At 44.5% G+C, this 60,948-nt stretch overlaps 3 protein-coding genes across 5 annotated transcripts in view; 2 read left to right on the top strand and 1 right to left on the bottom strand.

Annotated features, from left to right (window-relative positions):
• Window positions 1-20,120: 20,120 nt before the first annotated feature.
• On the top strand, window positions 20,121-22,764 carry POP5 (POP5 homolog, ribonuclease P/MRP subunit). The gene is made up of 5 exons (XM_054006896.1): window positions 20,121-20,221; window positions 20,291-20,433; window positions 21,077-21,226; window positions 22,167-22,250; window positions 22,482-22,764. Exons 1-5 carry the CDS (start codon window positions 20,202-20,204, stop codon window positions 22,589-22,591), a joined length of 507 nt encoding a protein of 168 aa, XP_053862871.1. The 5' UTR covers window positions 20,121-20,201; the 3' UTR covers window positions 22,592-22,764.
• A 2,115-nt stretch (window positions 22,765-24,879) lies between these two features.
• On the bottom strand, window positions 24,880-48,397 carry RNF10 (ring finger protein 10). Of its 2 annotated transcripts, none has more exons than XM_054006894.1 (17): window positions 47,853-48,397; window positions 39,110-39,312; window positions 37,865-38,064; window positions 36,476-36,566; window positions 35,120-35,304; window positions 34,903-35,039; window positions 32,476-32,636; window positions 31,648-31,782; window positions 31,226-31,475; window positions 30,837-30,970; window positions 30,266-30,383; window positions 29,769-29,870; window positions 28,854-28,988; window positions 28,002-28,102; window positions 27,617-27,677; window positions 27,320-27,478; window positions 24,880-26,083 (listed from the first exon to the last, which is right to left on the bottom strand). In XM_054006894.1, the coding sequence occupies exons 1-17, from the start codon at window positions 48,013-48,015 to the stop codon at window positions 26,007-26,009; spliced, it is 2,412 nt and encodes an 803-aa protein (XP_053862869.1). In that variant the 5' UTR covers window positions 48,016-48,397; the 3' UTR covers window positions 24,880-26,006. The 2 variants fall into 2 exon arrangements, with proteins under 2 accessions (XP_053862869.1, XP_053862870.1); XM_054006895.1 differs by having other exon boundaries at window positions 31,226-31,472.
• Window positions 48,398-53,935: 5,538 nt separating this feature from the next.
• Window positions 53,936-60,948, top strand: part of COQ5 (coenzyme Q5, methyltransferase) — a 12,032-nt gene continuing 5,019 nt past the window's right edge. The window contains exons 1-3 of one of the 2 annotated variants that reach the window (XM_054006555.1): window positions 53,936-54,142; window positions 54,999-55,148; window positions 57,728-57,952. In XM_054006555.1, the coding sequence (XP_053862530.1) occupies window positions 53,974-54,142; window positions 54,999-55,148; window positions 57,728-57,952 (544 nt within the window). In that variant the 5' untranslated portion in view covers window positions 53,936-53,973. The remainder of the gene's footprint in view (window positions 54,143-54,998; window positions 55,149-57,727; window positions 57,953-60,948) is intronic. The other variant, XM_054006554.1, reaches the window with a different exon arrangement.

The following is a 60,948-nucleotide window of genomic DNA, read 5'->3' as shown; positions in this document are numbered from 1 at the left end:
GACTACTTGGATCCACTTAAATCCTACTTTCTGTATTTAATAAAATCACATTTTCCTCATATGCAAAGTATGTATTAATACCTGGGGGGCGGGGGTGAACAGCTGTGCATATCTATCAGTGTTATAGAGGGCGAACAATTTATGAGTTTACCCTGTATAAGCTTTATACAGGGTAAAACGGATTTATTTGGGGTTTGGCTCCATTGGGAGTTGGACATCCGAGTGTTAAAGGCGGGAACACTTCTGTAAGTTGCTTTCAGTTAAGCCTACAGCTGTTAGGCGATGTGGTTCAGACCCTGGGTCTGAGTTTGCAGCAGGCTAGTGGGTCTGGCTCAAACCAGGCAGGGCACTGAAGTCCTAAGCTGCCAGGGCAGGAAAGCAGGGGCAGAAGTAGTCTTGGCACATCAGTTGGCAGCTCCAAGGGGGTTTCTGTGATCCAGCCCGTCACAGCCATCTCAACTACACCTTGGACAGCACTGACTTGCTGCTCATCAGGCTCGGCCTCCAAACTTAAGGTGATCACCTGCTGAACGAGTCCCTCCCTCACTCTTGGTTGTAGAACCTCTGCCCCCTTCTGATGTTGAAGAAAGGGAAAGCAGCCACCACAACAGTGGGAGAGCCAGCTCTTGTGAAGTTTGACTGCTCTGCAGGGTTCTTTTAACAGATCCTCTCAATTTCTGTTTTAATACTGCTCTGCCTTTCACTGATTTGTCTGCACAGCATGACAAATAAGTCTGACCCTGCTGTTGAAGCTAGTCCACTTAAGCCAGGCCCTAGAGAACCACTGGACCATGGACTGGAGTGAATAACCACTGTGCCCCAGGAAGGAAGGGATGCTCAAACAATATCTGGAAAAAATTCATTTCCTTTTTTTCCTTGGAAATCTCCTGCTTGTTTCTTTCTCGCAGTTGGGCATTTTCTTTCTGGGCAATTGTGTGCTGTGGGGTGGTGTGTTATTTTATATAAGTCTAATGCTTTAAGTTGAAATCTGGCCCACAGCTGCATCTCCAAATCCTGAAGCCCTGGAAGGAAGCAAGCTGGAGATGAGAGCATCCCTGAGGGAGCAAGATTTCCCCAGAGGAGCTGCTGCAGCAGCAAAGCTATTAATAAATGTTTGCAATCATTTAATCGCTCTGCTAAATTGCCATCATGCTCCTGCAACCTCATAGTGTCAGTGCAGCTGCCTCCCGCCACCCAACCTCCCCGTGTTCATGCATGTGAGTGAGGGGGCACATCAGGAAGATGCTAATCTCTGAGGGCTGCTGCAGAGTTAGAGGGAAACCAATTCTGACAGGTGACTTTTTAAATCTCTCCTATTCAGAAGTAATCAGCCTATTAGTTACATCCATTAACCATACTTTCCCCTGGCTCTCATTTACCAGTAGGTACTGCTTCTTCAAACCCAGTCACATAGCCTCTTCCTGGAGAAATATCTGCAAGTCTCTCACATCTGATCTAAGTTACAATTTGGGAGCTGGGTACCTGAGCGGCCATGTCTCTTGCCAAGCAATAGCAGTGTAGCTGCAATCAGATGGAACACTCCAACTGGCAGTCACCCTAATTTAAATGTGAAAACATGAGGGAGTTCTCAACATTGGAACAATTTCCCCTGCTTTATCCAACAGAGTCCTGAACTGATGGCTGTCAGGGCACGTCATGAGGCCTATGTATCTTCTCAGGCTTCTTCTAATGGGGTGAGCTAATTGAGGTATAAATGGGCTAGAGAGGTATAAGTGTATAATGTTATTTATGATGGTCAACATTGCTCCATCAGAACAAACATAATTAATAATTTAATTATCTACTTCCCTCATTACACATCAGACTGCATCCCTGACAGGTATCACATACAGAGCAACCCACTCACATCATGGTGGGGTTCAGTTTAACGCTTCATCCACTCCCTCCCTCAGCCCAACTCTTCATCTTTGTTCTAATTATAAGAGCATTTGATACGATCATACTTTTAAAAAAAGATGCTACTACTTATATAATGCTCTTATTGCTTATTAATGATTTCAGCAAGGAGAGCGAGCTGCCTTGCATTGTGGGAATTATGCAAACTAAGACTGAGCCATAGATTGCTGGGCTCCACTGATTCCTTACATGGAAGCCTGATGCATGAGGATTACCATGTAATAACAGATGTAAAGGCTTTTAGTGAATGACAGGTCTGCCTCACGTACTTAAGCAAGAAGACATGACAGGCATCACATTTTGTGGTGATTAGCCTCGGGCGCTTGTCACAGGCAGAGGACTTGAGGTGGAGCGACTTTAAACACCCAGCAAGAGTGATAATCCCCAGAACAGCACAGCCTGAAGAGTCTGATTGCTGTTAGGAAAGGAAGCTTATGAATAATAATAAAGGAAACATCAGGCTGGATATTAGTTACATGGTATCAAGCACTGACAGCCAGAAAGTGAGCCCCATTTACATACAGAGCCTTAACTCCATTGTTTAATCCAAAATTACCTGTGCCCTAACCTCTGAACACATTCACCTGTAGAAGAGCAGATGATGACAAGACAATTATTAAAAAATTGAATTTGAACTTTAAAATATCCTTCGACTGTAGGATATTTTACACGTAGGACACTGTGGTACCTGTGTGGAAATGTATAATATTCACTATCTGGAGAGTAATGTGGTATTCAGTGTTGTCAGCTCTTGTGATTTTATTGCAAGTCATGCAAAATTGGTTTTTCTTTTCCTTGAAGCCCCAGGTCCCATCATAATGTGAATTCACGAGTTTCTTGACTTTCATTTAAAAGAAAAAGTAAGCCTTTAGTCCTTATGTTTGTAGAGAAATGCTTGAAGTTGTGCTCTATATGCACCCTAAAGGTTCAGAAACCAGAAGGCAAATAAAGAGAACCCCAAATGTTTAAAATGTTAAAAATCTCATGATTTTTAAGCCAATCACATTCATTTTTATTACCTAATTCATGAATTTTGAATGCTTGGGGCTGGCAATACTGGGTATCTTTATATAATAAAGTATAGGTGCTCACCCAGGGATCAGGGTTTTATACAGAGTAATGTGGTAGGTTTTTTCAAACAAGTTAAGGGAGTGTTGAGGTTGACAGTGTTTCAGTGGAGGCCAGCCTATGCTCAAAACCATCATATTACACTTTCCTACCAAATATCCTACACTTTAAAAAAACTTTAAAAATGGCACCCTGGTGTAGCTACTACAACTTCTGCCATGAGCAACACACAACTGAGGGAGTTTTGTGTTGGGATGGGGGGTGAGTTAGAGGGAACAATCAATCTGCTTCTGGAGGTAAGTCTCTAGTGTAGAAAAACTCAATGCCAGCATGTCTGGAAATAATCAGTTATTTGAGCCAACCAATTCCTCACTCCTATATAAACCTTCAACATTCATTACCACCCTGCCAAAATAGGGTCAACCCCAATGTGTTCTGGAAGAGGTTTGGCATTTGGTGCTTGGAAGCTGTGGTGTTGGGGACCATATAAGTAGACAAGTCTTCTGCTAGCCCCGTTAATGCACCAGCAAGTGTCCAATGTATAACTCACCCTGCCACATTCTCAAGAGACTGAGATAACAGTGTAAGAGGAACCACACTGTGTGAAATGCCAGCTCCTTTGGCAGTGCTGGGTGGAAACTTTGCCACCTGTGTGATCACAGACAGAGAAAAACCTTCATTGGCTCTGGGTTAGATTCTTGATCCACCTGTGTATACTGGGTTTGAAATGAATCTGATCTACAAAATAGACTCTTGATTTGGATTTCCCATCCTAACTGTAGAGCAGTGGCTCTCAAACTTTTTTATTGGTGACCCCTTTCACATAGCAAGTCTCTGAGTGAGACGCCCCCTTATAAATTAAAAACACTTTTTTATATATTTAACACTATTATAAATGCTGGAGGCAAAGCAGGGTTTGGGGTGGAGGTTGACAGCTCGCAACCCCCCATGTAATAACCTCATGACCCCCTGAGGTGTTCCGACCCCCAGTTTGAGAACCCCTGCTGTAGAGCCTGGGTTGTACTGTAGAGGATCATTCTCTTTGGTTGTGTCATAAACAGACAGTTTGCTTGACAGGTTGCTTGAATTGAGACACAGGCAGCCATTAGTGCTAATGTGCAAAAAGCTAGGGTTACCATACGTCCGGTTTTTCCCGGACATGTCCGGCTTTTCGGCAATCAAACCCCCGTCCGGGGGGAATTGCCAAAAAGCCGAACATGTCCAGGAAAAATACCCCCGTGCCTCCGGACCCTGCGCCGCCGGAGCAGAGCAGCTGGAGCCAGGGAGGAGAAGTGCCCAGCTGGCGGCTGGGGTCCGGAGGCACGGGGGCTGCCCGAAGCCGGTAGCGCTGGCTCGGGCAGCTTGGCTCTTAAACAGAGCTGAAATCTGAGTCTGGGGAGGAGCAGAGCAGCTGGAGCCGGGGAGGAGAAGTGCCCGGCCGGGGGCACAGGGTCCGGAGGCATAGGGGCTGCTTGAAGCCCAAGTGCTACCAGCTTCATGGTTTGCCGGGCAGCCTCCAGACCCTGCGCCCCCGGCTGGGCACTTCCCCTCCCGGGTTCCAGCTGTGCTGGGGAAGCGCCGGCCGGGGGCGCAGGGTCTGGAGGCTGCCCGGCAAACCGTAAAGCCGGTAGCGCTCGGGCAGCCCTTTTCGCGTGGCTGGGAGGGAGGAGGGGGAATTAGGGCGGGGACTTTGGGGAAGGGGCGGGGAAAGGGCAGAGTTGGGGCGGGGCCAGGGGTGGGAAAGGGGCGGGCCGGGGTGTGGGAAAGGGGCGGGGCTAGGGCCCGTGCAGTGTCCTCTTTTTTTATTTTTTAAATATGGTAACCCTAAAAAAGCACATGCTGAAATGTGGAAAAGTGAGCTCTGCCAGGACAGTTGGAAAGTGAAAACAGATGCCCCCTGTGGTGTATGAGAGAAGAAACTGAATCTGAGGCGTTAGTTGACTTGATGGAAACTGGTTATGTTTGGAGATATTGGGGCAAATTCATCCCTGATGAAGGCATTGGATTTATACCAAGGATGAATATGGCCCTTCAAGCAATACAAGGGTACTGATGGGGTTGGAACTCCTCAGTCACATAGCACCAACTGTTTGGGTTTCACAAGGTAATCTGGAGGCTCCAGCTTAGGTGGCATGGGATAGATGACTTGGGTCTATCACCTCTCAATTACCTCTCTGTGGGAGAGGGCATCTAGCTCTCCAAGGAGGCTGCTGTGTCCATCACTGGAGACTCTGGTGTAGGACCAGCCAGCAGCAGCAGCAGTCATCCCAAGTGCCGTTCAAACTCCATCCCCTTGGGGCTGCTGGTGGAGTAAGTCAAGCAAAGGCAACAAGACTTTTTTAGTTTGTTCCTATCCTTGTGAGGTGCAAAGCTAGAAAAGGGATAGCTATTTCCAACCCCTTTGACTCAAGTGCAAACACATCTTGAAAAAAATGATAATATTAAACACACAAAAAAACCACAAGCCCTCAAAAATGGGTCAGACGTCTCCGGAGCTCTCTGTCTCCAAGCTAATTACAGCAGATGCCCCCAGAAAATTGTTTCCTCTGTGCTGGACCCAACTGGGTTCTGACATGTGTCCCCATGAGCTCCCAATCAGATCAGCAGCAAGGAAAAATGCATGCTGATGTCCTCTCTTGATGCTTCATTCACATACTGCACCCCACTCTCTTTCCCAGCGGCTCTCATTTGTTGTGGTCAGTGGGATGTTGCAACCAGAATTTGATCAAAGCAGAAACAGACAGATGGGCAGCTCTCTGTCAGAGAGGGTCAGCCATGAAATTCAGATCTGTGCACCCCAACTAGTCAGTGAATGGCATACTCTTGGCACCAACCTGACACCAGCACAAGCTGAGACCCTCCAGCTGCCAATCAGAGTCCCATCCCTACACAGCCAATCCACTGCAGCTCCCCTCCTCCCCATCAAAGGTCGCTGCTGCACTGCCAAATCCCATGTAGCAAGCACAGATTATATAGTCATCCCTCAATGCCTGTCCTTGTGCCATCACCTCCGAGTTGCCTTAATGACGGATGCACAGGCAAATGGTTTTCATTGCCTTCCTCATTAGGGAGAGAAGCAGTGTTGTGTGGAAGATATCACTGACTCTGGACTGCAGAGGCTTGACATAGAGCTAAGAGAGGATTGTCCGTCTTTCAGTGATACCAGCAGATCCATTCTACAATACGTTAGGACCCCCTACTAATATCCATATGGGAGTTTGTGGGAGGGAAGCAGGGGGAAAGAATCTGTGCATTCCCTGCTTCAGAAGACTGAGCCCCTTAATTCCAACCCAAATGTGATGGAGAAGGGACAGGACAATCTATCAATATATTAGGTACTTAATTATATGGGCCACATTAGCACACTACCCAAGCATCTCACAATCTGAATATTTTTTATTTACCCTCACAACACCTTGAAACTGATTTTCAGACATGCTGAGCACACATACCTCCCATTCACTTGAATTGGCATTTAGGATGCTCAGCCCTATTAAAACATTTTTGCCAAAGTGACGAGCCTAGGACCACATTTTCAGTCAGTGAAACAGCAGAAACAGAACCCGGTGAGGTATGGAAGTGCTATTATCCCCATTTTAAATATAGGCATATGGGGAACTGAGGACAACGCCTAACTCCTAGATACCCTGCCACCCAGTGGAATTCACAGCCCAGAGTTAGGCACCCAGGCTCCTTGTGCATTGTATGGGAAGAATTAGGAGCCTAAGAAAGGGATTCTTAGAAGCCAGCAAGCTGAGCAGGGAGCCACCTAAGCCAGCCTGGAGTTAAATGCAAAGAAAAGGGGTAGGACATAGAACCTAGAGCCACAAGGTATTTAGGCACCTAACTCACATTGATCTGGGCCTTTGGTGCCTGACAGGCTGGAGGGAGCTGCCTATCTCCATTTGGAATTCTCTCCCACGAATCCTCTCCTGAAGTAGTGATTCTCTGAATGTCAGTGCCATCTAAATATTGGGTTTAGTTGCCTAAATAGGCAGTTAGGCACCAAAGACCCTTTTTGAATCTAGCCTTAAGTGATTTGCCCACGGTCACACAGGAAGTCTGTGGTAGAGCAGGGAATTGAGGCCCAGGCTAGCACCTAACCACCATCCTTCCTCTCTAGGTTGGGGTGCTCAGCCCTCCTGAAAATAATTGGTAACTTAACATTTGCCCTTGATTCAAGAATCTCAACCTGTTACCATGGCTGATATCTCTGTTTTCTCTCCTGAACCAATGGGTGTTACCTGATTGGTAACCAATGGGTGTTACTCCTGATACCAAGGAGTTCTACATCAGGGGATCTCATACAAAAGCTGTCTTCCTGGACAGGCAGCCAGAGCTTCTTTGGAATTTATCCCCATGAGTTGTCCTTTGAACTAAAGGAGGCTCCTTTGTTGGACACTTCATTAACTTTAGCAATTGCATCTGGCCTGCCCTGGTATCCCCTTGGCACTGACCAAGGTCTCAGGGTCCTGTCCCACCAGCAGGCATTGACAAGCCCAGTGCTATCTGAGGAGCTTGTTCTAGATGGGAATTTCTAAGGACACTACAACATACTGGGTCTGTGGGAGTTCTCCCTGTAGCATCACTGAAGTGCTCTACTCCAGCCTTACAGATAGCAAGAGGTTAAAGGGCTGCCAATTGCTGATAGAGGCAGTATGAAGATGAACAATTTTGGAATGCCATATAATTAATTAATAACTTGCATTTATCTTCAGACCCTTCTAACACCCCTCTGAGGAAGGTATTAAATATGTATTTTATACAGTGTATGTACATAGACTAAACTTAGATGAGATAAGTTGCAAAGTTCCCATACGGGGAACTGTGAACAATCCTACACTACGGCAACTAGTATCCTGGCCTTCTCCCTAAGTGAATTAACTAGTTTGGAATCAGCTATGCAGAACTGCAGCTTGAGGGCTGTTAATGAGAAGTGTGCTGCCCCTCCATTCCTGCTTAAATCTCTCACTATGAAACAACTTTTCTATGTTTAATAGAAGTCAAGGCTATCCAAGAGGGAGTTTTGTATGGCTACCCCTTCAATATATACCAGTGAGTAAAGTATTACTATTATTCCTATTTTACACACGGACAAATATGGGGCTCAACAGTTTAGGCTCAAATCATCAAGGTGATCTCTAATTTTAGCTGTCTCAGTTATTGAAAGCCCAGCTTTAAACACCTTGAAACTGATTTTCAGACATGCTGAGCACACATACCTCCCATTCACTTGAATTGGCATTTAGGATGCTCAGCCCTATTAAAACATTTTTGCCAAAGTGACGAGCCTAGGACCACATTTTCAGTCAGTGAAACAGCAGAAACAGAACCCGGGAGTCCTGACTCCCAGCCCTCTGCTCTAACCACTAGACCATGGCCTCTCAAACACACCTTCCACATGGCAGGATAAAGGGGAAGGGCTTTGAAGATGCTCTGAGCAACATCTTTGGCAGTTCCAGCTGATAAGCCAACAAGTACAGGCCCTCTGCAGCCTAGGCAGATGCTCTCTCACCTCTGCCACTATAACAGAAAGGCGGCAAAGGAAAAATGGGTGTTGTGCCTGTTTTAAAAAAGAAATCATGAGACAACACATCCTCTTTCACCTGAAGAGGCTTCCTGTTAATTGGTGACTAGCTTGAAAGGCTAGTGAGCAGCAGTAATATGTGAGCTGCCAAGCAGGATCTGCTTTTATTCCTAAGTGTAAAGGTCAGGACAGACTTGTCATTGATCTGAGGGCCCTGAGCTCAAGGGGAAAGGGTGGGAGGGGAGAGATGACAAAAGGACCAGAAGCTGAGAGGACTTCCCAGCCCTTAAAATGAAAGTCTGTGCAGAAGCCAATGTGCCTGAAGAATGTGCTCTTCTGTCTCAGTGACCTTGCAAAATGAGAAACAGAACAAAAAGCTTCAGGCAACAGCAGATGGAGGCTTTAAAAGGCAGTTTTAATTTTAGCCAGATTGTTTTGTATGTTCAATCATGGGGTTATTTTGGGATAAAATGTACTTACATTGGAACAAGATAAAGGTAAAGATCAAGATATTTGTCAGCCCTCCAATATACCTTGGACTTAAAATAATAACAAGGACCTCTAAATCCAAACCAATTCTTCCCACCCTGGAAGCACACCTTCAGCCCACCGAGGTGACTCTGGCACAAGAAAAAAATTCCATTTTCCACCTTCTGCTCTCTCAGTGTTAATACTACTACTACACTGCACTCAGAGCACACCCTTGATTCAAGGATCTCAAAGTCCTTGACAATCTTTAATTAAGCCTCAAACACCCCTGTGAGGCGGACAAGAATTCTTAGCTCTGCATGGAAAATGGAGACACAAAGATGTGTGTACCAGCCAGACAGTGGTAGAACGAGGAGCAGAACTTAGATCTCCTGTTCCTAGTCCTGTGCTGTAACCACTACACTTGCTAGCACTTCCTTTTTCAGCCCTAACCTGCTGTTATGAGGAAGACATTTGCATTATGTCATACCACACTGCAGTCCTTCTGGGATTCCTCTTTCCTTGAGCTGCCAGCCCATCAAATGCTGATGAGTGCTCTCTCTGACCTTTTTGGGTTGGTCTGCTCAAAAGGATCCAAGTATCAGCTGCCAGGGACACCACTCAGTTGTGGAATCTGGTATCTGATCCCCAAGCTGATCTTCTCACACACACACACAATGATTAGAAGCAACTGACTGGAGATAGAGAGGGATGGATGCTCGGCAGGATGGGCAAAGGAACGTAGTGTAGACATGCAAAAGCGATTTAATTACTGCAGTGGCTATATGTCGACATAATTTTTACTGTAGGCATGTCCTTACACTTTGGCTATACTAGAACTTCCTTCGGTATAACTTAGAGCGCCCACGGGTGTGACTAATCCAGAGCAGCTCTCCCACCAACATAGCTACCATTTCTCGTGGCAGGCGGAGTAATTAATCTGATAGAAGATCTCTCTCCCGTCAGCTTAGAGCATCTTCACCAGAAGTGCTACAGAGACACAGCAGCGCTTCTGGTGTAGATGTAGCCTTAGTCTAGAGCCAAACTAGCTGTGTCAGGAGATCATATTTTAACATCATTTGATCTTACATTATGACCAAATAGCATTAAATGCATGTAACAGTCTCATATTAAAAAACAAAGTTCTAATATGGCTTGGTGACATGGTTATTACATGGTTTAATTCTAGCTATACAGGAAAGATCAAACTGCATTATAACAAGGATAGAGCACTATTATATTACAACCTGACTTTTAAACCCATTACTTTAGCTGCATAGATGGGGTCAGGAGGTATTATGAGGGATGCACAGAACAGATACTCCCATCACAAAATTGCTCCAGGTCTGCCTTCTTCCTCTCACTGGGTCCCTGTGCTATATTCCCAGCTCTGTCACTAACTCACTGTGAGCAACTCACTTAACCTCTTTGTGCCTTTGACCCTTTCTGGGACTTGAATAAGTCACTTAGTGTCTATGTACCTCAGTTTCTCCTTCTGTAAATGAGGATAAGAATAACAGATATTAGCCAATAGTGAAGAAAACATTCACAAATATTAATTCAAACTTGAAAGTGAATTTTGATTTAACCATATTCACATCCCTTCACATTCACTGCCCATGAATATTTAACTGGCACAAATCCTCATGAAAAATTCATTTTTAATAGTATATTCACTTGTAAATTTCACATTTTGCACCGGTTTGGTTAGTTACATAAGTCATCCAGTCAGGGAACAATAACAATACCACATGACTTATAGAAACAGACCACACAGCATAAATTGCAAATTTTGAATGGAAAGTATTTCACAGTTCACAAACTACCCTCAAACCAGGAATTTTTCCACTGGAGACATTTGTCAGTAATTTCAAATAGCAAATACATTTGCTAATTCTTAGATATATTTGCAGATGGAAAAAAAAAGTAAAAATTCATTATGTAAATTGTTTATTGCAGTTTATTCACCCAGCTCTTCCTAATACAAATCCAATCCAACCCCTTACCTCCTAAACAAGGATGGCCTGAGGAGTAATTAGGTACTATCTGTAAAGCCTCTTGAAGATGAAAAGTAATTTATATATCAGGGATCAAGTCATAGATCTTGAAGTCAGCTATGAAAGGCTAGAACATGAATGCAGTTGGTAACACCACACTCAGAACCAGTTGGGTCTGTTTGGAGATGAGCTTTTCTTGAAACCCCCCAGGAATGAAGTTGGGGAGCTAAGAGAGACTTCAGCCTCCCCTATTCACCTTTCCAACTTCCAGGCTAATGCCATAAAGACTCATTTGTAATGTCCCTAAATGCAGGCAGATATGGAATTGAGTCACAGGAAGGTCAGAGCCAGTTCGTGTTGACCCATCCTCCTGAGGCCCTGAGCAGACACAGTGAAAAGGTGAAGCACATTATGTCAGCTCCTGCAGGCCTGGCTGAGGGTGCTGAGCACCAGTGTTCTGGCCGCCCATCTCTGGAGAGGAACTGCTTAAAGGTCAAGGATGACAGAGGATGCTAGATCTCCATCCCACACGCAGATTCATCCTCTGCCTGCTTCCATCCCCACTCTGCATTTCAGGAAGTTTCAGAATAAGAAAGAGAAGGCCAGTGGGGTCCAGGATACTCTGAGATGTTTCTAATAGACTTAGACATTTTTGGGGAAGATCATTGGGTGTTAGCTAGAATATATCTAACTGCAGTCCCGGTAGAAGCCCTGATGCTCACTTATGGGTAACAACTCTGGGACCTGTTATGGCAACTCTAAAACATAATTTCTGCAACTCCCCAGAGCATGTGGATTTATATCAGCCACTTCTTGCACACTCTGTATTATTAATGAGATGGAATCAATATATAGATTACAACTGAAGACATGCAGCCTGGTGACCTTTCCCAAATAACCAGTTTATTCTGTAATAGTCCAAGATAAAGACTTATATTTATAGACTGTCTTTAATCCAAAGTTCTCAAAGTGTTTTACAAACCATTTACAATGTGCTTAATACACAGTAAAGAGAGGGGACACTGTCACCCCGCACCCTCCTTAACATTGAGTGACTCCATTTTGAGGAGACACCCCAATCAAGAACAGCTTGTCTCCTCTAACATCTCTTAAGGTCTCCTGCAGCAAGGCAACCCCTACCCACTGTCACAGCAACTCTCTCAATTTAGTCTTTATCCTGAATCGCTCTCCTGCTGAACTTCTTTATCTTTGAACCCCACTTTCTCAGCAGACACCTCTCTCTCTCTCCTCATGGCTGTTTATCCCATCCTTCATCCACACAGGTGCATGAATTCAGGCTTTAACAGTTAGTGAAGTGTGTTTGTTGAACTCAGCTTTGAAAAACAAACAATGGTGACCAACACTATCTTCAGGGTCAACATGCCCAGTTATACTAGGTCCTGGTTCTGGAAGCCATAGAGAAAACATAGCAATTGTAAAAGTTCCTGAGAAGAAAGGGAGCAGATGTTGTCATAGCAGACATACCAGATCCAGGAGGACCCAACTCAGTGGAGTTTTGCAGCCTAGCAGAAGTCAGATGCTTTGGGCATCTTCACACACTTCACACAGGAATCATCACATCAAGGCCTACAAGGAGCATTCTCTCATGGTTAGACGTGAACTGGAAGTTAGGAATTCTTGCTTCTATTTCTGGTTATCTTACGACTTGTAAGCAAGTTATTTAGTTTTTCTCTGACTCAGTTTCCCTCCCTGCAAAATGGAGATCATACCTACCTCACAAAGATGTTAAGATGCTTCCTAATTCATTACTTCTTGTAAAGTGCTTTGAGATTCTCAGATAAATGGCATTATAGAAGGACAACATTTCATTACCAGAAAAAGTTTGATGCTCGAAGAATGTTTCTACCCAAAGCTGTAGGGTGAAGGGATATAAACTGGATTAATAAAGGAAGTCTGGTTGCAACCTAAACTATGAAGAGATTATCAGTCCCTCCATAATCATTACAAGGTGATGAAGAAATCACAAGAACAGAGCCCAGTGCAGCCAGGCCAGGGTTGTCCTGCCAGTTACCTTTTCTTGGATCATCGATGCTGGTCGCAATGTTATGTTGATGAAGGTGCTGTGCAGTGAAATACTGCATGCTATCATCGTCTCCCTCAGAGATTTCTTACACTGAGTTCCCCTGTTCCAAGCAAGGTAAGTGTCCTGTTGGCCCTGGCCAGAGTCAGGAAGCATGTTCTAACATGAGCATTAATTGCAGATGGAACAGGGATGGCTCAGGGCTGCTCTGTGTATCTCTACCACGTCAGCAACAGTGAGGCACAAGTGACATTCTGCAGGAAATGAAGCGGGACAGGATTCTCTCTAAACACTGTTTCTCTTTTGGTTTCTGTGTCTCTCCTAATCAGCCTCCTGGACTGAAAACAGAAGCCTTCGCTGTGCACAGGGCCAAGCCCTGAGCATGCACAGTGCACATGTCCTATTGGATTACAGGGCAGAGCACACTCACGTGGCCCAGTTTGTCAGAGACTCAGCTGTGTCTCTGCAGAAAGTAAAGGGAATGAGGGGGGTATATGTGAAAGCAACCTGCGTCTGCACGTTACAGTCAGAAGGCTGGGCACAGGGTTGCACCTGGGGCTGTATAAGCAAGCAGATGTAACTTGAGACTTTCTGCATGGGGGGGTGGTACCTCAGGATAACTCAGGACCCCAGTCTATAGGCAGGAAACACACAAGTCTTGGTGTGTATCTAAAGCAGGAACCTGGCTGATAACACCAGAGACCTTGGTGAGACCTGAAAGTGGAGAGGACAGATCAATATCACCTGGGAGCTCACTGCATCTATAAGTGGAATGAGTTGCGGACACAGTGAATTTCCCTGAGAGCCCAGGGGATGGGAAGACTAGGTGAAATGATCTTGATACTGAAACACAAGGTAATGCAGCAGAGACCTGCTCAACACATTCCAACTCATGAGGGAAGCAGGCTCGATCCATGACATTGTCAGGGCAAGATGACACCCTCTCATTAGTCCCATCACCTGTAGAGGGAAGGTGAAGGGCTCTCAACAAACCCATATTGGACTCCATGCTCCCCTCAAAGCTATTCACATCACAATCTGTAACTGCCATAAAAGCTTGGAGGAAAAACATGTGATCCCAGGTGGAGGGGAGAGGAGTGAAGAAAGACAAACCAGATCAACGAAGTTGGCATCCATTTCAGAGGGCAGGAGTTCATCATCCAGGAAAGTATTTCCATTGGGTTTATCACTGTTCTCTCTGTCTAGAATTCAGGTCATTAACGGAGATGTTTCCATACTGAATTAACAATGAGCTCCCACTTTCGTCTAAATCCTTCCTTTACAGCATGCCAATAGTTCCACATGATTTCATTCCAAGGACCACTCTGTGAGAGGGAGTCCATCCCATGAATCACATGCCAGCCCAATCAGCTCCTCCTCCTCCCCCCCTACAATGCTCTACCCTCCCAATCGTTCATACCTAAATACTCTACCTGGTCTCCCATTCCACACCTTCTCTTTCAGCCTCCCCATCCCTCTCCCAATACCAAGTCTTCACCACTTCCCAAGCACATTTCCTGCTTTCTCAGGTGGTCTATCAGGGACCAGAGTCAGATTGAGAACCACTACATTAGTGCAGCAGGAAAGAGGAGCTCTGACACTTGGATTTCTGTGGCTGTTTTCACCTGGTTGGACAAAGAGAGATACAAACCAGGACCCAGAGTCCCAAAATTCACAGGCCTCTATGCCTTCTCTAAGGAGAATCTCCAATAGCTGCTAGTAAAATGGTTTTTATCCTGTGGGCTATCAGAGGAACCCACAGTCTAACATTCCATCCAGCAGGGGCAGTGCTGAGCACACACATCAGTTAGTACACAACTACAGGCATATTCCACAAAGCGTGTTGGAGACAGCATTGATAGTCTGTGTCACTAGCTCTGGGTCTCCCCACATCACAGCCAGCTCTGGACTGGAAATGGAAAGATCCAACCATGGATGTAGTGGCGTGGAAATCCCCTTCTAGTCATAACAAAATGTTCTCCACAGCATCTAGCCCTGTGGAGGACTTGCTCAGGCAACGGTCTGTTACCAAGAGAGGCAGGCTCTGTGAGAAGGTCAAAGTACATCAGCCCTACCAGAGTCTCCATGTGTGAGATGGATGACCACCTGGTAAGCAAAAGATGCTGATTATTGTTTTTATGATCGGTTTTCTCTTAAATTCTTTTGTTCTGAATAAACAGTACTTTGCTTCACGAGAGCTGGCTGGTCATTGAATAAATCCTGTCCCTGAAAGAGCAAAACTGCAGGTGCTGAGCTGAAGTCAGATTGTCTGAGGTGATCACTGTGAATTACAGGAGTTTGACACCCAAGTTCCTGGTCTAGAGGAAGACGATTGCAGGATCCCACCCAGAGAAAGGTGACAGCTGGAGGCCTGAGACCTAAGTGCAGTGCCCTCAAGAAGGCCATGATGGGGTCAGAGGCACAGTTAAAGTGGGAACTGTGACACACTCCCATTAGCTTTAATAGGTGACAGGATAAAGCTTGCAGGATCCATCATTCACTGCCTTCAGTACCAACTCAAACTAGTTATGTTTGTATTAATCATTAAGAGAGTGTTTGATGGTAGCAGCAAAAGGACAGAGGCCCAAAGGCTGCATACAGGGGAGGGCAAGACGAGGGCGATAGATACGGGTGACTCATGTGCGATGTCCTGTGGAGCCATCTCACTCCTCAGTCTTTTATGAAACTTCCAGGCTTTGTGCAGCCCAATCTGGACTTAGTGAAGAGAGGGTGAATGGCAGAGAAGCATCTTTTTGTGTCTGCAGATCAGTAGCACAAGCACAGACAAGCAGATTTTGAAGTGTAAATGAGGTTCCCCACAGGCCCAGGCAGACAGGGAAATAGAAGCCACAGGACACTGCCTTCCTCCCACTCTACTTGCTCAGCCAATTGTCTCTCTCAGAAGGAAGCAGTAAGCTTCTCTTGTATGAAGCCACCAGGATACACAGCAGGCAGCCTGGGGAGCAGAGGAAACAGGAGAGAAATGGGAATTATTTTGCTGTATTACCAGATGTGCTGCCACTGCTGCCATTGGCTGTCAAACCAAAGACTGAAATCTAGGACTGAAACGTCTTGTGTATCTGAGTTTCAAAGACTAGACACAGAGCTTAAGGGCAGGGCCGGTGCAAGGAAGTTTCGCACCTTAGGCGAAACTTCCACCTTGCGCCACCCCCGCACCTAGCTAACCCGCCCCTTCCCCCCCGTGGCAGATAACCCCACCAGTCGCGGCAGCTAACCCCGCCCACCACCTGGGGAGCCCGCTGCCCCCCCCCGCCTGGGGAGCCCCTCCCCGCAGCAGCTAACCCCCCTCTGCAACTAACCCCGCCGGGGGAGCCCCGCTCCACAGCAGCTAAATCCGCCCGCTGCTCCCCTCTGCGGCAGCTAACCCTGCCCGGGGAGCCCGCCCCAGATCACCTCTGCTCCGCCTCCTCCACTGAGCACGCCAGCACCGCTCTAATTCTCCTCCTCTCCCAGGCTTGCTGTGCTGATTGGAGGAGAATTAGAGCGGGGGCTATGTGCTCAGCGGAGGAGGCAGAATGGAGGTGATCTGGGGCGGGGAGCAGTTTCCCTGTGCACCCCCCCCCGTTACTGAGGGCAGCCCTCCCCGTGCCCCCCCGTCCCAGCTCACCTCCACTCCACCTCCTCGCCTGAGCGGGCTTTTAGGCGCCCTCAACCACTAGGCGCCCTAGGCGGCCGCCTACTTCGCCTAGTGGTTGCACCGGCCCTGCTTAAGGGCAGAAGGGACCATCAAATCATCTGGGCCAGTGGTTCTCAACAGAGGGTACGTGTACCCCTGGGGGTACACAGAGGTCTCCCAGGAGAACATCAACTCATCTAGATATTTGCCTAGTTTTAATACAGGCTACATAAAAAACACTAGCATAGTCAGTACAAACTAAAATTTCATACAGACAATTACTTGTTTATACTGATCTGTATACTATACACTGAAGTATAAGTACAATATTTATATTTCAATTGATTTATTTTATAATTATATGGTAAAAATGAGAAAACAAGCAATTTGTCAGTAATAGTGTGCTGTGACTTTTGTATTTTTATGTCTGATTTTGTAAGCAAGTAGTTTTTAAGTCAGGTGAAACTTGAGGGTATGCAAGACAAATCAAACTTCTGAAAGGGGTACAGTAATCAGGAAAGGTTGAGAGCCACTGATCTAGGCCAACTGCCTGTATATACCACAGGCCACTAAACACCACCCAGCCACTCCCACAGCAAACCCAACAACCAAAATTAGACGAAAGTATTACAGCTCTCAGAAGACAAACTATTATGTGCCACAGGCAGAGAACACAAGGGACTAAGGTATTGGCAGCAGTTGGAAATGGAGTTGGTTGGAGATGGAATCTGAAAATGGAGTGGGGCTGAATGTAGTTTATGAATAAAGGACCCTCTTGCTCACTGTGCTAACTGGAGTGTCTTGCTGTTACTTTATGTTCTTGTTCTGATTCCGTTAAATTTAAAGGGCAATTGGATTGTGGGAAGCGTAACAGGCAGGATCTTGAGTTGGAGCTTGGCAGCTCTACAGGCGCAAAGCAATACAAGTTGGGGAGCTGGCTGGGATCCCTTCAAAGCCAAACCCTCCCTGTCACCCAACAGGAATTGCAACCAGATGGCAAGTCTCTGTTCGGTTCTTTATCAGTATAACCTGCAATGACAATGTCTCCTCCTCTGTACCAGCAATTTTGTGACAGTGCCAGAGCAACGCCTGGCTCCTGCAGTAAAAGCATGGTACCCCTCAATCTCCTTTGAATAATGAATCCTTTAGTGGGTTTAATGCAAAACAAAGGAAAGCCACAGAGAAGCCAACCACACTTCACCCATCAATGGAGCCATGGAATTCCCTGTCCAATACCATCCACATCCACCCATTGCTCAATGCCATGGAGTACCCCACTCAGCAATTATCACTCAGGACTGTAAACACCCCACTCAGTGCCATTCAAACTGCAGCCATTTCCTGGAGCCACAGAGCAACCTGTCCAATGCAATCCATGCCCAGTGCCCAATCCAATCACTCAGGGTCACAGAGTTCCCTGCCCAAGACCATTTATACCCAGTGCCTATTGCTTGGAACCACTGACCTCCTTACCCTATGCCACCCATATATGCCTGTGACTTGGAACTACCAAGCTCCCTGCCCAGTACCACCCATACTGCATTGGTTGCCACAGTGCTCACTGCCTGGCCCCATCCACTTCACACATCACAGTGGAACTCACACTAAGCCTCTTTCCCTGACACTGGGTTCGGTTTCAATGACTTGGACATGTCTTCATTTGAGACCCCTTTGGCTTTTCACTATCTTCATCCCAAACTGGTGTCACCACTATGTCTGAACGGGGCATGAGGTTCCTATCATACAGCAACACAGCAGAAGATTCACCCCCCTCAAATCCAAACTGCTCCAAGCCCCAGGCTTCTACTCTTTCAGAAATCCTTTCACTAACCATCCACCATGCATTTGGAACTTTACTTACATGTTGGACAAACTGGGATTAGGGAAACTTGCTTTACATAAATTCCCGTAGTTTCACTTGTAGAGTGAGGACACAAAAATCCTAAAGTTCCAAGGACCAGTTCTGGGACCATGTGTTTTTGACCCCCAGTGGCTGCCCAAACTCCATTACCAAGAAAAGAGCTGAAGGCTGCCTTAACTTTCACCTTTATCAGAAAATAAGTGGATAGAGTGAGAAATCCATGCCAATCCAAAGGTGGGATCAGATCTAAAGACAGTGGGGGCCAACCCTTCCCCATCCAAAACCAGAAACATTTTCAGATTTTACTTTTTGCACTAGAACTAGACAAGCCACCATGAAATCACTTATCGAAAACGAAACTAACTTCTCTGGAGGAAAGAACTTACTGGGGCTTGCTCATTCTTTCCTTCCTGCTTCTCAACTTTTCCTTCATTTATCCTGATGCTTTTCTTTGAGCTTTTCCAAGCCAAGTGTTTCCTCTATACTCATGCTTCTCTCCATTTCCATGTCTTTTTCCTTCACCGTATTGTTCCTTACTGATTTGTCCTCTCTCTCTTCAGTCTTCCCTTCTCCTCTCTCTGTCCCAGACTCCCATCACCATCTTTCACACCCTTGTGCTCTTACTCCCCTTTGCTCTTCTCTACTTCATTTTTCAACCAAGGTCTTCTCGCCCCACTGCGATGGGGGGGTTCCACTCACCCCCTCACATACATGGGATATGGCAAGAGTCTTTCAAAAGGTGAATGGACAACAGTGGCTGTGTAGGTTTCAGAGTAGCAGCCGTGTTAGTCTGTATCCGTAAAAAGAACAGGAGTACTTGTGGCACCTTAGAGACTAACAAATTTATTAGAGCATAAGCTTTTGTGGACTACAGCCCACTTCTTCGGATGCGTAGCTGTGTAGGGATCCAAGGGCGAGCTGAGAGCGCTATATCCTTGGAGGGGACCTAGTGCAGATGTAAGCCTCTCACCGTGGAGGAGGGCCTGACTGAGGGAGGCAGAGCTCTGAGGGCCACCCACCAGCAGGGCAGGGGTCATTGCTTGTCAAAGCGCCTCCAAGAAGAGGATGGAAGAGAAACAAGGCCAGGGGCTGGGGGGGGGGGGGGGGGGAAGATGAGGACAGAGGGGCCAAGGTCGGGGGCAGGGACAGGGGTCTGACGGGACCTGTCAAGCCAGCCAACCAGCCCGCCCTGCCCCGGCTCGCCCTGGCCGGAGGAGGCGGGGCAGAGGGGGGAACCCGGTAGGCGTGGGGCGCTGCGCGATGCTCTGCTGCCACCGCGTGGGGCTAACGCTGCAGGTGGGTCCTTGGGCGGGAGCGTGAAGGCCGGGGCCGTGCTACGAGGCCCTGCCCGGGCAGCCGCAGGGACCCCGCGGTGAATGGGGGGAGGGGCGGTTATCCGCCGACGAGTGTCCCTGAGCTACCAGCCAGCCGCGTGCCGCCAGCAGGAAGAGGGCAAACAGCAGTTGCCTGGAGCCGCGCGCGCCACTCAAAGCCTTGCGCACGAGGACGTAATGTGCGGACGCGCGCGCTACTCCCTCGCGGTGTTTCTTGACCCTCCGGTTCCGCCCCTGCCGAATGCCGATTGGCTGTAGTGTCCAGAGACGACACTCCCATTGGCTGAGCTGAGTGTCTGTCTGGTTCGGCGTCCCGGGGAGGCTGGCGCGCGGCCGAAGGACAAGGAGGAGATGGTGCGGTTCAAGCACAGGTGAGGGTGAGATGTCCGCTCCGCGCGGTCACTCCCCGTTCCCCCCTAACGCGGTGCTTTGCGTTGCAGGTACCTGCTGTGTGAGATCGTCTCGGAAGACCCCCGCTGCCGGCAGTGCATCGACGAGCGGGCGGTGAGCGCTGCGGCGAAGGATGCTGTTGCCCGGACCCACGGGGACTACGGGCTGGCCTGCTGCTCCATCTCCTTCACAGGTCTCCACCTGCCCCTGCTCCCGCCTCCGCGGGTGCCGACCCCCGGGCTTGGCCGGACACCATTTCTCGGAGTACTGCGCGCACGCCAGAGACGGGTCGGGGGTTGCCCATCCATCACTGGGCGCAGGGTGTTTGTTTTAGTGTTACAAGGGGTGAATGAGTCTTGAAAAATCACCAACCAATGTGTGTTATTTCTGGACAGCCCCCATGTGCTAAGCACGGTCTCCGACCAAGCCGGAATGGGCCTTTCGCCCCCAGTTCCCAAAGCACTGCCCGGGGCTTAAAAGAGATTAAAGTGCAGTCCCTGTGCTCGTGGCAGTTTTTCCATTCTAGCATCCCCTGACGAAAGTGCAGTGCGTTGTCGTACCCATCCTCCTGACTGGAGGCCAATGGCTGCCACGTAATGAGGTTTAGGAAAAATCAGCATAAACCCTTGCTATGTCTAGTCTCCTACAGCCTTTCATTCTGTGGCGACATAGCCAGCAACTATGTAGAATTAGCTCTGGAAAACATTTAAAGTTTTGCTTCAATATAAGCTACTTGGAACCTCAGGTTCTGTAAACCAGTATTTCTGAAATACGATCTAATGTTCAAGTGTGCCATGAGAGATCAATTGTTCTAATCAGCTGTTCCATGTGCCTAGTGAAATATCTCAATGCCTATACAGGCATAGTTCTCTTGCGTTGCCGAAAGGACTTCTACAGGCTCCTATGGTCAGCTCTTCCCTTTGTCACTTACTTAGAGAACAGGAACCAGCGTTATTCCTGTTTCTTCAACACACTACATGTTGGAGGTAAGGTTTTCAAGAGCTTTTCTTTGGTGGCCTGGGGCATGTCTTACTAATTCCTCCTAGTGCAGCAACATCTCAGAACTTTGAGATCTTGAATTTCTTATTACTCTTGTAATGATTAGGAGGGAAGAGCCCTCAGTTATTTAATATTTTTCCAGTTATATGACAGATGAAGCCCATGTAATGCCTCACTGAGGCTAGTATAAACTCACTTTTAATGGCTTTAAATAGGTCATCCTAAAGCTAAGACATTCTTTGTTCTGCTATGGCCTGTCTACAAGCTCTGCTGTTTTTTTCATTATGCTGAGTTAGTCACTCATCTGTTCATTATACTGCTACTGCTTTAAAAGCAAAAGCCCTCCTATTTTGCAGATGTAACTTTATTCTCCCAACTTCACTACTTTACAGCAAAGAGCTTGCCACCCCCATCACAATTTGGTAATCTGCCATCAGGGAGCTGTTTTGATCAAATCTCAAGTGGAGCAACTAAGTCTCTGTCAAGAAGTTTCAAACAGGGAGGGAAGGCTGGAGGGATAATGAGTTATTTCCTTATTATTCAGCACTAGTTCAGTAGCTGATTAATATAGCCTGTAAAAAGCAACAGAGTCCTGTGGCACCTTTAAGACTAACAGATGTATTGGAGCATAAGCATGCATCTGATGAAGTGGGTATTCACCCATGAAAGCGTATGCTCCAATACATTTGTTAGCCTTAAAGGTGCCACAGGACTCTGTTGCTTTGTACAGGTCCAGACTAACATGGCTCTCTGATTATATAGCCTGTGATGTTCTTGCTGTTTGATCTACTGCATTCCCACTTCCTGCATGAGTAGGGAAAATATATTGTCACAGCATTAAAATGGACTCTTGCCCTGCTTTGTTGCATTTAATTTGCTTCAGCCCTCTGCTAACATACAGAACTTGTGCACTTGTTTCTCCAACAGGGACAATAAGAACATGTCAGAAGTTCCTTGTTCAGTACAATAGGAAACAGCTGCTGCTGCTATTGCACAACTGCACCAGTGAAGGTAAGCAGCTGCTCCATTCATACATTCTAAAAGGGGCCCTCTTACACATGGACTTTGTGTTATGTTGTATGATGCATGTGTTTCATTTCTCTCCTGTCAGTCTGGTTATTTGGTAGAGCTGGGCTCCTCAGTTGGTCAGTGTAGCTAAGTGAACTTCTTGTACTTCCCTCTATGTGAAGCCATGTTGAATAGTGACATTTTTCATTGTGTGCCTCACCCTCATTGTTGCAGAGGAAAGACAGTCCATCCAGAAGTCAGTGTTAAGCTGTTGCCTTAAGGAAGTGGAGGAGGAGCAGTCTCAAAGTGGGGATGAAGAAGATGACTGTGCAGAGACAGACTGAACATAAACCTAAAACTAGTGCAATGCCTTCTGTGAGACAAGCGGATAACTTGCAGTTAAAAGATGTCCCAGGCTTTCTGCCCTCTGCTGAGCAGATAAGATTCAAGGCATCTCGTGCCCCACTTTTTTTAAACATATATTTGATTTTTTGGAAATAAAGCGAAGAGTAAAATATATTGCTTTCTTGTAAAAATCACTGTGCAGCAGCCTTAAAACTCAACTACAGCACTCTTCAGTTAAACTATTTAAGCAAGAGTCTGCATCTCTTCAAGCCCAGAGGAGGAAATGGAGTGGTGGCTTTCACCAGCTTGTATAGTAGAGGAAGGGTAGTAGGTTGGCTGGATTTTTAAATGGCATGGGAGACATAAGCAACCTATTATCAATAGGATTTATTTGAAGGATAGCACAGTTATTTTTTTTAAAAAGAGGTCCAAGGACTTCTCTAAATTAACCTCCAACTACACCCAGCTATGGGAATCATATTCTAGTACTGGATCAGGCTTGCTTTTTTTAATAGAAAAGATGAAACTGACTTAGTATACCACAGAAGCGATTTCTTTGAGGATGGTTAAATATATTGCCCTGCTTTTGTAGTCTATGGTTAACCTGTTTTTAACTGTCAAAGAATAAGTCTGAGCAACTGCTCTACTACCCTCAACAAAACACTAATACCTACCTCTGGGTTTTGATTGAGGTGTGCTTAGTGTATTAATTCACCCTACTGAGGAAAGGTATACCATTACTGGTAGGAGAATGAGGCCCCCTCCCAAAAAATGTGTTTTTTTCCCCCCAGTATCTATGGAATCTTAACAGTAAGGTTTAGACTGCAAAAACACCCAGTGTAGAGGGCATCACAAATCAAAGTTAATATTCATAGGAGTCAGTGTGTAAAAAAAAAAGTTTTATACCAATTTCCCCTCCCCCCCCCCCCCCAAAAAAAAAAAAAGGTTTTCCCATCATTGAACTAGTTCAGCTCCTCAAGTAGAAGAGGTAATAGAGACAAGGCTTCAGGGAGCTGCCAGCACCTTCTCTAGACCAAAACTATTCCATGCAACCTGGCTGTTGAAGTTTCTCTTAGCTGCAAGAGCAAGTAGTGGAATGTTTTCAGTTGAGTCCTAGTGTAAACAAAGCAGTTTGCTCTAGGTCAGATGGAGAGATGCCTAGTTAGTGATAAATAAAATGGATTGCAAAGGAATGGGTAGGTTGGACATTGGCTGCTTTATGAAGGCCTGAAAGGTTTATAGAAAAGTTTACTTTTAGTCCCATCTCAAAAAATACTGGCATTGTAAACAGTTCAGAAAAGGGCAACAAAATTATTAGGGGGTATGGAATAGCTTCCATATGAGGAGAGATTAACATGGGGATTTTTCAGCTGGCAAGAGAGATTATTAAAGGGAAATATGATAGAGGCCTATAAAATGACTGATGTGGAGAAAGTAATAAGGAAGTGTTATTTACACTAACAAGAACTAGGATGCCACCAAGTGAAAAGAGGCAGCAGGTTTAAAAAACAAGTATTTCTGCACACAACACCTAGTCAACCTATGGAACTTTGCCAAAGGAGGTTGTGAAGGCCAAGCCTATAACAGGGTTTAAAAAAAAAATTAAATACATTAGTGAAGGATGTGTCCATCACTGGCTGTTAGCCAGGATGGGCAGGGATGCTAGCCCTAGCTTCTGTTTGCCAGAAGCTGGGAATGGGCAACAGGGGATGGATCACTTGAGTACCTGTTCTGTTCATGCCCACTGAGGGCATTGTGGCATTAGCTACTGTCAGAAGAGGGACTAGGGGGCTAGATGGGCTTTTGGTCTGACCTAGTATGGCCAGTCTTATGTTATTAGAAAAACAGAAGTCTGGCAGAGGGATATTGTGATACCAAGGAAGAACTAAAAGCAGCAAGATGTAATTCTTATTCAGACTTTGATAAGGTGCCAGACCTTCTCTCTAGCATATTACGAATCTAATCTTTCCCTTTTCTTAGGGTGAGAAAAGCTCACTGCATAGTAAATCCTTTGGCATATCCAAATGAAAAGAGGTAAGAGGCCTTGGCATTTGGGATAGTTGAACTTAAAGCTGCTGTTTTATAAGGAAGGCCTGCAAGCTAAAGGACACAGCCCCATTCTTTTCCTTTACAGCCAGTTGGTAAAGGGGATCTTCTTTTTCAGGTAGTGGCTACTCAGCTTAACTGCAAAAGTTACATTAAAAACTTTCCAAAACAAGCCTTAACAAATGGGATAGAGTACAGCAGAGGAAGGACTCCTGCCCCTCCCCCAGCACTACAATTCCAATTGTGCATATGATTTATTGCAACTGTTTGCCTTTGCTGGTACATTACACCTACTGTTCATTTTATTTAATGAAAATCCACACCAATTAATGCATTAGCTTCAAATTAAACCACAGGCAGTGCAGAATGAAACCGCTCCAATAAAAAAAAAAAGTGGGTGGGGAGGGGAGAAAAAGGTTTATAGTAAGATGAGCCTAGTACAATCCAACTTGCATCCCTGCACAAAGCAGAACGAGGTCCCTGTTCCCCCAGGACAGGACAGCCTGGCTCCTTGCTGTGGGGTTAATTCTGCAGATTTTAGATACCACTTATTCATCTGATCTCAGAAAACCCACCCAGCATAGTTAAAGACTCTAGAGTGGAATGTTTGCTCCAAATCATGGAGGCAAAGAAATTCTCTTTATAACCTATGCTGGCTAAAATATCAGTCTTACTACATCCATGTTAACACAGTAACATAGCGGCTTTGTACTATAACAAAGTCATTCCCGGACATTCATTCTGAAATGCAGAGAGTCCTGTATGTATTGTAATTTGAATTTGGTAATGAGGATCGACTTTATTCCCACTCTAAATCTAGTCCTTAGGCACCAGAATGTGTTAGTAACGGCTACTCCTGTCATTTTAAAAAGTAAGAACCCTCCTTCCTACTATGATCTAGAAACAAGAACCTCTTCAGTATTGCCTGTTTCCAGTGGGAGGCAACTGCACTTGCTAAGAAAAAGGATTTTGCTTTACAGCTAACTGCACCTACTGCCAGATCTTGTGTACTGTTTCCTTACGATACACACACATAGGGAGAGTACAGCTTCTCTGCCTTTTGAATGACATGACCACATTGCAAAAAAACTGGCAGTAAAACACATTCAAACTGCTGATGGGCCAAAAGAGCTGACTTGGCACAGACTGGAAACCTTGGCTAAAGTTGCCAGGTTCCAGTTTCTCTTAATACTTTGATTTTGTATAAACCAATTAAAGGTGCTAGAAAAAAAAGTGGATATCTATAGTTTCCCCCCCTCAAGGCCTAGAAACATGGATTTAGTCTGTTCAAGCTTAAATACTTAAACTATAGCAGCAAAACAAAAAGCAAATGAAAACCAGGAGACAGAACTTTCTTGGACAGCAGCATCACTTTGTGTGGACAACTGAGGTGCTAAATAGCAGCTTCTGCTTCTGTTTCTTTCTTTTCTTGCCTCCCTTTTCCTCTGTAAAGAAAAAGATTTATAAAAATTTTTTTGGCTTCGACTAAGCCATATTTCTCCTCAGCTACAGTGATCTTCCCACTTAATGGTTAATAGGTTGGGGAGGAGGGTTAGTTTCAATGTAGGTACCTAGGACCTTGTTTTCTATTGCTATGGAATTTTTGCCACACAATGCTATAGAATTTTAGGACTTTTAAAAAAGTCCAGTACTAGCCCTTATGGTGGCTACAGAGGAAGCTGTCCAAAGGTGAAACACATGCAATCTGATGGGTTATTTTCTGGGTCTCTAGAGTTTGAAATAGTCGAGCAGTATGAGCTGCTCTTATTGCACTTATTTTAGTAGCTCTGAACTAACATACTTATCCATCACACTGCTGGATGCAGGCAGATATTGGGTAGCAAGTGATAGATTAGCTCACCTCCAAAGAAGGGATCACTTCAACCCCATTCATAAAAAGGTTAGAAAAAAAATAGAAAAAAAAAAAAAAAGTACATCTCCTTCCCACTGCCAGAAACAGTTCTACAACAGTGGTCGTCAATATGGAGTCCACAATACACTGCAACTTTGTGGAAGCATGAAACTGAGCATAAGAACAAGGACTAGTGTATCAATGTCCATTCATTTAAATGAAAGTGTCTAGATATGAATTAGTTTGAAACTTCTATAGGACTACAATTGGCTGCAGAATTCATCACTGGAGTGTGCCAGAAGCACAAAAAAACCCCACAACTTTGGTGTTATGTGGTAAAGGTGGGCCTAGCTCACCCCAATCCTTGCACATAGGGAGAATCCAGCAGAAGCTGGTGCATGAGGAATACCCAAGAGACAATTGTGTGCTGTGCCTCTGAGGTCCAACTGAGGTACAGTCCAGGGAGAGAGGGGGCAAAGGTGGTTTTAAGCCACCTCTATGCCTATACAATTCTGGGCTTGTTGGAGGCTGGTGCAACTCCCACTGTAACTTAGAGCAGCTCTATGTTAAGGCTGCCTCTGAGCAGCTCCATAACCTAGAACTGTTCAGAATGGTTGTAGTATTGTAGGTTACAGTTCCATCCCCAACATACCACTACACTACTACACCAGGACATGGGCTCATAAACCTTATGCAGTGCCAGCACTGGGGGAACTTGCCCAGCCAGTGATGGGGCTTTTATGGCCCCTGTACACTGGGAGGGAGGACTCCCAGTGTCAGGGAACTCTGCATGTTAGACTTTTTAGGGGACAGACTGCTTTGTTCTTACCAGAGAGGGGGTCAGATGTGGATGGCTTGTCCAACTTCAGGAAGGCTGCCTCAATAGCTTGGCTAAAGGAATTCTGGAAGCTGGGCACAGGCATACGGTCAGAGTTGTCACTCTCTCCATCACTATCCACTGGAACAGGAGGTGCCAGGGTATTCTGATCTGGAAGAAAGGAGATTTCTAGAAAGGCCACAGATGATTGAAGAGTTGTGTTGCTGAGTTTGTACAAAAGTGCTTTTATTCAGTAGCCATTACACCTGAAATTATGCAAGATAATCACTGGAGGTAGGGTTTCCTTACCTCTTGTGTTTGAGGCAGCTTTGGGCCACATTTCTGGCTTTGCTTTTCCAACTCTCAACATCTACCAAGGGAGGGGAAAACAAAGTGTGCATAAGAAAGCAGACCAAGACCTATCTGTCAGCATCCCCTCCCACCCCCCCAGAAGTTGTAAGGAAATCCAGGCCTTTTGTACAATTCAACTTTCAAGCCAGAAAACAGGACTTTATTATGGGTCTTTTGCCAAACATGATCACTGATTAACTGAAGAGCAGAGGGACCATCCCATCTTAGCAGCCACTAAGTCCATGCTTGGAGGTCTTAAACTTCAGACCAATGAGGAAACAGCAAGTAGGATAGTCAGCTGGGTGTTCTGTTCCATATGCAACTTTAAGGGAAGAGGATTTACCTGGGCAAAGGAGGGTAAGGGAGACTCTTCTTCCAGGCTTCCAATACAGAGTGGTGGGCTAGCCAGGCTAGCAGCAGTTGCCAATGGAGTGGAGACAGACTCTGTAGAGAAAATTCAGTCAGTTAACAGGAAAGCTAATTACATGAGCAAAATCCCATTTGTGCAATGGAGGAGAAAGAAGCTGGTGCAGCCAAGTCAAACAATGCATTATAGCCCATAATTTTCAGCTTTCATCTCAACATATCTTGTCAATATTTCAGTTTCCCCCTCTATTTAGCCTCTTATATAGACTGTCCCAAGATGTTTTTATACAGGGACACTTTTACTAGAGAGCAAGTGACCAAGAACTGTCTCGGAAGGCTGGAAAGGAGACCCCAAAATGAGATACACCTAAGGTGGAGTCACTGACTTGATCCTTCTTGGGACTACACAGGAAAACGTATCCTATATTCAGTGCTAAGGGTAGCATATTTCAGGTTACAATACACAAGTAAAATAAATGGTGGTTCACCCAAGGCAGAATTGTACAGTTACTTACAAACCTTCCCAGCTCCCCTTGGGTATGGGGGTCCAATTTCTTGGAAGTAGCTATTCCTTTTCCTACAATACAAGGCTTCTTGTAAGTGGTGGCTGCAGTGCACTGCTCAGACCCAGGATATAGACAAGACATAGTGGAAGATAGGCAACACCACTTATGGAGATCTATACTTTAGTCCTATTTCTGGGTGTTGAACTTTTGGATTTCACCACTAATTCTGTGGCCAGCAATGAAAGTCTAGCTTGGTGTTCTGAGTCAGAAAGCCTGAGGGAGGGACTGCATCAATCCCTCTATGCATTCTTCCAGCTGCTCACCTGAGAGAGAGACAGAGCTTCTGCCAAGAAGGGACAAAGAGGAGCTCTGGTTATCACTGCTGATGAGTTCTCCTGAGCAAGCACTGAAGGCAGGAAACTGCTGCAGGTTCTCTAAAGCAATGTGGACCTCGGGATCTAGAGAAAGCCAGGAAAAGTTTTTAATAAGAACATTGCTTAATATGGAGCAATGGGTCACAGGTGTGCAAGTGGCAAGTTGTTTCAGGGGCTTTGGGAGTGGTCTCTTCCTTGAAGGGAAAGTAACAATACTGCCACCTGGAGAAAAAACCTAAATAGAAGCCTTGCTGCTGAGTAGAGGTAATCCCTATGCAGATGTTTGTTCTTCCTTCACCTTTCTAGTTGAAGGGATTAGTTTGGATTTAGAAACAATCCTGGGAGTTACATGAATACGGGGTGGGATAGCTCAGTGGTTTGAGCACTGGCCTGCTAAACCCAGGGTTGTGAGTTCAATCCTTGAGGGAGCCATTTAGGGAACTGGGGTTAAAAAAAAAAAAAAATCTAGGGATTGGTCCTGGTTTGAGCAGGGGTTTGGACTAGATCTCCTGAAGTCCCTTCCAACCCTGATATTCTAGGAGTATATCCTTTCCATTGAAGCTGAGGAATGTGGTGGGGGGCTTGCAATGTGTTGGGCATGGTTCAGAAGTATGTTAGTTGTGTCGTTTCTGTTAAACACTTATTTGACCCAGCTAGTGCAATTTATGATCTCACCATACAAGGAAAGGGTGCTAGAGTGCTACAGCAAGCCCAGTTTATGGCAAGGTTACAAGTGAATACCCTGTTAATCATGGCAGGCCCCCCAACCTTCACCCCAAAGTATTAACCCCTAATCTGCAAACCTCACACCTTCCCAGGATTTGGAGACATAGAAACCCACCAGTTGTGTTAAGTGAGACTTACACTTGCCCTGCTTCTTATTCTCCTCCATCTCAATTCTGCGTTCCCGACGCCGCTCATCACGAGCTTTTTTCTGCCGCAGGCGTTTCCTCTTTTCAATGTCATCTAAGTGTCACAAATCATAGGAAGCCAGGTAAAAGCCAATACTTGGTAAAGCTTTTTCCAGTTTTGGAGACACTATTACTAGGTGATCATTAACTTATCCATAAGCAGTTAGTGCAGTGTCCCACCCTAATCCATACTCTTCTCTCCCAAACTGTTTGTCTAATCCACACAAATAAAAACCTCACCTGTTGCAGACAAGTCAGAGGAGTTCCTTAACCTGAACAGGGCAATTCCTAATTCTAGCTAGGATCATCATGAACTAGGGTGACTGAGCAGCAAGCCAACCTTTTACATTCCTGTTATTCATTTGCCCTCCCAGCCACAGAAACAACATCCCTTCTTCCAAACTCTTTATGGTTACAGGACATGTTGGGAAAAGGAACAAAAGTACCAACCAGAAAATGTCTCTAGGGTCTCCTTTGATATGACAGGTGGCTTCAGAGCCAGTTCACAGATGCTGAACTCGCAGGTGAGAGGCAAGTGACATAGGTAACGATGGCGCTGTCGCATATCCTGAAAGGAGAGGGGGGTGGGAAATATATCTGATATCTTGTTGTAGCAGAACCCGCAAGTCTCTCCTTTCACAACCATCTAGGTCACCTGCTTTTTAGGAGGTGACATTACTCTCACCCACTCAACGCTTGAAATTCTAGGAACCAGTCTTGGAAACTTATGCCAAGTACTCCCCATTCATCTGTTCTCAGGAAGAGGAAACAGAAGCAACACCAACGAATCCAGTCAATTCAGGGGAATCTATATTAGACATTGCTGCTTCCAAAGGTGCCTGAAGTGGATCCCAACCCTACTCCCAGCCTGGAAAAAGTGCTTCAGCAAGTATTGGAAAGTGCTCGACAACCACTGTAAGTTACCTTTTCCTAGTAGTATCTTACCCACCATCAGCTCTCAACTGCCCTCCCTAAGAAAAAGGCCATGATTGATAACACAAGGGAAAGCTACAGCAATTACCTCTGTCATAGAGTAGCCAGTTATCTCCACCACAGCTGCAGTGAGCTTCTCTGGACTGTTCTCCAGGCTGCCATACTCACGAACAAGACAGCGAACATTCACAGGGTGAAGATACATACACTGTCCATCCTCCGCTACAAGGGAAGAAATTCACTTGTCACTTCTCTACTTCCCACTCACCCTTAACTCCCCTGGAACTACTGATTTCTCAAAGCCATCCCCCTCCCCACAAAGTGTCAAACATTAATGGTAAGAAAGTTTAGACTCATCTGTGAAGAATTTTGTTTCATAGGGGTTAATTAACAAGCTACAAATGCCTCCTCCGGGGCACTTTTTTTTTTGGTGAACATTTACCTCTCCCCTCCAGAAACAGACTCCATTCCACTAACCTTGATAGAAATAGTAAAAAGGAGAGTTGTTGCTCAAACGTCCACTGTTGGCTGTAACTTTAGATTCCTGGTAGTTACTTTCTGATTGATTAGTTTCTTTTGTAGCATTCACATCTGGTACTGCTTCAGTGTCCACCTCCGCTACCTCCTCCTCTTCTGCTTCCAGGGGAAGAGGAAAGGAGCTTCTAGAATTGGAGCGGGCTTCCACCATCTCTTCATCAAATGCAGAAAGATATTCCAGAACACACTGCTATAGAACAAACAGTGTAGAGTCAGTATCCAACTATAATCTCTGGTACACAAATGCTCTGAGAAGGGTAGATATCCTCAGTGCCTGCTCACCTTACACTAGAGTGAGGAGGTGGAGTTAGATTCCAACTGTGCTTGTCCTGGGGGAGAAAAGGGGACCAAAAAACACCCACCTTTTTCTCCTGGGAAGCTGCAGGCTCCCTGGTCACAGAAGGTTCCATCAGGACCAATTCTTCTACAGCTGCTGTGGCTCCTGCAACGTCGCTATCGCTACTCTGGTCCAATGAAGTGAGAGTCCTCTCTCGATGCTACAGGCCACCCCAAAAAGAACACATTTCAGTTTACTTATTCCAGAAGACAGACGATAAACGTCAGTATTCCCTCCCCTCGTGTCTCAGACTGCCACAGATCAAGATTCTCCCTCACCCAGTGGCCACTTCTAAAATAGAGGGAGACACTAGCTTACTTAGAAATGACCTCTGCAGGCTATCTGCCACATACTGGCTTTGAAACAAGCAACTGCCTGCAGGTTTGGTTAAAGAATCATTATCTCAAGAATTAGCTATTCCTGACACAAGGAGAGCCTGGCTTCACCAACAGTAAGCTTCCACAACTACCTCTGCAGTTAAGACACTATTCAGAGGCTGGTGGCATTCCAGGTGGCAGAGTTCAGTCGGTGATTGGGGTGCATGTAGTTCTTATTCCCTTTCAGTGTTTATATTGCTGCTTTTGATCAGGTGCTGTCCTGAATATCAAGCTACCTTGCCATATTCTGTGCCCCAAAAAGGAAGAATATTTGAAATTTTAAACTATTTTCTTTCATTACTACTGCAAATACTGAATCACACATTTCCAAAAATAATCTCTATATTGAGATTATTAAAGGATTCTCATCTCACTCCCTCCCCCAAAACCAAACCCACTGTGGATACTTGGCCTCCATTAAAAATGTTGTCAGCATCAAGTAACCATTAACATCCACCACAACTGGGGGTCCTCACCTTCAGTTCCTGGATAGCTGCCTCAATAAAGCAAGCTTCAGGGGTGTTTTTTTCCTCCTCGTACTGTTGTAGTAACGCGGTTTTCTCTTCCAAGATCACCCACTGCAGCACCTGCTCCCTGGATGCCAGCAGCAGCTTAGAGAATTGGCTGTGCTGCTCATCTGGCCAGGGAAAGAATATCAGTAAGACGTCCTTTGTAGACACCCAATGTGCAGCAAGTTCCAATTTCAACTCTGCCATTCCTATTAAAAACTCATCTACTCTCTCATTGTGGGCAAATCTACTAGGAAGACTAGATCTGCACATAAGCAGTGTTGTTGACGAGAAGTTACTGAGATAAGAGATCAGTTTATCATAAATCCCAATAGCAAGTTATGAAATTAAGTCTCCATAAACATTCAACAACAATTTCTGCACTAGAAGTTTGTTTTAGTGACTTGGTCACATCAAACAAACACTCTACACATTTAAAGAAACCACAAAAGGGCTTTTAAAAAAAAAAAGGAATGGGCTTTGGTCTCTATGAAATAAGCAGTGCCCAGAAGGTATTTCCTGCCTTAACCCCCTAGCAGCATCAGGAATGGCAAGTCTGGTCTTCCCTCATTTTGATGGAGGACCTCAGAGGATGCTGGCTCTCATTCTGAGGGTGGGGAACTCAATCTCAGTTTGGTATTAAACTGAAAGTTTAAACAGTGACAAAAATATTCCTTTTGCTCTCTGTCCCAGTTAATAAAAGCAATTTCAGTGTTTGAAATCCCAGATTAGAAACAAACTTTTAGAAGGACAGTAGATATCTTCATTCCTCCAAATCCAGTCCTTACCCCAATTTCATAGTGTCACTACAGGGCAAAATTAAGGGGGGGGGGGAAAGAAAAGGGAAAGGAGGAAGAGAATCTTGTCTGTGCATCTTGCATATCTTGCCATATTTGGATTTCTTTTAAGTGCAAGCTTAATGCTGAAATTTTCTGCATTTGCAGTTATCCTGACACCAAGACTTACAATATCCTGTAGTGCTGTATGTTTTGTTTTTTTACCCAAAGTTACTGATGAACACTCAATCTTAATTTTCTAAATATCCAAGGCAAACATCAGAAATGAGTTCTATGCTCCAGGATCCTATATTGGGAGACACTGACCTTTAGAGCCAAGTTTAAACTATTTCCTCCCTTACAGGATTGGTTGAAAGACCACAGGTGAAAATAACCCATAAAGCAGCAGTGATAATATGAAGAACCTTGTCAGTCACACAAGTTGTATCATTGTTGTATCCCTGAATGCTTTAAATGTATGGAGGGGATGGTATGATGGGATAATCTAATTTTGGCAATTAAATGTATGACACTGTCTAAATAACTAGAATTGGAAAAGTTACAGAGCAGGGAAGACAAAAATTATGAGGTATATGGATCAGCTCAGGGAGGGGAGGAATAGCTCAGTGGTTTGAGCATTGGCCTGCTAAACCCAGGGTTGAGAGTTCAATCCTTGAGGGGGCCATTTAGGGATCTGGGGCAAAAATCTGTCTGGGGATTGGTCCTGCTTTGAGCAGGGGGTTGGACTAGATGACCTCTTGAGGTCCCTTCCAACCCTAATATTTTATGATCAAGCCCCAGATAGGTAATAGTTTTCCCCACTAGGAGATTCCACTGGTAGAAGCATGCATATGCTGTTGCCACACACAGCATCTCTGAAATAATCTAGCATAAACTACAGCAGGGGTTGGCAACCTTTCAGAAGTGGTGTGCCGAGTCTTCATTTATTCAGTGTAATTTAAGGTTTCACGTGCCAGTAACACATTTTAACGTTTAGAAGTTCTAAGTCTATAATATATAACTAAACTATTGTTGTATGTAAAGTAAATAAGGTTTTTAAAATGAAGCTTCATTTAAAATTAAATTAAAATGCAGAGCCCCCCTGACCGGTGGCCGGGACCCGGGCAGTGAGAGTGCTGCTGAAAAATCAGCTCGCGTGCCATAGGTTGCCTACCCCTGAACTACAGAATAAGTCAAATGTAAAATAATTCACTCTGCTGCTGAGCCAAGGGCTGGAGGGAAGGGGAGACCAAAACAAAGACACATGGGGAACAAAAACAGAGACCAACAAAAGGAAGTGAACTCTGCAGTGATATACTAATAGTTATGAATTACTTAATGTTGGCTTGTTCTGTAAATTATTCTGGGATGGCAAGGCCTTACAGCACAGAAACTAGAGAAGTATGTATGATGCAAGCTTATGGAAGGGAGTAGGACACTGCATGTTAGTCTTTTAAGAGGTGGTAGTTAATTTGATCAGTATTTGAAAGCAATGTCTTATAATCGGCCCAATATAAATGCACCTAGAGTGAGGTTTCCCCATAGCAACCAGCTTCCACATTCAAGTTTTAGTCATACATGCAGCCAACGTTCTGGGAGAGTCTTCACAAGTACTCACCTCCAAGATGAATGGGGTGCTCTACATTCATCCACTTGGATTTGGGCAATGCTACCAAAACACTTTTCTCCCTTCTCATTAGCTGCATTGTAATGGTGTCACCAATTGCATACTGGCGTGTTTCCATAGCAACAACACTGCAACACAGGAATAGCCTAAGTAGCAAGAATTAACTTTACAGAAAGATGAAGAGATTTGAATTGCCTGCAAGTCTTACCTCTTGAGATCCTTCTTGTGAATAGACCCATAACAGATGGGACATTTGCTCCAGGTTCTCTCACTCAGGGAGAGATAGTGCAGAATGCATGCCCAGCAGAAGATATGCCCACAACGGGTGATCTTGGCTGCAGTAGGTGGATACAGGCATATTGGGCAGGAGGGCACTTCATGGCTACAAATTCGCTGGATGGCAATAAGAGAAGCATAACACAAATAAGTTACTAAAGCTAGAGATTATAAATTGAGATATCTGTTCAGGAACTTGTTGCAAAGTTGGCCAAATATTTTTGCCCTCTAGAGAAAGACAAGACAGACTGGAACCTTTCCAAGAAAGCAGGGACCTCAGGAGGGTAGATTCCTTCAGTCACCAAGAAACTGATCATATGGTTTTAAAAACATTGTTCCTGCTAAGTGTGATAGGGTAGTTGGTACAGCCATGTACAGGGTATTGTTCTCAGACTCTTCAATGTACAAGGCTTGGTATCATAGATTGGTTTCCCTTTTCATATGTTCACTGACCCCCAACTCCAGGATTACTAGCAATGTCATCTGAAAACAACTAATCTTGCAGGCAGCAGTGGACTTCTTGGTGTCACCTTATTGACTTTACAACCTAATTACACAACTAAACATCTCTGCATCTCCCTGATTAAAGAAAATCGACGGGTCCTAAATTTCTAAACAAATTATATTAGAAGAGTAGACAGATGTAATGTATTGTATATTTAGTCTGTTTAAGACTATTGGGGGAAGTGTGTACATGCATGAGTTTCCAAAGCAGCATCAAGCTCAGGGTAACAGTAAACATGCCCCCTCCCAAATGCATGCGCTGCATCATAGAGTATTGAGAGAGACAGCTATTTTCTAGATCTGGGTGGAATCCTGGGGTGCTTCAAGTAGCTACAGATTTTTGTTGTGAGGCAAAAGACGTTTGCCCATGCACAGGATAAGAGTCTGTAAAAGCATTCTACACAGCACACTTCCATCAACTCCATCCCTGTGACCTTGTCAGAAGGCTGACCACATTTCTGCATAATACTATGGGGAAAAAAGTGTCAGAAACACACTTAATATTCCTAATCAACTTCCATCTATAAAGCATGGAGGAAGATAATCATCTTCCTCATAACAGTCTTTGGTAGTCTTAAGCTCCTGTCACATACAGAGTCTTTCAAAAGTAATTCCCTATCGGATTCTCTTTTGTCACTCATGCAATACTGGAAGGAATGAGACTTGATGGCAACTAAATTCACATTATGTCAAATACAACTAGAGCAACAGGTAGGCACTTTTTTATATTAGATAGTTAGATGAAGAGAAATAAGTTTTAAAAACCCATCCCATCACTACTGACCACTTGCTCCACAAAGTCCCAGTTGACCAAGGTATCTGGGTCAGCAAAGTTCACTGTGTAGTCCTGTTCCTCAGACACCACAAACTGGCAGCTGGATGGAAGACACAAAGGCATCATAAATTAATAAGTCACCTATTCCAACTGTCCAGGTGATAGCAGAAGTGGCCTTTGCATTAAGATCCTCAAGAGACCAAGTCAGTCTCAAGAAAGCCTAGCACAGCCACATGCTGGGTATGTGAAAAGACTTGGCATCTAGGCTGACAATGGCCAGCAGTTACCATTAGTGAACCTAACAGGGCTAACTTCTTTGGACACAGTTCTCCTCCCTGCAGTTTGGCCATCCTGCCCGGAGTTCTTGTCTGAATACAGACTAAACAAAAGGGAACTTATGCAGAGGAAACAGCTTTCTATAAAGGAAACTATTGAAATAGGCAGAACACAAGGCGGGGGGGTGGGGGGGGGGAAATCACATACTATTCAGACAAGTGCTCTAATAAGTCTCTATACAAATAAAGTATATTCACATTTTACCATAGTATAGAAAAATGCCAATGACTGCAATTTTAGCAGTACTTTTCATGGTCTTAAAGGTGGTGATCAGATACAGAAAATGTTGAACCTGCCCCAAAATTAGAGATAAAGCCATTAATACATTAGCTTGGAAAAAAAAAAGTTCATCTCCTAAACTGACTGACTACCTTGATTATTGATGCATTCAGTACATATTTCTACACAAGTTAAAATTATTCAAGTCACCTTTAAAGATAAAGAGTAACTATTACAATGTATCTGTTTAAAAACAAAGACCTCTGCACACGAGGACTTAAAAACTGAGACTTGCTTTGATCCCAAAAGCAGCAAGTTTTAACATCTCATTGTACTAAGATGGATTGAGTTTGTTTTGTTTATACTGCATTACTTGAGTTAGAAAGAAAATATGAACTACTTAAGTGTTAAAGGGACCACAGGTCTTCCTGGACCCAACAGGGTATATTAAATTTTACAGGTGGTGCTTGAGTATTTGGGCAGAAGGGTGTGTTACCCTTTCCATCCTTCACACTCAGTCCCTTTAACTGCATTTCCTTTGTTCTCTCTCAGATACCAATATCTCCTTTTATAAATCAGGAAAAGAACATATTTCACCCTTCTGTATACACACAAGGTAACCCTTGCACCAATACTGTGGAGACAGAACCAGTGGAGCAGAACTTCAGTAACCAATACAAGGGCGGGGAGGGGGAAGGGAGGAAAGAACCACCACCACAACAAACGTTCAGTATAATTAAATACATAATTCCCTGACTCAGTCACCTACAGAGTGAATACACAGTCCCTTAAAGCTCATTCATATGAATGTCTGTCTAGGAGCCCTGCTGATCTTCCACTCACTTGGCCTGTAGGAAGAGCTCTTTGTTGAAGGGTTTGTGTCCCCATTTGTTCCTTTTCCCCCAGTTGCCATGTCCATTCCCATCAAAGTGACCTGCTTGGCCACGGGGTTCAAAGGTGAAGTTCAATAAGTGGTTCAGACTAATCTTCTTTGGACCAGAGAACTGGGCAGGGCTGAACTCTGCCCGTTGAACCTCTGCTACCTAAAAAACGAAAAACCCACAAAAAAAAAAAAAAAAAAGACAAGACACAGAGGTCTGGTTAGAATTTTCTGGAAGCTGGTACACTGCAACCTATCAGCACAAACACAGATCCATTCCCTTCAATGGAATACAGGGAAATGCACTACCCCTACCTACTCACCTTCTCCCACTCCAGGCCTGAAGATCTAATACTGCAGCATTAGAAATGCAAAGGAACTTGAAAGTTAAGATTGAGTAATCTTTTTCCATTGTACAAATAGAAGTGTAAAAGCAACCTATGTAGTGAAAGTGAAAGCTTTATTTTTAAAAACTAGTTGTTTAGGATTAGCGACATGGGTAACAAAAGCTATTTTTAAAATGACAATATCCCTTTAAAGAGCCAGTATTGCAAGCTTTAGGATCATTCCAGAGATTTCATGATTTTAGATTAGTTTCCATATAGTTGAAGTGGACAGAATTAGAACTCAGAAAATATAGTAACTGAATGTGATATTTGTAGATTAAATTGCTAATTTTTAAGAAATGGTGTAACATGGGTATATATGCCAAGTGGGGGGAGGCTATCCACCCATAGTATAAGTCAGCATGAAAGGATTCCTGAACTGCCTTTATGCCTCACTAGATCACATCAAGGCTAGTCAGATTACTTTGCTAAATATTTCATAATGTGGGATTCAGAATACACAAGTGGTTGGACATAAATATGTCACAGATTTAGGAACTGTATTACTAAGATCATTTTCATGAAGAACCTGTGTTTCACAATATGTATGAGGCCTGTCTATATACCCATTCCTCAGACTGTACTTCTGTTAGTTTCACTGGTCTTGTTATTGAAGGAGTCTCAGACCAAAGAGCATCCTCTTCGGAGATGGTGCAAAGTTGTTCTGATATCACTCAATCTGGCGTCTCAGCGATGTTACCACCTCAGGGTTCTTGCCCTTCCTAGCCCAGAAAGGGAACACAGGAGACCTAACTAGCAAGTCAGAGTGATCCTCTCGGCCCATAAAAAGAGGCCTTGCAGACATGGTATTACAATTCTCACCTCATCTCGTCTTCCACCATTACAAGAGCTAAAAAGTTTGCCACTTCCCCCAGTGCCCCCTCTCTGAGGGGGCATCTTGTTAAAAGCTTTGCTTTTCTGTGAATTGGAGCGACGGGATTGGCTGGAAAAGTTCTCATTTTTTGAATATGAAGTTTCTCTTTTACGATTGTAACGTTGTTTGGATCCACTTGCATTCTTTCCATCTGAAAAGAAAAAAAAACGAAAACAAGTCAGACTCACAAGCTCTGCGAGATACTTCCACTAGAAAAGCAGTGGCTGTCAAGTAATTTATGCCTTTAAGACAGGACCGCATTTGGCCTGGATCATTTTTATACCTGTCTACAGCAAGACAATACTGACTCTTATCCAGAGCTCCAAGGCTTCTCTAACTACACCAAACCCACAGCAAAGTACTTTTCAGGCACATTAGTATCCAGGAACCTATGCAGCCAATAAAGGAAGAGACTTCTTAGCTGTCTTGAAATAAAATGCAGTTAAGTTGCTTCTATTGTCTGGATTCTTCCTACCATGGATAGTTTCTATGCAGAATCAGCTCCTTAATCAGCATTTACTGAAACTTACACCAAAATCCACCACTACTTAGAGCTTATACCAAGCAAAGGACCAGAGACATAAGGCAGGTATGTAGCTGAACTGAGGATAGTATTACACTACACTCAATTCATTCACAAACTAGTTTCAGGCCAGAACCAGGAACAGCCACTAGCAGGGTGTGTTTAATTAGAACACTTTTACACTGAGTAATCAAGATGGAAATTTCTAGCTTCTTGTGTTTTTCCAAAACACTCAATAGCCATCAGTTAGTTCTTTATTCTGGGCACACGTAGGCCTGATCTCTGCTACAGAGTTAGGTCAATGCAAGGCAGCTTACATCAACCTAAAACATGTAAGTGTCTACACTAAAATTTTGCTCCTGTCAAAGTAACTGCCCCGCTATGGTGACTTAACTCCACCTCCATGAGAGGCGTAGAATCAATGTCAACCTAGTTAGGTCAACACAGCATCAACATAGCCACTGCAATGCTTACATCAACTGTTACTGGCTTTCAGAAGCCGTCTCCCAATGCCCTGCACTGAAAGTACAGTTGGTACAAGGGCTCCTCGTGAGGACTTGCACTGCCAACACAAGAAGCGTAGTGTGGACGCACAAAGCTATTTAATTACTGCAGCAGCTGTATACCGACGTAACTTCAGTTGACAATTTTGTATTGTAGACATGCCCTTAGTTGATTACATGAGTTTTCATGTCTAGACTGTGTAAAGATACCACCCTGTCTGCATTTGTCTGTCTCTAGATCTCCCACATTGCTCTATTATGTGGATGTCTCTTTTTAACCACTATTATCTTTATTTCCTTTTCTCCTTCGTGCCTTCTTTCATCCTAAGCCCTATGCTTAGGGCAGTACAATGCATCAGGCTCTTCTTAAAAACCAACTTCTTCCACAATGCCCATCTACCTCAACATACCACTACCACCTTTGGTCTCCCAGTGCATTTATCTAATCTGTGTTTTAGTCAGCAAATCCCCAAATCCTGGAGGCAGGGATTGTTTGCCTGGTGAGAGTGCTGAGCACACTGGTGGGATTTTAACACAGAAAGCACTAGCAGCAAGCACAAAGTGGTGGCTTTAAATTCTAAAGCTCACAAGAATGTAAGAGCAGTCAGATGTTAGTTGTACACATTTAGAATACCCAAGAGTTGCTAGTGCTTCCTAAACTATTACAGAGGATCTTTCCATAAGATTAGAAAGCACTTCCCTCTAAAGTTCCAATAAGTTCTTAAATGTAAAGTCAGGCTGAGTCCAAACATGGTAATCCATTTCCCTGTGTATTAACCTGGTAATGCCACTAGATACATTTGTTTCCTGAAACAGTAGAATAAGATTAGAGCTTAATTTTCAATGTCCTCAGCCCACAGATATGCCAATATACCCTTCCCTCTCAGAAATAGTTATTAACATTGCATCAGGTCCATTGTGACTTATCAAATCTAATGCCTCACAATAGCAGCACTAGAACATCAGTTGCATCTAGATCCACATATTGGGAAGTAGCAGGCTTCTGCCCCTTTTTCATCTGCACAAGTCTTTTACAGCTGACAGGTTCCCTCCTTCCCTATTTTAAGATCATATTAATTACCGTTCCACTAACCTTGGTAACTATCTTCCACTATTACTCCTGAGCGACAGGCATCAGGAGCAACCCAACTGCACATTTATAGTAACCAAATGATCTCATTCACGTCTATTCTCCACACTTTTCACTACAAAAATTTCATTTCTCCCTCCTGAACCCCCCAAAAAGTGTGTTCAGGGAACAGTAAGAAGGGCTGTGCATACCTCTTCATGACAGAGCATCCAGATGCTTTTAAAAATACAACATACATTAAAAAAAAAAAAAACACAAATGCATCTTAAGACCAATTAAAGCTTTCACCTCTTAGTAGAAAGGAAATGCAGAGATGGAAATGTGTGGCCACCGCATTTTAGAGTTGTGGGGGAAAAACTAGTTTAAGAGGCCTACTCTATCAGTTCAGCTTTCAGGGTACGTCTTCACTTACCGGAGGGTCCGGCGGCAGGAAATCGATGTTCTGGGATTGATTTATCGCATCTAGTTAAGACGCAATAAATCGATCCCGGAAGTGCTCGCCGTCGACGCCGGTACTCCAGCTCGGCGAGAGGAGTATGCGGCATCGATGGGGGAGCCTCCCTGCCGCGTCTGGACCCGCGGTAAGTTCGGACTAAGGTACTTCGAATTCAGCTACATTATTAACGTAGCTGAATTTGCGTACCTTAGTCCGAAGTGGGGGCTTAGTGGGGACCAGGCCTTAGTAGAGTCACAGCTAAAACCCCATGCAACTCTGAATTTTATTTGTTAGATGTGCCTGTGATTTCCAAAGAGTGATAATCGTGCAGTAGAAGATCTTCAAAATTAAGACTAAAGCCAAACACCTTTCAGATTACACAGAGAAATAGAAGGGCAGTAATTTATTAGTCATTAGTTAAGAAGTGACAGGGAAGCTTTCAAGAGGCATTATGCAGCCACTCTGCCATTATTTACTGGCAAAAGTGGTGATGTACTTGGCCTAATGGCAGAGCCAAATTCAGAATTATTGAGAATTCAAACAGTTCCTACTATTGGTATCACAGCATGTCTGAATTGTGCAGCAGTTACAGTGCACGTGGGAGAGACTGCAAGTCAGCCCGACACCTTAGGGGCAGTGTTTTATCTTGAGAAGCACACCAGTTGCAGCTAAATATTCAGGGTGTAGCCAGGCCTGGACTATGGTGATTTGGACAGACTGAGTGTAGAGAAGAAGCTGTAATTTACACCACTGAGACTAGGCTATCGTCTCTTTGGAATTAATTTTAATTCTACCAGACAAGGAATGGCTATTGGATTAGCCTTTTTCATAAATTATCTTTAAGAATGTCTTATATGGAAAAGCCAATAGAACTGAAGTCCATCACTGAACAGCCTTCTTAAATCTACAGTCACAGTGCATATTCTAGACAGGCAGAGACCTCCCAGGCCACAGCAACTTTGATTTTTTTCCCAACCCATAAGCACAGGGGGACAGAAAAATATATCTGCAAACAAGGGGTTCAAGATAACTGCATAGCCTCACTCTTTTTAAGATGGGTCAGATTACTTCTTGTCAGGTGTGGCAATCTTCCCCTGCAGTTGACAGCAAGGAAATTTCCCACCTTGGTACAGTTAACACAAAATTACAGCCATTCTGAACATTAAATTGTCAGTCAACTCCTACCAGAACATTCCTATCACATTACAACCCTTCAACCTGACTCAGTGGCTTTTACGAGTTTCCTTTTCATCATTATAATGACGACTTTAGAGATTCTTTGACCATAAAGTGTGATGCAGTAGTCTGTCCCTTTTGACCAAGAATCCAGAGTGGTATAGACTCTGGACACCTTTTCTTCACAACTTTACTGGTTGAAGGCAGTTTCCCCTCTTCAGAACGGTATGCATGAAAATTCCCAAGAAGTCTAAGAACCTCCAGGGTTGTAGTAAAACAAGATTGAAATGAGGGAAGAGTCAGATGTAAAGCCAGAGAAACAGTATGAATGTCTAGTCTTGCTGCAAAAGCTCATCTTAGATACTATTGCCTATTTCCCTACAACTACAGGAAAAGGGCTTTTCTTCCTTCTAATTGTTTTGGCAGGCAGCATGTCAGAAAAAAAGCTTCTACTGGCCACTGTCATCTTTCTTCTCTGATATGCCTCAGTTATGGCTTTCAGGTTACTATGAACTGCCTCTGGTGACCTCTCCTACCAAAGGTACTTATCCAGCTATCTTCTGTATTTAGGCCAAAATTAATTCAGAATTTTATTCCTTGGCCTAGAAAAAGCTTTCAGTTCCCGTCCCTACCTCCACTTCCCCAAAAATGATTTTAATGACTTAAGTTGTTTTTAAAGCATGTACATACAATCATTTCTCAACAGGCCTTCGCTACTGGTTGCCAAACATCCTCACTTCAGGGGCCCTGACATTTGTTCCAATCTAATGATGAATACTTTTGAAAGCATTAATCTTCTCTAGAACCGTTAATCCAGAACCAGCTCATTTTAATGAAGCAGGGCTCATTTCTAATAGTTAACTTTTTCTTACCTTTAATTGCGAGAGGAAGGGGCCCCTCAGACAAGGGAGCATTGTGTTTAAATTTTCAAAGGCTGAATTCACATTTAGAACATTGCAATTCTATAAACTGTTTCAAGGCGCACCCTGAACGGGAGCACAAGGTTCCTTATCCACAAGTCAGAAGTTGTGATAAAGTACTCTATTTCACCAGAGATTCCAGTTTCTCAAATGTTCACAGCAAGTGACATTTTCAGAAGTGCCTAGATGATTTAAGAGCTTCATTTCCACTGAGTCAATGGGATCTAAGCTCCTAAATCACTTAATTCTCAAAGGCATCTACTTGGCATCCCTCCAGTTTCAGAGAATCTCAGAGCTATTTGCTGACTTACAGCTATATACAAAAGCAAGCAAGAGAACAAGTTGATCATTACTCTATTGTATCAATACCTTTGAGGCATTAGAATGGTACCTGAGTGGATATACATTCAGACGTTATACAAGATTCAGAAGTTAACATTTTGAATAAATACTAAGTCTTTTAAGTCAGGCATTTTTTTAAATTTTTAACACAATTTTTAAAACAATCCAATTAAAACGCTCTGTTTACAGCTCTTGCAATACAACTGACATTAGCTCTCCGATCTGAGTATTCCAGCGTACACCTGAATTACAAGCATAAAAAAAGAAAAAAGTGAATGTTAATGAAGAAATCTTTTCAGGTGACCTTTATACCTCAAAAAAGGTACAGCCCCTAATTTTTCCACTTTGCAGTTATTTAGGAAACAGCTTAGAAAGTTAAGTGTGAAACATGTAGACATAAAAACAGCCCTTGGTATATTCTCTTTGTATTAGTATATGGCCTATATTTCATACTTTTGATATGAAGCAGGAATCTGAGAGGCTCTGTTGCTTCCTTACTGCTTCTTGTAAAAGCTAGGCCTATGACTTAATTCTTCACTCAGTCCTCTCCAGAGTCCCAGATTCTAACATAAGATCTGCATTTCAGTTACATTAGCCTCCCTCTTCTGCAGCACTGCCAAGTTGATGGATGTTCTGCTGGAGGATGGGAGAAACAAGAAACTTTCACTTCAGATTCCCTGACCAGTGGGTCTGATACCCTTTAGCCTAGAAAGGGTATCAGAAAACCATGAGTTCCCACCCATGGCTGTTTATATTTCTCTGGACTGTCATTGAGCAAAGCACCATATTCCTACCATAGGAAGCAGGCAAGTATCACCACTGTGCCCCATTTTACAAATAAAAAGGGTTTTACAAGAGCATTTTTGGCAGAACTAGAATGGAATCTAGTTCTTCAATGACAGACCCACATTTCATCCGTTCAGCCACAGTGCCTTTCAGAATAAATGTACCAAAAATGTATGTACTGTACTTGGCTATTCTGTCTAATAGGCCACCCTGTTCCCCTTCCCCCTACATGGCCAGAATCCCAGAACTGTTCGGTATCCTCTCCTTCCTCCCTTCTAGTAGCTGGCCCACTGAGGATAACATTTATTCCTTTATCTCAAGTGGCAGAGGTCTGTGCAGGGAGTCTGAAGGGCCCAGCTTCAAACCCAGCTATTGACTCATGAAGGGATCTTAGAACTTTTCTTAGAGAGAGAGAGAGAAAAAAAAGAAAAAAAGAAAAACCACTCCACCACACACACCCCACAAGAACCCATGTATGAGACTCACAATGACAAAGCATCTTTAAAAAACAGGTTTAAAGTTAAAATTATTAATGTCAGTTATGGTACAGCCTAAAAAGAATCTGTCACACTCCTGTTGCTTCTGTGAGAGATCCAGATCAAGTATGTCACGTATTGCCAGCCCTTCAATTGGACATATGCAGTGAAGTCTTGGGGAGAAGTTAACACCTCAAGAGTTAGAGCCACTTATTTCATTATTTCAACTGCCTATGGCTACTCTTTGAAGCTTATTTCATGTCACTGGTAAGCTCGCCACGGTATACATTGCCATTATGCCAACACTTTTTTATAATACAATTGAGACAAATCACCAAAGAGGAAGGAAATTGAGTACAAGCCATCCCAGCACCATTCCAATTAGACTATATTGTGCATAGTTCTGTGTCAAAGGATCCAGCAATATCAAGTATTGTTGCAAATTTCAATACTTAGAAACAGTTAGGACCAAACTGTCAAGAGTGTCAAGCTCCTGGAACACCAACTGCCTCGGGATGGAACTGCTACTGCTAAGCATTTCTGACAATCAGACCCTTAGCTTAAAATAATGTAGTGCAATGGTATAAGTGATACACAAGATAGTTTATAAACTATTAGTGAGAGAAGCGATGTGCAATAAGAGTCTAAACTGAAATGCTATATTTAACTACTATAGTTCATACAAGATCCCTTTAATACTACTAGAGTGCAAGTGTGTCAAACATACAGCTGTAAGACTGATCCAGCCTCCCTGATGTATCTTTATGGCCTCCATGACAAACTATGCAGAAAACATTCATTTTAAGAGTTTTTAGTACTCATGGTTGCAAAGAAAGCCTTAAAAATGTGATCCAAGTTTAAGCTAATAAGGGTTGTCTTCCCAAAATCTGCAGGCAGCCTGAAACAATGGCTCTAAAACGGTTACAAGGTTACTTCACTTGTAAAAAGATGAGCAGTAAAATGGGGAAAAGAGTGGAAGTGTTCCCCCTTGGGAGAGAGAACTAGGAGTTGCTGCAGTTAAGGGAACCTGAGGGAAAGCCAGAACACAAACAGGGAAGAGGGAGAGAAAAAAAAAAGAATGGAGAAAAACAAAAGGGCAGAAATAATAATAGTCCTAATGAGAAGCATGTTCTCTCAAGTGGTACTGAATAGTTAACAGTGATAATGAGATGTTCAATTTCCACTTCTAATTTTGATCCTAGGATAAGCCTCTTACCAAAAGTAAGCAGTCTGTTGTGGACTGAGTAATGTATGTAATTCTAGATTTATACCCTGTCTCATTAAACATGAGTGGAATTCAGCCCTCTCCACCAAGCAAGTTTGACACCACTCATCTTGTAATTAGACCAAGGGATGAGGATTTATTATTCCTGGATTTTGAAGGAGCTTGGAACAAAGCTTTCCAATATTTTAACTTTGGGCAAGTCCCAGCCTTTCCAACTGTAGTTAAGATATTGCCCCTGCCTCAAGGTGGGTCAAGTTGTAATTTACTTAGAATATTCTAGGAAGGAAGCCACCATTCTAAAGACCGAGTTCCACTTCAGGTCACATCACCTTGACATACACCACACTCTTAGCACAAAGGGGATAGCTCAGTGGTTTGAGCACTGGCCTGCTAAACCCAGGGTTGAGAGTTCAATCCTTGAGGGGGCCATTTAGGGATCTGGGGCAAAAAAAAAAAAAAAAAAAAAAATCTATCTGGGGATTGGTCTTGCTTTGAGCAGGGGTTGGACTAGATACCTCCTGAGGTCCCTTCCAACCCTGATATTCTATGAGGTAATAGTGCTGCTGAAAGCTTAAGATGAGCAGGATATAGGATGGCCAGAAACTGATAGAATGTTTGCTTTGTTTTTTTAACATCAATAGTGAGCTTAGTGCTTACAAGAGGCTCAAGAAATAGTATGGGCAAAGTGACTGTCCACTCGTGTACTGCACAAATGGATGTGAGCAAGAAAGTTTCCTTAGACATTCTCCCCCTCCCTCAAGTGTGTCTCAGTGCTGACACAAAACACCTACAAGGAAGGGATGGTCGTCAAGTTTCCAAGCGCCACTCGATAATACAGTGGCAATGCATGCCAGGCATACAATTCTTGGCCTCTCCAAAACTACTAGAGACGCCCAGTATGCTAAGGGCTAGAAACTAGCACGTTCGCCAACTCATTTCACAGTATCCCTGTATCCTGTCAGAGGGTAATAACAGTGGATCAATACCACCTGGGCTTCCGACCAACCCCTTGGACACCTAGTACCACTGCCCCACGCCGACTTCCTGTGGGTGATGTTAACATTTCCCAGAAGCCTGGAGCCCTCCGACTGTTACACAGCCTGGAGACCCGACCCATCCCACCCCTCTTAGTGCGAGGCACCTGCCAGCTCCCTGGCTGGAGACTCAGCTACGATATTACCCCAGCGCCCCTTCCCCCCGGGCCCGCCTCTTACCGCCTTTGGGCTTAGATTCCCCCCCAGCCGGCCCGGCCGAGGCGGAGCGGGTCTGCTGCCCTTTGCTGCCGGACGAGGAGCCGGGGATCCCGGAGCCGCAGGGGCTGCTCTTGTCCATGTCGGAGGCTGTGGCGGGGGCCGCGCTGGGCGAGCTCTGCAGCATCAACGGGCGCCCCGACGGCGCTGGTGAGTGGACGGCAGCGGCGCTGAGCTGGGGGGTAGGACGGGCGCTCGGGGAGGCGACGGGGGCCCAGGCTCATGGCCCGCCAAGGGGACCGACAGGGGCGGCGCAGCGCTGACTCGGCCTCCTTCATGGCGACATCTTCTCGCTGCTCCGCTTAAACAGAGAGAGCCGGGGGAGGCCGGGCCGGGCCTGCGGGGCTCCGGGGGGTCGGGGTGGCAACGGGACGGGGAGCCCCGCGGGGCCCGGCACTGGCTGCGGTGGGGGTGGTCGGCGCCGCCCAGGCAGCGCGGGCTCCTCGGCGCCGCTCCTACAGCTACCGCGTACCGTAGCTGTTCCCCTGTAATGGCGACGAGTCGCCAACAGCAAGAAAAGAACCCGGATGGAACTCATTATATAGGGAGCCGGCTGACCTAACGTATGCTGGGAGATGTAGTTCTCTGGTGGGTCTGGGCGGATTTGGTTTGTATTTAACTATCGTAAGGTATTATGGGAGTTGTAGTTCTTAGTGTTTCATGCCATTAGTTCTCTGCGTTGTTTTGTGTCACTGTATCCGGAGCGTTGTGGGAGTTGTCATTCTTTTCACTTCTGAGTTGGTTTTGGGACTACTTCATCGAATCATGCAAATGTGCAACCCCGGAATATTGTAAAGCAATTTTATGGTCTTTCATGTATAGATGAAACCAACCTGTGTTATATGCATGTGAGTGCTGACTTCGCCCGCTCCCCCCTCGCCTCCAGCCAGTCCGGCGCTCGCAGGGTCGGGGTAAGCAGCGGGGCTCCCGGGCTGCACCTCAGCCCAGGGTCCCTCCAGCCAGGCTCCCGCCTCCAGGACCAGCCAGCAGGGCCGGCTTTAGGAAGTGTGGGGCCCAATTCGAATACCCGGCAGCAGTCCGGGTCTTTGGCAGCACTTCGGCGGCGGGTCCTTCGCTCGCTCCGGGTCTTCCGCAGCAATGAAGGACCCACTGCTGAAGACTCGGAGCGAGTGAAGGACCCACTACCGAAGTGCCGCCGAAGACCCAGATCGCCGCCGGGTGAGTAAAAAAAAAATCATAACATCATAGAAAAATACTAGAAAGACGACAAGGTGGATGACTGGGGTAATATCTTTTATTGGACCAACTTTGGTTGGTGAAGGAGACAGGCTTTCCAGCTACACAGAGCTCTTATATCTTTTATTAAACTAACTTCTGTTGTGAAGCGAGACAAGCTTTTGAGCTTACACGGAGCTCTTCCTTGGTAGCCTGAGCTCTGTGTAAATTCAAAAGCTTGTCTCCCTCACCAACAGAAGTTAGTCTTTTATCATACTTTTATCACGGGCCTCTTGTTTTTTCTCAAAAGTAAACTATACCAGTCTTTTCAATCTCTCATCATAAAAGAGTTTTTCCTTACCCCTAATCATGCTCATCGCTTGTTTCTCCACTCCCTCTAATTCTACAGTATCTTTTTTGAGATGGAGTGAACACTGAGTACTGTGAACAGTACTGAACATTGTATTCCAGGTGAGGGTGAAGCACTAGTTTATACAATGACATGATAATATTTTCTGTATCATTCTCCGTCCTGTTCCTTATACATCCTAACATTTTGTTCGCATTTTTTACCACAGCTGTACATTGACCAGAGATCTCTGTTGAACTGCCCACACCAATACCCAGATCCTTTTCCTGACCTGATCCATTTAATTTAAACCCTTTTAAGGTGTAGGGGTAGTTCCAATTTTTCCCTCCAATGTACATTATTTTACATTTATCAACATTAATTTCATCTGTCATCATGTTGCCCTTTCACCTAGCTTCTTTAGGTCTTTCTACCATTCCTCATAGTCCTCATTAGACATCACAAAATAATGTTGTGTCATCTGCAAATTTTGCCACCTCACTGTTCACACCCTTTTCCAATTCATATACCTGTACTAGTATTTTAAAACTGGATGGAAAATCAACGTATAAAGCAAAATATCAATACAGGCTGTAGTTGTTTCCATCTTGCTAATGGGTTACATATGCAGAAGGATTGCAGGTCATGACAGAGACTGCATAAAATGCTGCCTCCCTTGAAGGATCCAGTATCTCATAAATCTGAGGCAACACACCCCATAACCCTGAGGGTTGGGGAGTGTCAGCTACTTCCCACATTTCTTGGAATCCAGAAGAACCTCTGCTTCATTTTAGCATGTTAATTCTACCAAAAAAAAAAAAAAATTATATGGATCAACAAATTCTCTAGATGGTCTGTTGACCAAGAGGTGGATGCCTAAATACTAAGGCGATGAATCCATCAGAAATGTACCAATAGCTATCTAGATGCTTAGAAAGATAAAACAAACTTAGTACAACATTACCTTTATTTAGTAGATTAATGTGTCTGGTCAAGGAGGTCCAGAGGAAGAAGTACATTTGTACTTTAGAGTGGTGGCCGTGTTAGTCTGTATCAGCAAAAAGAACGAGGAGTACTTGTGGTATCTTAGAGACTAACAAATTTATTTGGGCATAAGCTTTTGTGGGCTAAAACCCACTTCATCAGATGCATGCAGTGGAAAATACAGTAGGAAGATAAATATATATATACACAGAGAACATGAAGAAATGGGGGTTGCCATACCAACTTTTAACGAGACTAATCAATTAAGGTGGGCTATTATTATCAGGAGAAAAACAAATTTTGTAGTGATAATCAGGATGGCCCATTTCAAACAGTTGACAAGAAGGTGTGAGTTACAGTAGGGGAAAAATTAGCATGGGAAAATAGTTTGTAATTTGTGCAATGACCCATCCACTCCCAGTCTTTATTCAAGCCTAATTTAATGGTGTCCAGTTTGCAAATTAATTAAAACAAAATTTCTCCTGATGATAATAGCACACCTTAATTGATTAGTCTCATTAGAGTTGGTATGGCAACCCCCATTTTTTCATGTTCTCTGTATATATATATCTTCCTACTGTATTTTCCACTGCATGCATCTGATGAATGAGTTTTAGCCCATGAAAGCTTATGCCCAAATAAATGTATTAGGCTCTAAGGTACCACAAGTACGCCTCGTTCTTTTTATTTGTACTTTAGTTTCTCCTTATCTTCATATTATGAAGAAATCAGTTTTAACCTTCATGTCTGGTTATCTGCTTCTCCCTCAAGTCTCTTCACTTTCTTCCACATTGCCTCATATGCATGGAATGCCTTCCCCAGGCTTGTCCACAAAGCCACCATTCTCTTTTTGTAATTATTCCTGACCATAAGAACGGCCATACTGGGTCCGACCAAAGGTCCGTCTAGCCCAGTATCCTGTCTTCCAACAGTGGCCAATGTCAGCCGCCTCAGAGGGAATGAACAGAACAGGTAATCATCAACCATCAACTACAGGTTGACCGTGCGTTGTGTGAAAAAATACTTCCTTTTGTTTGTTTTAAACCTGCAGCCTATTAATTTCATTTGGTGACCCCTCATTCCTATGTTATGAGAAGACCCATTACTTCTGCAAAGCCATGTAAACTTAGCTAAATCATGAAGTTATTTATTTCATGAGTGAACTACTCATTTAAGAGAAGGGGTTGATAAGAAGTAAACTGTAATCAGTTGTGAACACTGCTCACTAGGGCCAAGCCTACAATTTTCTGCATAGGCAGAACCATTTGCACTCATTTAGCCCCAGTGAAGTTAAAGGGGCTCCAAAATCAAAAAGTCAAAGGGGAAGGGCCATGCAACATTAATTGCAGGATTGGAGCTTAGTCTTATAAGATGTATCACTTTGTCTATCTTTTTTAGTTGTGATCCTGCAAGTTGTTCTACACGAGTGGATCCCTGAGTCAATATGGAACAACTTGTAGGATCAGAGTCCTTGGATTGGATATATGTTAAGGCAGGGACTGGTGTCTTTTTCTGGTTTGGGGAAGTGTGTAACACATAATTTTGGATGCTACCACAATCTAAATAATAATGTACAAAGCTTTGGGTATTTGATATTTTCTGTTCTAAGCTACACAAACTTCAGTACCTAAAAAAAAAAAGTCAATAAACAGATCAGACCACAATGGAGTAATAACCCACACACTCATGTACCTAAAATTTGTAATGGCATATTTAAATTTTAAATGCAGTAATGGGGAATGGCTAGCTCTATGTTTCTGCTTAGCCAAGGCTTTCAGTCATGTTCAAACATGTTTTAAAAGCAGTTGTGGTTCAACTGGTTTATAAAGTTGTTTGACTTACATGTGAACATGACTATGGGCCAGATCCTCAAAGGTATTTTGGTGCGTAACTTGCATTGAAATCAATAGGAGTTAGGTTCCTAAATACATTCATGGATCTGGGTCTTTATAACCATGCATATTATGGTTCTATACATTGATACAAATGCCCATGTTTGAAAAAAATCAGCCTTAAATGAGGCCAATTAAACTTAACAAACACTTGTAACCTGCTAGAGGTTCTTAGCTGAAGAGTGTTATGTGAGCTATTGGAAAGTAGTACCCTAAGTGCTGCTTTGCCTGTATTTATTGTGCAGCTCTTACTCACTTGCTTGGTTCACTGATGTGGATGGGGCTAGGCAACTGAATGAGGGTTGTGGGCTCAGATGTTAGATTAGAAATGAGCACTGGAGAGAATGGTGTTGAGTTCAGGATTTCCTCAGAGTGCAGGACCACGGGTGGGTGGGTGGGGCGTTGGGGTCACAGTGCAGGATCCAGGCGAATCGCAGTGGGATGGGGGTTGCAGTGCATGCAGGCCTGTTAGGGTGACCAGATGGCCCAATTTTATAGGGACAGTCCCAATATTCAGAGCCTTGTCTTATATAAGGGTTTATTTACCCCCCTGTCCTGATTTTTCACACTTGCTACTATCTGGTCACCCATGGGGCCGCAGGGAGAGACACGAAAGGCAGTAGGTTTGCGGTGTGGGGTCACGGGCAGACGCGAGGGGCGGTAGTTTCGGGGTCGCGCTGCGGAGCGGAGGGGGGTAGGAAGACGCGAAAGGCGGTGGGTTTAGGATCGCGGTGCGGGGTCACGGGGCAGACGCGAAGCGGTAGATGGGGGTTGTGGTGCGGAGCTGGGGGGAAGGGGAGAGAGACGCGAAAGGCGGTGGGTTTAGGATCGCGGTGCGAGGTCACGGGGCAGACGCGAAGCGGTAGATGGGGGTTGCGGTGCGGTGCGGAGCTAGGGGGAGGGGGAGAGAGACACGCGAAAGGCGGTGGGTTTGGGGTCGCGGTGTGAGGTCACGAGGCAGACGCGAAGCGGTAGATGGGGGTTGCAGTGCGGTGCGGAGCTGTGGGGAGGGGGAGAGAGACGCGAAAGGCGGTGGGTTTGGGGTCGCGGTGCGGAGCGAGGGGAGAGATGCGAAAGGCGGTGGGTTTGGGGTCGCGGTGCGAGGTCACGGGGCAGACGCGAAGCGGTAGATGGGGGTTGCGGTGCGGTGCGGAGCTAGGGGGAGGGGGAGAGAGACACGCGAAAGGCGGTGGGTTTGGGGTCGCGGTGTGAGGTCACGAGGCAGACGCGAAGCGGTAGATGGGGGTTGCAGTGCGGTGCGGAGCTGTGGGGAGGGGGAGAGAGACGCGAAAGGCGGTGGGTTTGGGGTCGCGGTGCGGAGCGAGGGGAGAGATGCGAAAGGCGGTGGGTTTGGGGTCGCGGTGCGGCGTCACGGGGCAGACGCGAGGGGTGGTAAATCCGGGGTCGCGCTTCAAAGCCCATTTCTCTGGGTAGGAGGCGAACGAGCCACGGGCACCAGAGATACCAGGCCCCTGTTCCCTCGGTAACCCCGAGCCTCGGCCCCAGCACCACGTTCCGCGGTCCCAGCTTCAAGGTGGTAGTTACATAGTAAAACCTGCCGTCGGGCCGATAAGAATCACGCGCTTTATTTACTCCTTTCCAGGCGGGCTTCCCATTGGGGCGTGAAGAGTCACGTGAGCAGGAGACGCGTTCTGTGAGTGCAAAGTTCACGCCGCTGCTAAAGATGGCGGCCTCCATTGGCGCGGCGGCCTGTAGGGCTCTGCACAGCCGCCGCCACGGGAAGTTGCTGTCTATAGGTCGGGGGCTCTTCAGTGGGGCGCGGTGCCTTGTCGCGGAGGGGGAGACGCACTTCGGGTTCCAGAATGTGTCGGAGACGGAGAAAGGGGAGAAAGGTGAGGGGGGGTAGGGGCGGGGCGATTGGGACGGGGATCTAGAGGGAGAATGGGGAGACTCTGGGGAGGGGGAGATGGGAAGAGATTGCTGGACCGTTAAATACCCCAATGACTGGTATAGTGTACGAGGCAGTGTGGTCCAGTTATTGTGAAACAAAATGGACCGAGGAGACTTGGGTTCTGTTTCCAGCTGTGTCGCTGATCTCCTGGTGAAACACCCCCCTTCTCCCAGGCAGTCACTTGCTCTCTCCATATATTCTTTCTTTTCTCTGTGTCCGGTCATTTATAATGAGAGCCCCTTGTGCTAGGGAGTGCTTTTTGCTCTGTACCTGAACACTGTCTTGCACAACAGATCTCTGATCTTGGTTGGAACTTGTTAGAGCTACCCTAATATGAATAATAGCTTATTTAAGCCTATAATAAATGGGTGCGTTCTGTAGCTCAAGGATGAGCTGACTGAGGGATGAGAATTTCCTAGCAAATTGATGCTTACCTGAATGCTTTTAGGTAATCCATCTATAAATAACTTTTCAAACAAATTGCGCTTAGTTCACATGGTGTTTTATAGATTGGGAATGTGGTGAAATGTAGGAATGTGTTGAAAGTAAATGCATGTAACAAAATATAAACTTTGGGAAGTATGATAATCTAACTGAGATTAAAAAAATAGGAGTCTTGCCTGAGACTTTACGGGGCCATGTGTTAGTATAGTATCGGCTCTCTGAGCTGTGGCGCAAACCTAGTATAGTATAGTTAGGAAGAGGACAGTGAGTACACAGAAGTGAACTTAAGTGGCATGCAACCTCTTGCTACCTCAAAGTGACATGTGTTGCATTATAATGTAATTTTATTTCAGTTTACCATGTATTTGAAAGTGTGGCCAAGAAGTATGATATAATGAATGATTCAATGAGTCTGGGGGTTCATCGGCTCTGGAAAGATATCCTGCTGCATCAAATGAACCCTTACCCAGGAACTCAGCTGTTAGATGTTGCTGGAGGGACAGGTACACTCCATTTTATTTCTAGTACTACTATTAAGGAATGCTATTTGCTGGAATAATGATTCCTTAATGGAGAGCAGAAATTCATCTACCTATAGATGAAAATGGAAAATAAGTACAGTATAGATAATAGAAATCATAGCTGCACTTAGTACAACATTTACATGATTTTCTAGAGAACGCTGTGTAGTGCTGTGGTCCCCAAACTGTGGGGCATGCCCCCTAGGGAGGCGTGGAGGAACATTTGGGGGGGGGGGCTCAGCAGGGAGGGAGCACCACCCTGCTCTGCCCTGGCCTCAGTCCCAGCTTTGGCTTCCAGCCGCAACTTCAGTCCTCTAGGGGGTGCGAACAGATTACATTACGGGTAAGCGGGGACACAACATAAAAAGTTTGGTGACCACTGGTCTGGTGGCTAAATAAGGGGCCTGAAGTTGGGAATACTGGGTTGTATTCTTTGTTTTGCCACACACACACTATGAACTTAAGCAAGTAATTAACTGCTCTGTCCCTCAGTTTCCCTTTTTGGAAAATGAAGATAACTTCTACTCTTCAAGGGGCAGGGTTGAGTCTTAGGCCTTGGCTACACTTGAGAGTTGCAGTGCAATAAAGCCTCCCCCAGCACTGTAACTCACTCCCCGTCCACACTGGCAGGGCACTTACAGTGCTGTATCTCCGTGGCTACAGCGCTGCAGGTACTCCAATTCCACGAGAGGAATAACAGCTGTTGCGGAGTGGCTGAGACAAACGGGGAGTAACCTTATTAGGCAGTGATTGATCTCTGGAAACTTCCCATAATCCTTTTAAGTGAATTTTCCTCTCTTGTTCCTCTCCTTGTTTTGTTGTGATGCCGTTCTTTGTTTTGTTGTGAACTCTGAGGTTCCTGGAGCTGCTTATCAAAAAAACAAACACCGCTACTGTTTGCTGTGAATGAGCAGAGGGAGGCAGGGGGGCTCCCTGTGCAAGCCCACAGCTAATGTTTGCTTGAAGACAGGCTGTGCGCTCCCTGTCACACTCCACCTCACCCGCCCCTTTTGAAAAGCACATTGTAGCCACTTGAATGCTGAGATAGCTGCCCAGAATGCACCGCTGCAAATGTGGCCAAGATACTGCGCTGGCAGCTGTTGGTGTGGACAGACTGCAGCGCTTTCCCTACTCAGCTGTTCAAAGACAGGTTTAACTTACAGCGCTGTACAGCTGCAAGTGTAGCCAAGGCCTTAGGCCTTGTCGACATTGCTACTTTACAGTGCTGAAACTTTCTCGCTCAGGGGTGTGAAAAAAACACACCCCTGAGCGATTCAAGTTTCAGCATTGTAAAGCGGCAGTGTAGACAGTACACCAGCGCAGGGAGCTACTCCCTTCATGGGGATGGCTTTTTTACAGCACTGGGAGAGCACAACTACACAGCCATGTTAAAGTGCTGCTGCAGCAGCACTTTAATGTTGGTATTGAAGACACACCCTTAGTTTTCTAATGTTCTGAAGCACTTGAGATCCTTGGATAAAGCTGCTCTAGAAGTGCAAAGTATTACACTTATAGAAAAACAGTTACTTACCTTTCGTAACTGCTGTTCTTTGAGATGTGTTGCTCATGTCCATTCCATGTTAGGGGTGTGTGCTCACCACATGCACCAGTGTGGGAAGTTTTTCCCTCAGTGCTATCCATAAGGATCGGCTCTGGCGCCCCCAGGAATGGTGTACATATTCGCCAATATAAGCGCGCCACTGGCTCCCTCCCTCAGTTCCTTCTTACTGCCTGTGACAGTGCGTTTTCTTTACCTTCTCCCCCCCCCCATCACATTGTGTAAATAGTTCTAGATAAGTAGTTTCTTTGTTCCCTTAATTTCTAGCAAATAGTACTGTAGATAAGTTAGATAGTCCCCTCTAGGACTTAGCCCAGGGGCGAGGCATGCCCTGACCTGGGCTTCAAGCCTTGTGATCACTGTAAAAAGCGTATGCGGATCAACGACCCTTATCAAAGTTGCTTGAGGTGTTTGGGAGAAGCCCACATTAGTGGTAAGTGTCACATTTGCAAGAGCTTCCAGCCAAGGACTAAAAAGTAGCAGAACATAAGCGCTCCTCAAGGAGTCAGCCCTCGCATCAGTCTCCGAGCACCCGAGATCAGACTCTTCAGCGAGCACAGCAGCATGGGTACGAAGTCCGCCTCCGCCACTGGCCTCTTGGCACCAGTTCCAATCCCCAGTACCTGCTAAGAAGCAGGGGAAGCACACCAAGAGAGGGCCTTCCCCGACATCCTGTATGGGAAAGGGAAAGTCCAGAGAGGAGCATAGACCCATGCAGGGCAGCAAGACTCCGGAGCCGGCCAGGCACCTGCATCACCAGCTAGGCTATCTAGTCCTTCTAGGGATCCACCAGCCACCCCTTACACTTATAGAAACTCTGTTTCAACTAACAGTAATGGGGGAAACTGACTTGTTAATGTTTCATCTAAAAAAATAAAGCTAGGGAGCATGTTAGTTCCAGTTTACCTAAATATTAAAAGTCCTAACTTCCTGTTGAATATTTAATTTTTATAATATCAGGAAATATTCTACATTTTGCATCTCCCTTTCAAAACTAATACAGGTGACATCGCCTTTCGGTTTATCAATTATGTTCGTTCCCAGTGGGAGCACCAGATCAAACAGAAACTGAAATCCCATCAGAATTTATCATGGCAGGAAATCTCTAAGAGTTACGAGGAAGAGGAACTTAAATTGCCAGGAGGTTCCCAAGTGGTGGTCTGTGACATTAATAAGGAAATGCTAAATGTTGGAAAGCAGAAAGCACAACATCTTGGCTACTCTGAAGGTAAGCCCAGCATTATATCACTTCTGTAGTAGGTCTCTGAGTGATAGAAACTTAGATTTTAAAAAATCCTTATGTAGCGTTAGTCCAAAGTTCTACTTGCTTATTTGCCTGGAGCACTAACTTTTCTGATGGGCAAATATCAGGTGTAGGTTCTTTATCCTCAACAGTATGGAAAGAGTGGGTAAGTAAGATGATGTACATGAGCTGGCTAATTGTCATGACAATTCTGCAACTATGAGTTATACTCTCTATAGAGGCACAGTGAGTCTCTTTAATACTTGTATCCCTTTGAAAATATGAGTCTGAGGATTAATCTGAAGCCCAGTGTTTGATTCTCCTTCAAAATCGGCCAGTGAGCGAAATACTGCTCTGTTACGCCAGTGCAATTCCACTGAATTTAGTCAAGCTGCATAGGTATGAAACAGGATAGTTTGGCCCTAAAAATCTGACTACACCCCAGATCTCATAAGCAATACTTTAAAAATCAAAGCAGCAAATAAAAATGTCATGAGTCCAAAAAAACCCAACAACCCTATATAGAGATAATGCCTCCCACAGAGAATAGGTTATAGTGCTTTTGGAATCTGAATCGTATTAAACATTTAGTTTGCAGGTCAATGGGGTAATTCAGTGGTCTCTAGATATCCTTTTGGGGACCACGTTGGTCCTTTCAATCAGGATTAATTTAAGAAGTAAGTAATAAATTGTGCTTGATGCACAGTATTTGTAAAATAGTTGTTTGCCCTCTCCCACTTTAATTACAGAAATATTCCTTAAATAAGATTTACTATATATATTTAAATGTGGTATATTTTATGTAAGACTGTTTTAAATTGGCTTTAAAAACACTGTTTAGTACCAGCTCTTGTTTCAAATTAAACTAAAGATTTATCGACAGTAACTGGAAGATACAGTCAGTCTCAACATTTGAAGTACCTTTTTGAAACTTTTAAAACTTGATTGAAAATGTGAACAGAATTTCAACTCCCTCATTTCCTCTTGATGAACTTTTGGGGGAGCAGTTACAATTTTTAGTGTTACATACCACAAACCAATTACTACACCCAGCTCTCTCTGCATTCCTGATTACCGCATTGGTGCAAGTAGTGCGCAGAGATATAACTGTTGGGGAAACAGACGAATGTTTCTGAAGCAGAGAAAAAATCATCAAGGTAAAAATATTTTTTTCCCCAGGCTTATTCAAAAGAATTGCACATATTGGTGAGCACCAAAAGATAATTAATGTTTCTTCTTTTTTAAGCTGGAGAAGAAAATGTGCTAAACGTAGGTAAAATGATGTAAAGGAATCCTGTAGAGGGCTCATTTTGTATTGTGTTGATGCAACACTGAATGACTTTAATAATGTCTGTGATTTCCTGCCCCACCCCTCACCCTCGCCTTAGTAGTTGCTTAAGTAAGCTGATGATTTCTCGTAGAAGTAACTTGGTCATCTATGTTACTGTGTGACTTAGAAACTAGATAAGATAAAATGCCTGTTCTCTCATATCAGTTCCAGCTTCTTGAGTCTCCTCCCTTACCCCCTGACTTCATGCCTTCTTCCAGAAGGCAGAGCTCAAAGGTCAAACACTGGCTTGTCTGGCCTCTTAAGTTGTAGACCATCATCTTCTTTGTTACTATAATAATCTTTTGTTACTCTCCAGTGCTGATAAATAGAGACCATAACCAGTGTGTTCAAACAAAGAAATATTGTTTTGGGGCAACTCTTTTATGAAATGTCTGCATTTCATAAAATCCATATAAAGCTTAGGAACTCCCACCTGTGGATGGAACAGGACATTTGCTCCTACCAGTATTAATCTATTTTTAAAAAATGTATATGACTCCAAGATTATTTAATTCCACCCTATGATTCTTCCTTCTGTAGTCCTATAGGATTCATGACCACAATTTACCTTTTGTCACGAAGCTCATTCTGACATCAATACAGACGAGTACGTTTTCAGTGTTTTGTGGGCTCATTTTGTACAACTCATTGCAAAAACTATCCCCAAGAGTGATTGTAATAGTGAGAATGTTGCAGAAGGGAATCCTTACGCTAAAACATATAGGGGCAGCCAAATAGCTGTTGCTCTCTTCTGCCATGCTAAAAATGTAGGTTCCATCTTATTCCCCCAATCTGAAGTACTGTGGGTACAGCATGCCTAGCTCCAGAGGGGAGGAGGAAGATAGGGAATTGCCATGATGCAGGACCTTGAAGGGTAGCAGGTATGAAGTTGAGGTGTCCTCTCTAGCAAAAAGAAGAATCACCGTATGATTTTAAAAATGATATATTAGGGCTGCTGATTAATTGCAGTTAACTCACGCAATTAACTCAAAAAAATTAATCGTGATTAATCGCAGTTTTAATCACACTGGTAAACAATAGAATACCAATTGAAATTTATTATATATTCTGGATGTTTTTCTACATTTTCAAATACACCTCTACCCAGATATAACGCTGTCCTCGGGAACCAAAAAATCTTACTGCGTTATAGGTGAAACTGTGTTATATCGAACTTGCTTTGATCCGCCGGAGTGCGCAGCCCTGCCCCCCCAGAGCACTGCTTTACCGCGTTATATCCGAATTGGTGTTATATTGGGTCGCATTATATCAGGGTAGAGGTGTATAATAATTTCAATTAAAACACAGAATATAAAGTGTGCAGTACTTACCTTATATTATTTTTATTACAAATACTTGCACTATAAAATGATAAAAGAAATAGTATTTTTCAATTTACCTCATACAAGTACCATAGTGCAATCTCTTTATCCTGAAAGTGCAACTTACAAATGTAGATTTTTTGTTTGTTTGTTTTGCTACATAACTGCACTCAAAAACAAAACAATGTAAAACTTTAGAACCTACAAGTTCACCATGTCCTACTTCTTGTTCAGCCAATCACTAAGAGAAACAAGTTTGTTTACATTTACGGGAGAGAATGCTGCCTGCTTCTTATTTACAATGTCACCTGAAAGTGAGAACAGATGTT

This window comes from Malaclemys terrapin, chromosome 16, assembly GCF_027887155.1.
Source record: "Malaclemys terrapin pileata isolate rMalTer1 chromosome 16, rMalTer1.hap1, whole genome shotgun sequence".
In the NCBI taxonomy this organism is placed as follows: domain Eukaryota; kingdom Metazoa; phylum Chordata; order Testudines; family Emydidae; genus Malaclemys; species Malaclemys terrapin.
This window is presented reverse-complemented; position numbering and strand designations above follow the sequence as displayed.

Excerpts from the sequence above, each read along its gene's own strand:
- POP5 (XM_054006896.1), top strand. The coding sequence starts at position 20,202 with ATGGTGCGGTTCAAGCACAG. Across the intron at positions 20,434-21,076 it reads CTGCTCCATCTCCTTCACAG|TGAAATATCTCAATGCCTAT; the intron begins GTCTCCACCTGC and ends CCATGTGCCTAG. Across the intron at positions 21,227-22,166 it reads CAACACACTACATGTTGGAG|GGACAATAAGAACATGTCAG; the intron begins GTAAGGTTTTCA and ends TTTCTCCAACAG.
- RNF10 (XM_054006894.1), bottom strand. The coding sequence starts at position 48,015 with ATGCTGCAGAGCTCGCCCAGCGCGGCCCCCGCCACAGCCTCCGACATG. Across the intron at positions 27,678-28,001 it reads CCTTACCCTCCTTTGCCCAG|ATGTTGAGAGTTGGAAAAGC; the intron begins GTAAATCCTCTT and ends CTCCCTTGGTAG. Across the intron at positions 26,084-27,319 it reads CACATCTGACCCCCTCTCTG|AGGAAAAGGGAGGCAAGAAA; the intron begins GTAAGAACAAAG and ends TTTTCTTTACAG.